Source organism: Bos mutus, chromosome 25 (genome assembly GCF_027580195.1).
Source record: "Bos mutus isolate GX-2022 chromosome 25, NWIPB_WYAK_1.1, whole genome shotgun sequence".
Classification (NCBI taxonomy): domain Eukaryota; kingdom Metazoa; phylum Chordata; class Mammalia; order Artiodactyla; family Bovidae; genus Bos; species Bos mutus.
Genome location: NC_091641.1, coordinates 7,738,375 through 7,807,195, shown reverse-complemented (window position 1 = coordinate 7,807,195; position 68,821 = coordinate 7,738,375). Strand labels below are relative to the sequence as shown.

Genomic DNA, 68,821 nt, shown 5'->3' with positions numbered 1-68,821 from the left:
CCCCGGTCCCCCACACTGCCAGGTGGATTCTTAACCACTGGACCAGCAGAGAAGTCCCACAAAGGGCCTTCTTATAATCTGCACCCCAAGTGCCTCCCTTGCCTCGCGCCGTCCCTCCCCAGCCTGCGACCTGCTCTGGGACTTCAGCCCTGCCTCCGAAGACAGCACAGGGTCACTGCTCGTGGCTCCAAGCAAAAACTTTGTCCTTCTGGGCCTCCTCCCACGACAGAACTCCCGTACTTCCAATGCTCCTTGCAGAGCCCGTCCCACCCTTGAGTTCCCTCCACTCAGCCGGCTCACTGTCCAGCCAAGGAAACTCAGGCGGAAGCTGTAGGATAACAGGCTTCCAAAGTCACGAAGAGAGTAACCAAAGGGGGACTTGAACTCAGGACTCCAGACAGCCAACGCAGCACCAGGGAAGGTCCAGAGATCCCATTCTCAAAAACCTCCCTCCTTTGGGATGTCTCCCACCGCCCCGCCTGGCCTCGGTCAGGCCACCAGGATGCACGATGAAAGGGGGCATCCCAGAGGGATCTCTTGCCCCGCCCCCGACCCCTAAGTCGTGGAACTGGTCACTGCAGTGGAAATTCTTTCCCCCAATCCCCCCTCCTCCACGACAGACGCCCAGTCTCTTCCCTCGGAGGCGGGCGGCCTCCAGGACTGTGGAGGGCGCTGTAGGTGCTGGGCCGCTCTGGCCGGCAAGCGGCGGGCTGGGAGGCCGCCTCCATGGTGGTGCGCTGTCCAGCATTTCAGCAATCGGCGGCGGCGCCCGCGGGGAGACGGGGGCGGGGCCGCGGGGGCCGCGGAGCTACCCTGCCGAGCCGAGCCGAGCCGAGGAGGCGGCCCGGAGGCCACCCAGACAAGCGGGACCAGAGGGCCTGGCTCCAGCACCCGGCGGAGCTCAGCAGTCAGCAGGAAGGTGAGAGCCCCGGCTGGGGCGGGGGCATTTCCCAGAGGGGTTGGGGCTGGGTTGGATCTTGGGCCTCTCCCGCTGGGCCAGGGCCCAGAGTCCACGGAACCCAGAGCGGACGGTAGCGGGTGGGGGACTGTCTGTGTGTTTGGTCGGGGGGTGCGAGGCACCTGGGGAACAGAGATGAGGAACGTTGTTCATTTCACTGAGAGGGATGAAGAAAGTGAGAACCCTGCCGGGTCACGGGCAGGACTCCACTGAGCTTAAATGACCACGGCCTGGTCCATAAGGATGCTAGAGAGGCACCCGACTGCAGTCTAATTGCCCTCTCGCAATTGAGAAGAAGGACCTGCTCCCTAGGGAAGGGAAAGACCAGTGAAGAGACCCTGTGGAGATGCTGGTCACTGGGAGGGATGAAGGGAGCAGGCCCCCACCTGAATGCTGGGCTTCTGTCCAGCACAGGGTGGCAGCATCAGGGACAGTCTGGCCCCTTTCCCAGCTGCCCAAATGCCCCTGGGGAGGCAGAAGCTGGCAACAAGAACTGGGTCTCACACAGGATGGCATTTACTCTCTCACTGGGGAGAAAATGAAGGACACAGAAGAGATAATAACCATTAGGAGTTTGGGAGGGGGGTTCTCTGTGGTCTCTCTGGGTGCCCAGGGAGGGTTTCTGGGGCTCACAGTGAGTCCGACCAACCCCAGAACAAATTCTTGGTTTAAAAAGAGAGAGAGAGAGAAGAGACGCAGGCTCCTTCTTGCCTCCTCCTCACCCTCCCTGCCAGAGCTCCTGCCTGGACAGTGTGAAGCCTCCTGCAGTTCCTGCTCCTGGCGGCAGGTCCATTGTGGGGATGGGTTTGAAGGGGAGCAAAAGAAGGGCACCCCAGGTCTGACCTGGTACTCCAGTGTCTGTGCTCTATCCCAACCATAACTTCTCACTCTCCAAAGACCTCACTCACTCATCCACTTCTGGCCTCAAGGGGCCTGGGTTGACCTTTTGTCCCATGACAAGAGAAAAGGCAGGTTCTTCGACGGAGACCTGAGCAGGGTTTGGAGAATTTCTCTGTAGAGGGAACATCTTAAGGTCATGGTCCCAGCAGGTGTCAGATCCTTCCCCAGCCAGAAATAGGACCAAGCTGGCTCAGAAATTGCTCCCACACAACATCAGCTTTTCGGTTCCCTAACTTTATGCCCCATCCCACTCTCCTGTGAGCGATGGAGGAGGAATTCTTGAAGAGCGAATAAAGAGTGGTTTGGATTTTAAAAGGTAGAGCTGAGTGGGTAGAAAGTCATGGACTTTGAAGTGTGAGAGACATGGGTTCACATCTAAGCTGTGTGACTTCAGGTAAACCACTTAACCTTTCTGAGCCTGTTTCCCAATTTGTAAAACAGGTATAGCATTAACAGTATCTACTTTGGCGGTCAAAGAAATAATTCAACAATTTATTGGATAGGAAACTAGTTTTAAGCTGTGCAATGCTGGGCAAGTTTCAGCAAATCAAATGCAAGTAAGAATTTTTAAGGAGAAGCTACGCAAAGAGGGAAAAGTTTTCAGTATTGTTTGAAGCATATCTTCCTTTTCCCAGAGTGGGTGGACACTGGCTGACGGTCTCGTATCAGGCGCCATATAGGCTACAGTTAACTCAGCTCATCCTCATGAAAACTTAACAAGGAAGCCATCAATGTCCCCATTTCACAACTGAGAAATGAGACTTGAATGACTTTTGCAAGGTCATGAAGCCACCCAAGCTGTCTTCCCTGGGACAGGAGTGGAGCTGATATCCTGTCCTGGCCCCTTGATATCAAGACCCAGCTAAATGTCAGTTTCTTGATTCATGATGCCAGCTTTCCAGGTGAGAAGCCTGAGGCATATGGGTGAGGAGGTGTGATGCAGTGAGGAACTGACTCCCCCGAGGTCGCTGGGATATTTGGAGGTGGAACACGCTTTGAATTGTCCAACTGGGTGCCCCCACCACAACCCACCCCTGCCACCCTGACACCTGCCAGAGAGGGAGCCTGGGTCTGGCAGGCCCATCTGCTCACTGCCCCACCCACTCTCACCTTTTCTGCCTGCCAGCCTCTTGCTGACCTCGGCAAGCCTGTGGCCGCCTGTTCCTCTCTGGGTGGTCAGCCCTCACCACTGTGATGAGGCCATGGTCCAGAGCAACTGCCAGCATTGCTGGGGTCAGCCTCCCCTACCGGCTTTTCCTTTGCCTTCTTCTTGCTGCCAGTGGGGCAGAATTGTAGCTCCTCCTGTCCCAGCAGCCAGCCAGGGTGCCTCTGAGGTGATGGGGAGAGCCCCCCCATACCGCCTTCCTTAACTCCTACACACAGTCTGAGCCCCTGCCACGAGCCTGTCACTTCTCACGCATTATCTCATTCCATGCTCACGTAACCGGGTGCCAAAGCTGCCACCATCTCCCTTTCACAGAGGAGCAAGACGAGACCTGAAGGTGACGTGATGTTCCCAAGGTCACGGAGCGAGGTCTTGGCGCAATCCCAGGCTACGGCCTCAGGGGCCCAGGTGGCTCCCACAACGCCACTCTGTCCTCCATTCCCAAGCTCTCCTGCGTGAGGATCAGCCAGGGCACTGGGGCTTGGCAGGAGGTGGATGGGGGGCGGGGGAGGGGGGCATGTGATGAAGTTCAAGGATCTTCTTTCTGGGCCCATCTCTGACCCTGGCTCCTTGTGTGAGCTTGAACAGGTTCCTTCCTGTCTCCGGGCCTCAATGTCCTCAACCATAAAATAAAAGGGTTTGACCAGATGACACCCCACTCCGGCCCCCTGCTGAAGGCCCTGCCAGCACTAAGATTTTAAGATCTCTCTGCTCCATAAATCTGTGTGTCGGGAACCCTATGGTTCCATCAGCAGAAGTAGAATCCACCCCCAGTGTATGAAGGTTAGGTTTATTCATTGGAACTGAGATTTAAAATTCACCCATTCCCCTCCTAGGATCTTCCCAGGTAGCACTAATGGTAAAGAACCTGCCTGCCAATGCAAGAGACGTAAGAGAAGTGGGTTTGATCCCTGGGTCGGGAAGATCCCCTGGAGGAGGGCATGACACCCCACTCCAGTATTCTTGCCTGGAGAATCTCATGGACAGAGGAGCCTGGCAGGCTATGGTCCATAGGGTCTCAAAGAGTTGGACGTAACTGAAGCGACTTGGCCCACGCACCCACATCCCTCCAAATTACAAACCTGGGGTCTTAATTCAGAAGAGGAAAATGGCTGGAAGAGGCCCAGTGGTTCATCGGGAGATCGTGGTTCTGTGGCTGAGCCAGGATGAAGCCCTCCTGGCCCAAGATTTGAGGTGACCTGCAGGGACACTAAAGATGCTCTCCACACTCCTTCCTGAGTTGTTCAGGAAATCCCAGGAACCTCCCCCAACAGAACGCATATACATGAGTCCTACATCCAGGGGAGCAGCCGGGGTACAGTGGTGGAGGCTTATTTTTAGAATCTTGGGGAGAGGAAGAGATTTTGCAGCTGACACTCTAAAGAAAGGAGGCAGAGCCCTGCCAGGGGAGTGGGTCCGTAGGGCCACTGGTTCTGGTTCAGGCTGTGTTGGGGGAGGAGCAACCGGGCAAGACATGGGGGAGTTCCTTCTCAATTCCAACATCTGGGCTCAGTGAGAGGGGAAAGGGATTGAGGAGAGAAAGGAAGAGGGCCCCAGCTGAAGGCAGGCAACACCGTGGGTCATGGAGGCTCGGGAAGGGGGAGGAGGCACAGGGAGGTGGTACTCAGAGAAAGGAGGGTAACCATGAGTGGAAAGGAGTTAGAAGAGGGGAGCGGGGCTCAGTAGAGGGGAGTGAGATCAGAGAGGAGGAGGGGGTTAGAGAAGGGAGGGGGCGGAGTGAGAGCACAGGAGGAGCCCGTGATGGGGAGGGACTGTTACCGACAGTTACAGACTCCAGCCTGACCCAGCCGAGGTCTTCACTGGGGTCTCGGGCCCGCTGACACTGCTGGGTTCCCCTCCCTTAACCTTCTTCTGGGTCATGAGAACAGGAGGGCTTCAGCTCTCTTGACTCTGTGTCATCCAGGACAGGGTTCTCAGGGGGCCTGGGCAAGCGAGCCAGGCAGGCCCCGGCTGCCCCTTGTGCCCAGGAGAGAGACCTCAGTGGCCACATGTGCCCGGGCTCCAGAGCAGCCCCCCAACCCCCAGGGTCTCCTCACTTATAGCCAAAAGCCGCCCGCCCATCCGTCTGCGTCGCTGCTTCCCCAGCAGTCAGCCTGGCCTCAGCATCCTGCCGCCCCCGCCCTGGCCTCCTGCCCACTGCAGAGGCTGCTGTGCCAGCTGGAGCATCCTGCCGGGGCCTGGGAGGACTGGAGGGGGACCTGAGCCCAGGGAATCGGACCCTGAGGCCCAAGCAGCTTACTGAGCTGAGCTGGGGTGGGGTGGGGTGGGAGGGGGGTGCCCTCAGCCTGCCCGTTTCTAGCATCCAGAATGGCCTGTGGCTCTGAGATCTCTCCTAGGACTGAGCCCCATCCCCACCCCCATCCCCCCAAACTCCCTAGGATGGAGACAAGTAAGTTTCATTGAATTCTTCTGATGTTAAGAATGGTGCATCCTCATTGGGTTAGACTCAGGAGATAGAAAAACCAAGGAGAGAAAGGGCGAGTGTGGTCCCACCGTGAACAAACGGGTCCTTCCTACCAGGACTTTGTCCGTGTGATCATAGATACACAGTGTTAAATAACTGGGAACACCCTGTTGAGCTAAGTGGGCGTGCTGTTTTTCACTCTATAGTGAGAATTTTCTGATATCTTTAAAGATTCTGCAAAAAGCCTACTTTTTGAGGCCAGATGAACACTGGGCACTGGTGGAGAGCTTCACAGGGAGCCAGGGAGAGCTGCGGGGGTGGGGAGGGACTTGCTCTCCTCCTACGCTCTTGGGTGGGGCACACCTTGGGGGTCTGCTGGTCATGGGTTTCCCTTGGGGAGGATGACGCTGGGGCCCGTGCCAGGGTCAGCTGGGGACTGGGGCGGGGAGTGGGGGGCCTGCCTCCCTCTGCCAGGGACCATGGCGGGGGAGGGCCAAGGCTGCCGGGGGAGGTGGAGCAGGAGACAGCCCTACATCCCCTGGGCGGGGTGAGAACCTGGACCCACTCAGACCTTAGAAGAAGGAGCTCAGAACTGGGAATCAGGCGACTGCCAATCTCCTGGGCTCTGATCGCATCTAGATGCTCACCTCCACAGTCAGGTCTGTTTCCCTTCCCTGTGAAATGGGCACAATAACACCAGGGGCACGCTGACAAGCGATTCAGGTGGTGAGTGCCAAGGCACCCAAGGAGGGACAAGACCCAGTGCACTGCCCAGAGGTGGCGGTCACTTGAGTGAGACCACACCGTTAGCATCCACCGAGTGCCTCCTATTTTCCCGGCATCGTATGAACAGCGGGGACATAGCCGTGAAGCAGACACCCACCCTCACCTTGAGGAGCTCCCACGCTAGTAGGAGTGGGAGGCGTGAGGGAACTGAGGGATGGCCGTTGAGTTTCTGCTGGGGACTAAGATGTCCACAGAGATGTGGACAGCCAGAGGAGGTGCTAGGGAGAGAGACCTTCAAGTCGGGCTTTGGAGAGAGACAGAAAAGATGCTAGACAAAGAATGTAAAGGTAAGGCACTCCTTATAACAGTGGGGGCCACGGCCCGGGGATGAGAAGTCCCAGTGAACTAAGAGGACAGTCGATGATCTAACTTAGCCATGGGATGCCTGAAGCTAGAGGGCAGCCCCAGGGGTGTGGCCAGCCAGGTCTGGTCTTGAAGGACCTTGAAAACCGCTTCGTGCTGAGCGTTGGTTTGGAAAGGGATGGGAGTCAGGGAAGGCTTTGAAGCAGTGTCATGATCAGACCCGCACTTAAGGAAGCCCGATCTGGCTGCCTTGGGCAGGAGGATGATGGAGAGAAAGACCAAGGGTAGGAGGCTAGGGTCAGGGGGCACAGCTGCAGTGGGGCGGGTGTGGGGGATGTGCCCCAGGAGGTTTGACAGGGGTGGATCTAGGCCAGGCTTACCAGGGGGCAGGGGTCTGGGCATGGTTGGAGTTGGAGTGGGGGGCGGGGGGAAATGGCTGACACAGCTGTCAGCACCGAAGAAGCAGGCTGGGGAGGTGGGCTTCAGGCCGGGCAGAGGGGCCCAGCCACCTCTTCTCCCAGTGGGTGGCCAGACTGGGATGGAGCGGAAGCTGGGACTTGCACCAGGTCTCGCCTACAGGCAGCCCTGTCCCTGCTCCCTGCCTGGCAGAGTCTCTCTTATGCTTCCTTGTTCTTATGACCCATCCCTCATTGACCCCAGAACACCTCTCTTCCCTGCCTCCCGAATTCTCTCTTCCTCTGTCCTCTGCTCCTCATACATCAGAAAGTAGGGACGGTCATTCATTCATTCATCAAACATGAGCTCAGCAGCTCCTCTGAATTAAAACACTCAGTTATCATTGTCATCTCCAAGCCCCGTGCTCAGTACTGGAGAAAAGCAGGAGCAACCCTCAGTCTAGTGGGGAGTCAGGCCCAAGAGCTGGTGACTATTTGAGGATGGAATACAGGTTATGTGGGACCATCCAGAGAGCTGCTGGGGCACTGGCATTGAGGGCTGGGTGGCCCACCTGGTTGATGTTGGAGCCAGCTTCACAGATGGTCCCCAGAGGAGGAGGACAGGTCTGCCAGGGGGAAGAAAGGGGAAGGGCATTTCTGGCAGAAAGAACAGCCTGGAGGTGGGAAGAGTCCCGGGCACTTGGGGAAGAGGGTGGCTGGAGAGGCTAAGGAACGTGGGGTCAGGCGGGAGAGGGAGGCCTCATGAGGGGCCTTAATGCCAGGCTGCGGAGTCTGGGCTTTCTCCTGCAGGCAGCAGAGAAACCAAGGGAGGTTTCCCGCAGGTAAGCACATGGCCAGAGCAGTTTCAGGAAGGTCATCTCTGAAGGGCAGGCAGGACTGGACAGATGGAGTGGACGGGGGCCGGCGGTAAGCTTTCAGGACACAGATCACGTGGCCTGGGACCTCCCCTGCCGCAGCTGGGACACCCAGAACCACGGCAGCCACGGTCTCCAGGTTCAGAGTCCCGGCCTCAGTATTTCCAGAACAGTCCACGAACAGCAGGTTCCTGGGACCCGCCCATGTAGAGCCTGATTGTAGGGCCTGGGCGGGGTCTGAATTTTTTTGTTAACGTTTCATTTTATACTGGAGTAGAGCCGATTAACCATGTTGAGATACTGCCAGGTGGTCAGCGAAGGGGCTCCCCGGGGACTACCCATGCTAGCAGCGAGAATCGGGGCCTCTTTGCTTTGCAGATGCTCTTTCCTTTGCCTGCATGCTCTTCTTCCCGCTTTCTTTACCTCCTTGACCTTCAGTCTCTGCTCCCGTGTCTTTTGCGCCACGCCTTGTTCCAAGCCCCCAGGTGCCACCTCTTTCTCACCCCACCTGTTATACTCTGTCCTCCTGGCTGCCTCCCTCGGTAACCATCGGGGGCACCCATTTGGTATCTCGCATGTGCCAGACACCGTCGCAAGAGTTTCACACGTCCTAACTCATTTAGTCCTTGCAACGTCTTACAACAGAGTCAGGTCACAGCCTAGGCTACTGAAGCACAGAGAGGTTGTTGATGTCACCAGCATCACCCAGCAAAGAGGCTGCGCTGTTCTGTGACGTCCCAGATGAGGAGCCCTTTGAGGGCAGCGATCCTGTGCAGTTCCTCATCACAGGTGCCCAGAGCAAGCACAGGGCCTGGCACGTGGGAGGGGCTCAGTTTTCTCATCTGTAGAATGGGCAATTCCGCTCCAAGACTGCTCTGCAGCTTGGGCGCGTCCAGGGCCCTGGTGGGGGTTGTAAACTCTGAGGTGTACGGACTGGGGTGGGGCCGGGCGTGGCAGCAGGGGGGGAACTCCTTGCTTGGACTTTGGGGTGGAACCATTTCCCGGACAGGATGCCTTTCTGCCTCCTCTGCTGTGCTGAGATTCAGCCTCTCGTAGAATCAGACTCATTCAGATCTGGCCAGGGGCCGGGGAAGGGGTTGTGGCCAGGGTGGGGTCGAATCCCCTGATGAAGATTCTGGGGCCCAAGGCAGAGCCAGGTGGGGACTCGGAGAGGCCGCAGCTGCCAGAGTGACCCCCATTCTCCCTGTGAACTTATGGGGCTTGTCCTTTCCTAGAGCAAGGAGGGCCCCCCACACCCCCCTGCCATCCCTGCCTCCCACCCACCATCCCTTGAGAGCCATAGGTTATTGTCAATGATGTTGTTAATTAACTGCTTAATTAACTATTTAGGCTAATCAGATTAATTGACATTAATTGGCTACCATTTGTCAAGGACCCTGGAAAGCAGTGCCTCTCAGAGTTGAAGCATGTGACTGGGTCTGGGCAGGGGCGTGGGGCGGAGTTGTCGGTGCCCTGCGGAGCTGGGGGAGCAGGCAGCAGGCAGGGGCAGGACGGCTGCCCAGGTGCTGCCTCTGCCGGCGGCTCACGGGGACAGTCCTTGGACACCTGAGCCCTGGGTCTTCATGCTGGGAACTGCATCACCTCTTCCTTTCCCATAGTTGCATTTAAACAAAACAAAAAGTCCGATCAAGTACCAGAGGCAAGAGTGAGTACTTTCCATCCCCAAGGGCTGCAAAGACCTCAGAGTGGGGAGAGACCTTAAAATCCTAAATAAGCCGTGATATAAGTAGGTCACCACCTAACAACTGTGGGGATGACGTGCACACATTCGGTTTTTTAAAAAGGGAAAGATGAAGCAGTATAGGGTTTATCAACGATGCAAAATATTAAACTGTGATAAAATGATCCAATTTGCATTATTTAGTCAGTGACAGCCCCCAAAACCCACAGTACATTTTTATACCTGTTTTAAAACACAACTTACAGTTTTAAATTATAGCACTTGAAACAAAAAAGAAAAAACTACTATGAAATGCATCCTACGTTTTGGAGAAAGAAAAAAAAAAAAAAGGCAACCCACTCAAAACTGAAAGTGTGAATTTGTCTTCAGAGCCTTTCTTTCAACATTAAATGGCTCCCACATCTAGTCCGATGCTGGGCTGGAAGATGGTAGCCTGCAGCTTCATCTGGACTTTTTCACTGACTCCCCCCATCCCCCGCTACTCCAGAGGGTCCCTTCTCCTCTCTGGTGAATCCCTGGCCTAGCTTCCTGATGTGCTTGCAGGGGGGCATAGGAGGTGTGGGTTTCAAGTATTCTGGAGATGAATACAAATGTGAGGGGAGAAAGGAGGTCCATTTTGGTGGGAGAGCAAGCTCCCAGGATGAGGGGTCCTTCAGGGCATGAGGAAAGCTCCCGGCTTGATGACAGAGATCTCGAGCTTGGTAAGGGAAGACTTAGAGAATGAATGTGGGGTCTCTCTCCCCCTTTACTGCCCAATCCTGCAGCCCCTGGGGAAGGAAGGACCAGAAGAGACTGGAGGCAGTTGCCTAGCAACGAGAGGCGCATCTGGATCGATGGGAATGGCAGACGAGGCTCCAGCCCCCAGCCCGACTCTCTCTTTGATCTCACCCGGCCCAGCAGAAACCTGGGGGGGATGCCCAGGGCAGCCTGCCTGATTAAAGCTGAGTCAATAGAGGGAATTTTCCATAATGAGATTGTGTGGGCAGCAGAGGCAGCTGCACTGTCTCCCTGCTGTACCCTCCCCAGTGGGTGGAAGGGGCTTTTCTGTCTGTCCAGCACACACCCTTCCTGCTGATAGCTCCAACAGGGGCATGGGGTACATCGTCACCCAGCTTGGACTCCTCCAAGTGTTGGGCTGCCGAGAATTCAGAGCCCAGCCCTGCCCTGGCCCCACTAGTATCCAGGCCCCAGTGCTTAGTCCAGATGGAGAAACTGAAGCCTGAAAAGGGAAAGAGATCTGGTCATACAGCTTCTAGCCCATCTTCCCTTTCCTTAACCCAGCCCTCAGGTGTGAACCAGGGCGGGTCTGACCTTTGTGGGGAGAAGAAGCGGGTAAAGGAAATAATGAAGCTGATGACAACTCGGGGCACCTCTGGTTTTACTCCAGGCCTCCCCTGATGGGTCAGCTGGTAAAGAAGCCACCTGCAGTGCAGGAGACCTGGCTTCGCTCCCTGGGTTGGAAAGATCCCCTGGAAAAGGGAACAGCTACCCACTCCAGTATTCTGGCCTGGAGAGTTCCACGGACTGTCTAGTCCATAGGGTTTCAAAGAGTCAGACACGACTGAGCTACTCTCACTTGCAGCCCTAGAGGCCAGCTTGGGAGAGTCCTCGGAGAGCACGGTGTCCTGACACCTTAGGTGGCTCTCTCTAGGACACCACCCCAAGGCCGTCTGGCTTGGACCCTCTGCAGGACACAGAGGTCACCACTTCCCTGGCAGCCCAGGCCATCAGCGACAGCTCAGCCATGATAAGGTTCTTTTCTCAGACTCCTCCCTGCAACCCCAAATCTCCATTCGAGCTCAGGCAGCCACAGGGAATCTGTGGCTGTCTGTTCCCTGTCTAGAAGTCTACAGTTCTCTGAAGGCCACCGAGGGCCGTGAAAAGAAATAGAGTGGGCTGGGTGGGGGCAGGGATTCCTTTGTTCCACTGAAACACAGGGGAGGGGAGACTAAAACACAGCTTGCTTGTCTGATTCCAGCACTGGTCTGTAGACTGCTTCCTGGATTGACCTGGTCTGTATCGTTTTCAGTGGCCAGTATCGTGAGTTCTCTCTGCTCTGCGTTGGTCTGCATTGGTCTGTGGGTTCCCTACGTTGTTGTTGTTCAGTCGCTTAGTTGTGGCCCACTCTTTGCAACCCCATGGACTGCAGCACGCCAAGCTTCCCTGTCCTTCACTATCTCCTGGAGTTTGCTCAAATTCATGTCCACTGAGTCGGTGGTGCCATCCAACCATCTCATCCTCTGTCGTCCCCTTCTCCTCCTGCCTTCAATCTTGTCCAGCATCAGGGTCTTTTCAAATGAGTCAGTTCTTCACATCAGATGGCCAAAGTATTGGAGTTTCAGTTTCAGCATCAGTCCTTTCAATGAATATTCAGGACTGATTTCCTTTAGGATGGACTGGTTGGATCTCCTTGCAGTCCAAGGGATGCTCAAGAGCCTTCTCCAACACCACAGTTCAAAAGCATCAATTCTTTGGTGCTCAGCCTTCTTTATGGTCCAGCTCCCACATCCATGCACGACTAGTGAAAAAACCATAGCTTTGACTACACAGATCTTTATCAGCAAAGTAATGTCTTTGCTTTTTAATATGCTGTCTAGGTTGGTCATAGCTTTTCTTCCAAGGAGCAAGCGTCTAATCTGAACTCCTGGTTCCTCTATGGCCTGTCCTGGGTTGCAGTGATCTGCACTGGTCTCATTTAGGCTGTCTTGCTTTTACTGTGGGTCGCTCTGTAGGGAGCAGACAGCTGAGGCCTCTTTGTCCCTGGGGACCTGCCATCCAGGCCCTCTGCTCTAGGAACTCAAATCAGAGCCAACAGGAACAAAGACAGGGCCCAGGGCTGATGGGCAGAAGCCTAGTGCCAGGCAGGGCCTTCCTATCCATTGAATGACAGAGCTGGACTCCAGGGCTTACCAAGTATGTGACCATGTGGCCTTTGCAAATATCAACACATATAAAGTCTGGGCATAATGAGAGTGGTGACCAGGAAACTTTGCCACCCAGGTCCCCAGAGATGGAGGTGGTAAAAAACAAACATACAAAAAAAACGCAAGTAGTGAGCTCCCCATCAGTACAAACACAGGCTGGGTTTCAACAAATGCTCACAGATGGCTGCTTTGTGCCAAGCTCTGTGCTGAGCAATAGGGGTGCAAAGATGGACACAACCCAGTCCCTGCCCTTAGACAGCCCTCACCAGGTCAGGGGGCACATAGTCACAACAGCGCAAGGTAAATATTGAGGGTGGGGACCACAGGGTGAGGCTCTGGGAGGACCACAGAGGCACATCTCCCAGTGGAAGTCTGGGAGGGCTTCACAGAGGTGATGCCTGAGCAGAGTCCTGTAGGATGAACCAGAAGGGGAAGAGCACTCCAGGCACAGGGAGCAGTTGGCCAGCATGTTCTTGGGTGGCTCAGAGCCCCATGTGTCTGAGATGCAGGGGGGCTGGACAGGTTGTCCAGGACACAGGTGCCAGCTAAGCTGCCCGGCCCTCTCCTGCAGACAGCAGGCATGCCCTTCCTCCCTGGCTTCCCTCGGACACCCCACCTTGGCTCTGGGAACTTCGCCAACCCGCTGCCTCCATTCCACAGCACAGTCTGAGTCTGCAGGGCAGGAGACAGCTCCAAGCCTGCCTGCCAGGCGCAGCTGCCCCCTCCGCCCCACCCCGCAGACAGCGCTGGAGCAGGGCGGGCGGGCAGGAGTGGGACGTGAGGGCTGCTGTCCCTCCGACAACCAGCCCTCCCCACAAGCCAGCCAGACCCAGCCCAGGGGCTCTAGCCAGCCTTCCCCTGGCTCCAACAGGAGCAGCAGGAAGCTCGACTGTTGAATAATTGAGAAGGCTTTCAGCTCTCTCCCTGCCCCCTGCAGCGTCTTCTCGAGGGTTGGGTAACAAACAGCGGTGCCAGCGCCTCCCAAGAGAGACTCCAAGGAGGCTGGGAGGAAGCTCGCTTGGCTAACCCTCTCGCTTCCAGCCGTCCTCCCCGGCCTCGCCCCACAGCGTCTTTTTCCCTGTGAACGCTGGTCCCTACTGGTCCGTGTGGGTGGCAATCTGCTAGTCTTCACAAGCGGACACTGATCTGATGCATTATCAAATGCATCAACCTCTGATTTCTACTGTACGTCTTCCTGATTAACTCATGCCTGTAGTGGTTTAGACGAGCTGGTGTTGTTTGTGGGTAGTATATCACCAACTCAACGGGCACGAGTTTGAGCACGCTCTGGGAGTTGGTGGTGGACGGGGAAGCCTGGCGTGCTGCAGTCCATGGGGTCGCAGAGTCGGACATAACTGAGTGACTGAACTGAACTGATGGGTAGTACAGACACTAAATACTTCTACACGGAACTTCCTACGGTCCTGGGCACTGCCACACTGGGTGTATGTTCATTCCCTCACCTCTCATGGCAGGGGGTGCTTGGATTCACCCCATTTTACAAATGAGGAAACTGAGCCAAATGAGGTCAAGTCGCCTTAGGGCCCATAGTGAGTGATTTGAACCCAGGCTGGCTCTTCTGTCACTCGCTGATCCATCTTGGTTAATGCGGACCGAGCTGTCCCTGAGAGTCAGACCTTTCTCCAGGGCAGAAGCCACCAACATTGAAGGCTCCAGGCAGCCAGAGAGATCTTTCTGAAATGCAGAGCTGACCGTGACCTCCCCAGCCCAACAGCCTTCATGGACTCCCCGTGGCCTGCAGGGTATTCCTGGCTCCTGCGGCCCCTCCTGGCCCGCTGTGAACAAGCCAGGGTTCTTCCCTTTTTCTCTCCAAGCCTTCTTCCCACACGCCCCACACTCTGCCCAAGACGTCCTTCCTCCCCTTCTATGTCCACTAGCTCCTACTTATGTTTCATGATTCCTCCTCCAGGAAGACCTCCCAGCTATGCTCCTCCGTGAACACGCTCTAGCTCAGTTGATGTCTCTGCCGCCTGTCCCCTGCCCCGGCAGTTATCTTGCTTCTTCACCATGCCTCTCCCCCTGCATCCCCTCTGGTGAGCCTCAGACTCTCAGAGTAGCTGTGACATGAATAAGTGACCTGCCCTTAGGGCTGAGAGGCTATCTCCCATAACCCCAGCCCCACCCCCTGGGGCAGGGAGGGAACACAGGGAAGTTTGTTCTGGCCTGATTACCTCTGCCTCCTGCACACACCTCCTGGAGGTCTGGAGAAGGGTCCCCACAGGGAAGGGAGGGGTTGGCTGGAGAACCCCTCCACCGGGCACTCTGGGGACACTCACCAGCATCACGTGTGCAGCCTGGCTTCAGGGCAGGGACTGGGGTGGGGAAGGGGCGCACCCAGATTCCTCGGAGGTACTGGAGATGGATTTTCTTTGCCAGATTCATCAAATATCTTGACAAAAACCATTGTTGTTACACACTCATTTCTACAAAGACCCAGACTTAGTTTCACAAGCTAAGTGCCTGGTTTCTTGTGTGTTTATCAGTTCCATCACCTTTGTGACAGTTACAAAGGACTTGTTTTTTTTTCCTCCCGGAAACTCAGGAAGCAAGTCCCTCCCACTCCCTTACCTTGCTCCACACTGGGCTTTTTCTCTGGAAGGGCTAACCCTGGGTTTGCAGTCCCCACCTTCATGGGCAGACTGGCCGCCATCACACACCCCGCTCCATCCTGACCCTCTTAATCCCAGGCCCCCCGGACCCCACTATCCCTGAGCCTTCAGCCTGTGCCACACACCCACCCTGCCCCTGCTTGGACCACCCCCTTCCTTAGACTCATCCTTCACAGGACCACTTCAAACACCTTTGCTCTTGTGAAGCCTTCCCTGACCATCGCAGGCAAAAACAGACCCACCCTGGTCTCTTTTTTGCTCCCTTGGCATGGGACAGGGTGGGGACGGGGGTAATCAGGATCTGTCTTCAGAACAAGCTTGTCACTGAAAGGATGAATGATCCCACCACCCTATGAGGGGGGGAATTTTTTTTTCTTTTTTTCGCCACTCCACGCAGCATGTGGAATCTTAGTTCCCCGACCAGGGATCAAACCCATGTTTCCTGCATTGGAAGAGCAGAGTCTTAAACACTGGACTGCTAGGGAAGTCCCGAGGTAGGGACTATTGTCTCCATTTTATGGATGAGAAAGCTCAGGCTCGGGGACATTTGGTAACATTCCCTGATCGCCCAGGGAGAACTGGTAGAAGCAGAACTCTGAGCTCTAATCTTCTGATCCCAAACCGAATGCTGCTTGTTCCTGAGACAGTGGGAGACAACAGAAGGACCTCAGTGGCAAGAAGGTGGTTGAATTGTGTGTGACCATGAGTCGAGAGTTTACGGGAAGCTGTAGGAACCTGTACCTTTGAGGGTGCGAAAGCCCTGCATCCTCCCATCATCACTGGGGAGCTTGGTCTCTGGCCAGCAGCGGGGTGGGGAGAAGGAGCCCCCCGGGGAGTGATGCTGCCTGCTGGGGGAGAGAAGTTTCTAAGCTACAGGAGCAAAAGGGGTCCCTGGGCTGGTGCCGTGTGGGCTGGGGACTGAGACACTGCATGTGAGATGGGAGATGTTTGCTGAGGCCAGTGGCGGCGCGGCAGTGGGGAGATGGTGGCCCAGGTCATCCTTGCCCTGGGCTCTGGCCTCTGCCCTCTTCTCCCCCAGTAGTCAGCAACCTTGCTCACCCTTGGGTCTCAGTCCCCAGCCCTCAGTCATAGCTCAGCCTTCCGGACATCTGGATGTCCAGGGGCTCCTGGCCCCCTCCACATCCGGAAGAGGACGGTCACCCCTGACAAGCGCCACTGCTTATGAGGCATTCGTGGCATGCCAGGCGCTGTGCTAGCATTCCACACGCATCAGTCCTTTACCACAGCCCTACAAGGAGGGTGCTGTTATTAGTTCCAGGTCATCAGTAAGGAGGGGCTTCCCTCGTAGCTCAGATGGTAAAGAATCTGCCTGCAGTGGAGGAGACCCAGTTTCGATCCCTGGGTTGGGAAGATCCCCTGGAGAAGGAAATGGTAACCGACTCCAGTGTCCTTGCCTGGAAAATTCCATGAACAGAGGAGCCTGGTGGGCTGCAGTCCATGAGGTCGCAAAGAGTTGGGCACGACTGAGCAACTAACACTTGTGACTTGTGTGATTAGCAAGGAAACCAAGGCACAGAGTTTAAGCTACATGATCAAGGTCACTCAGCTCATGAGTTCCCAAAGGGCACAGCCCTGTTTCCCGGCCTCAAGCCAGGTTCTCCAGGGCAGGACCCAGTCTCCTCAGATGCATGCGTGGCCCACTGTTCCCTCTCCCCCGACCTGGGCTGGTCACTCCCGCCCTCAGCATCTACCCCTCTGAGCTCCGGGGTGAGTGATGAGCTCATTAACTCAGAGACCTCTGTGCCTGTCAGCAGGCTGGACCCTGCAGGACAGATGGGCTGTTGCCCCATCAATTAATGTCTACCAGCAGGGCTGGACCTGCAGGTACCAGCCGCCAGACTGTTCCATCCTGTGCTCAGCCAGGCCTGCTCAGGGGACCCAGGCTGGGGTCTGAGGGAAGGAGGCAGGCCCAGGGACTCAGCTGTGAGGCTTGGAAGTCAGAGCTCAGGCCTTTTAACCACTTCCTGGCTGGCAGAAGGGAGGATGATCCGCCTCCCCCCATGACTCAATCTGCACATGGGTTTGGCTGGCCGGGCATCTGGCCTACCCACGGGACCGACTCAGTGCTGGGATGGCCCCAGGCTGAGCTCTGGGCGGAGCTGGTGTGGCTCTGGCCACTGGCTACAGACGCAGGGAGGAAGTGGGCTGAAGGCTTGGCTTATACCTACATTGCTAGTATAACCTAGACTTCCAGAGCGGGACAAGACTTGTGGGGTCTTTGAGTCCAGCCCCTCATTGTCCAGTGGCGAAGCAAGGATCCAGAGATAGAAACAGACTCATTCAGGGTCTCACAGCCAAATGGGTAGAGAAAAGACTTCCCATGCGTTGCCCTGTCTCCAAGGAGACGCAGTGTCAGTGTCCCCAAGCATCTTAACAAGTCAGGGTCAGGGTCAGGGTCATGGCTCGAGACCTCACAGCTGCCTGTTTGACCCCGACAAGCCCTTAACACAGCCGAGTTTGTCCTCCATATTCTCCATCACAGCAAATGGCTGCACCCGGTCACCCAAGCCGGGGACCCAGTACCATCTGAGGTCCTCCACCCCACATGCAGTCTTGCCCGGTCTGTCCATTTATTTCTAGAATCCTGGTCAGGCCCCCGCTGCTCTGGAGTCCCTGTCTCCAGCTCCTTCCGCCCCCTTCTGGGAAGCCTGCCCTGACCAACTGCCTGGAGATGCAGACTCTTCTCAAATTCTCTTGCGATTACCTATGGTTTCCCAAACAAGCCGGTGAGCTCCCAGGGGGCCAGGATAGGGTCCTGTTTGTCTCCAAATCTCCGTTTGTTGGTGGGGGAGGGAGAGGATGGCAAATGAGTGTGTGCTGTGTTTGTTGAGTAAACATAATAGTCCATCTCCTATTTAAGCAGCTCCTATAATGGGAAACTCACTCATCCTGGGATGAGCCACCTAGCTTTTATTTATATTAAAATATTTATTTGTTTGGTGGCTCTGGGTCTTAGTTGTGGCGCATGGGATCTTCCACCTTCCTTGCTGCATGCAGGAATTTTTTTTTTTCTTAGTTGCCGAATGTGTGGGATCTAGTTCCCGGACCAGGGATCAAACCCAGGCCCCCTGCATTGGAGTCTTAGCCACTGGACCACACAGGGAAGTCCCCCCGCTACTTAGTTTTTGTAAAGTTTTGATTGTTAGGGGGGAAAATATCCTATCTTGGGCTTATGTGAAGTCCATGTCCTCACAGGAGTCCTGGCTTTGCCTTCTAAAACCATCCAGTTTGGCTAGGGGCTTGCTCCTTTAAGTGGGGTTCAAGGTCCAGCAAAAAGGAAACTTGTTAGAAATGCAGATTATCAGCACCCACCCCAGATCTACTGAGTCAGAAATTCTAGGGCTAGACCCTGGCCATGGGCTCTCCAGGTGCGTAAAGAATCCACCTGCCAATCAGGAGACGTGGGTTCGATCCCTGGGTCAGGAAGATCCCCTGGAGAAGGAAATGGCAACCTACTCCAGTATTCTTGCCTGGGAAAGCCCATGGACAGAGGAGCCTGGCGGGCAACAGTCCAAGGCATCTCAAAAGAGTCGGACATGACTTAGCAACTAAACAACAAGACCCTGTCCATCTATGGTTTAACAAGCCCTTCAGGTGACTCCACAAATAAGATTTGAGAACTGCTGTTCTAGACACTGGCTCCCAATTGCTGTTCCACAGATGGTCTGTATCAGAATCACCTGGAGAACACTGACAATTTCACCCTCAGAGATTTTGATTCAGTAGGTTTCGATAGGAATCATATAAAATACAAGACACTTAGTTTAATTTGAATTTCAGATAAACAATGAATAATTTTTTTTAGTGTGAGGATGCCCCAAATATGAAATTCATGAAATTCAAATTATTTTAACTGTGTATCCTGTATTTTTATTTGCAAAATCAGGCAACCCAACCTACTTCTAACAAGCTTCTCAGCAGACTCAGCCAGGTTTGCCCTAAATCCTCCGACCACTTGTGTATTCTTATCACTTCCCCCTTCCAGACATTATATTTTTGTTGATGTGGGCTAAGATAACATGTGCTTTTGGCAGCCACATTATGATATTGACTCAAATTGAGCCTGTGACCACTGAAAACCCCTAAATTCTTCCTAAATATGCTCCTTCTAACATATGTCTATCTCACTCCAATTTTAGAAAGTTCGTTTGGGACCCAGAGTCAGGATGTGGCATTTCTCGTGATCTGGTTTCACCTTTTCAGACTCTTCCCATCTTTTCCGTCTGTTGAGTCTTTTTAGATTCTGACTCTGAATTTCTGAACCTTCCCAAGTGGTGGTCTCACTGAATCTGGTCATCAGGTTTTCAAAGTTCTCTCCAGTCAATGGTGAATATACTAGATCGGACATGGGTGAAGACGGAGCCCTGCGGGCCTTCCCTAGATACCCCCATCTGATATGACAGGGACCCATTCATCAGCTCCCTCTGAGCACAGGTTAATCCGCCCACCAATTAAAATAGCACAGAATGTTAGTTTCCACCAACACAGTGTCTCTCCCTCCTTATGAAATCTCACAATTCTGTAATAGATAATATCAGATAAGGGCTTCCCTGGTGGCTCAGATGGTAAAGAGTCTGCCTGTAACGCGGGAGACCCAGGTTCAATCTCTAGGTCAGGAAGATCTCTGGAGAAGGGAATGGCAACCCAATCCAGACCTGATGTCTGCAATAACTTCCTGGTCTGCTGGTCCAGCAACCCCGACTAGGAAAGAAGTGGGCTCAGCATACAATGATTTGGTCTTAGGGGCCTGGCCGCTCCGCTAGGGGCTCAGGAGTCATTCTTTTAATAACGTGCCTCAGATTCCTGCCTGGCGCCCTCCATTACCAGGTGAAGCTGGCAGAATTCACCATCTGTCCTAGTGGAAACCCAGACAGCATCCATCTTCTGTCTTCCCACCCCTCTCCTTTCCTTCAGTAGCTTCTGAAAGACTGCCCCCGCAGCCTAGCCATCTCGGCCAGGCATTCTCCTAGTGCTGGCGATAGGATTTCTCAGGGTGTGGAGACCTGAATGCACTCAGAACTGCTCCCACCAGCTTCCCCTGCCCCGTCCTCAAGGAGCTCAGGCCAAGTTCTTGGCTGGGGAGCCTTGCCCACGTCGAGGGCAAGCATGCAGAGCAGCATCACTGAGAACCTGTCTCCACGGCTCTCTCGGGGCCCGAGCACTTTGCTCCCACACCCCCAGTGCATCTTTGGCATTGCCAGGCGCTGGGTAGGCTCAGGGGAGCTGGAATGAAGGGCTGGTCCCCTCCCCTCGAAGGGCTAGACCAGGGCTCAGACACAGACAATAAATTGAGCCTCAGTATCTAAAGAGGTGAGGACAAAAGCTGTGGGGGCATAAGGAGGGAACGGCTCATCCTTCATCAGAAGCAGGGAAGGCTTCCGGGAGGAGATGACATTGGGACTGGACTCTGAAGGACGTGCTGGAGTTCCCCAGATAGGGAAGAGAAGCAGTGGAATTCTAGCACTGGGAACCACGTGGGCAAAGGCTCAAAGGAGTGGGAATGCATGTTTGGGGACAGGTGACCCAGGCTGAGGAGCTGGCTGTTGGCTTCAGGATAAAGTATAGCACTGGATAAAGCTGCAAGATTGTATAAGAAGAAATACAAAGGGGTCTTGAAGGCTGTATCAGGGACCCCACCTATAGTCCTCAGTCCTATCTCCCTCTTTCTTCAAACTTTAAATTTGTACTTTGTATGGGGGTATAGCCGATTAACAATGTTAAAGCAGTTTCCGGTGAACAGAGAAGGGACTCAGCCATACATATACAGGATCCTTTCTCCCCCAAACGCCCCTCCCATCCAGGCTGGGCCATAACACTGAGCAGAGCTCCAGGTGCTATACAATAGGCCTGTCTCCCTGTTTGTCTCTTTATTCCGCTCATAGGCACCAAGCCCCCTGTGTTTCAGACGCTTTGCTGGCACCAGGAATTGGGGCTAAAAAGCCCTCGGCCCACAGGTGGAGTGAGACCTGTGAGCCCACAGTGAAGTGAGGGGGAGAGCTCCAGAGAGCGGAGGAGGGAGGCTCCCAGGAGGTGGCGATGCCTGTGAGCAGTGACTTTGAGGTCATGCCAGAGTCAAGTGCAGAGCATCCTAGGGAAGGGGAGCAGTTGGGGGGGGGTGTGGCTGGATGCAAGAGGGATGGAGAATCTGTGTGGGCGTGGCAGTGGACAGGTTGGTCCAGGAAGCAGGTCCAAGCTGTGTCAGGACTGGGAGCCAGGGTGACCGGAAGCCACTGGAGGCTGTTAACTAGGGCATGACAGGGTCTGATTTGCTCCTGGCCCAGTCTCCCAGGTTGCTGATGGAAGATGAACAGAAAGAGGTCAGGGCAGGGGGGTGGGCAGACAGGATGCTGATGCCAGAATGGACCAGAGGCAGAGGCTTGAACTGAGGTGGTAATGAGAGAGAAGGAGATGGGTAAATGTGAGCAATGTCGAGATGGAATATGGGACCAAACTTGATGTTGGTGAGCTGTGGTGGGCCAGGACAATGGAGGTCTCCAAGCTCCATGCATGTCCCTAGCTCAGGGCATGAGACAAGCAGAGCTCTGTGTGGGGTTTGGTGAGTGGGTGATACTTGTGAGTTACCCTCAGAGAAAGCGTGGTAGAGCTAGGGTTGCAGGGCTGGGGTAGGGACAGGCAGGAAGCAGGCAGGGCTTAGAAAAACAGCTTTGTTCTGTAAAGCCCGAAGAGCCTTCCCGAAGAATCTGGATGATGCTTCCAGGCACAGGTTGAGAACAGAGGCTCAGAGAGGGGCAGGAACATCCTCAGGGTCACACAGCAAGGCATGGAGAACCCTGGCCTAGATCCAGACACTTGGGCAGACGAACATATGAAAGGAGCTTGTGTTCCCATTACCACTGTCAGCTCCTGTCACTGTCCCCTTCAAGGCCTTTTCCTCTCCTGGTCCCCCTCTCTCTTCTCTGCCTTTCATACTCCATGGCTCTGGACACTTTGAGGCCAGTGAGGAGAGTATGTGTTTTGAGGGGTGGGGGGTATTGCAGGAAGGCCCCATCTGGGATGTCCAGACATGCCCCGTTCCTTCTCTTCCCACCTCCCTCCACCCCTTCCCTCCCTCCCATCCCACTCCCTGGGAAGGAGGCCTCCCTGTTGCTTAGCAACTAGCAGAGCCTTGGAGAAAGGAATTGGAAATAGCTCAGGAGGTGCCTCCCCTCTGTTAAGATAAGTCTTTGGTGTGCGTGTGTGTGTGTATACATGCGTGTGCAGGGTGCATACAGGTGCACGTTCTACTTTGGGCCGTGGAGCCCCCACTTCTCACCTTCCAAGCCGTGCTGGCTCCCAACCCACCCTGCGCTGGCAAAAGGATGTAGCTGCCTGGAAAGCTAACGTCAGTGCCACTTTTGGTCACATTCTCACAAGCGATGTTTCCAGAACAAAGGAGGGGACGGCCCTGTGGGCTTTAGCCCAGATAAGGCCCCACCTGGAATGCTGACTTTAGAAAAATTAGCCAGATCGAAGTAGGAACCAAAAACTGCATCTGTGGTGGGAATGGAGCTGAGCCTGGAGAAGGTTCCATCTTCTGGTCTCTGCATGGCTGTCCCGGAGCAGACTGGGATGGGGAGCACGTGTGGTCTGTGACTCCAGGGACCAGAGCCAGAAAAATGGGTACTGGGGAGTGAGAAGCCGGTATTAAACTTAGCCTGAAGGAAAAACAAGAATAAAACCTGGGGAATTGCCAGGAGGTGTGCAGGCAGGGAACAGGCAGTGACCAGGCAGTCAGGCCCAGGCATTGGAACCGGGGCAGAGAGCTTTGTCCTGGATGGTTACTAGGTCCCTGAAGGCGACAAACCTCCTTTAGAGGCCATCTAGTCCGCCTTGAATCCACCCCACGTTACCGATGGGGACAGCCCAGTGTCCGATGCCCCCTCATGCCCTGAGGTGTGACCCACAGGTGCAAACCTGCCACCGCCCGGCTCTGCAGCCAGAGTGGAAGCGGATTAGAGCCATGAGTGGGCCTTTAAATCTCCAGGATTAACCCGCTCCGAGAAGAGCTTAGAAGGTGGCCGAGAAGTGACCATCCCGCCGGGTGTCTGTGTCTGTCCCGCAGGGCCGAGGCCAGCCGCTCCAGGGGCAGCCACTATGTCATCCACCGTGAATAACGGGGCGGCCAGCGTGCCGTCCCCGCCCGACGCGGCGAACGGTTTCCCGCAGCCGGGCGTCTCGTCTGGGGCCTGGCCGCGGGCAGAGGAGGAACTGCGCGCCGCGGAGCCCGGCCTGGTGAAGCGCGCGCACCGCGAGATCCTGGACCATGAGCGCAAGCGGCGCGTGGAGCTCAAGTGCATGGAACTGCAGGAGATGATGGAGGAGCAAGGGTGAGCGGGGAAGGGGGCGGGGCGGGGCTGTGGGCGGGGCCGGGAGGGACTCGAGGCGGGGCCAGGGCGGGGCCAGCGTTGGGATCCCGGAGCCTGAAAGGTCAGAATCTGAGCTATTGCAGGCCCAGTTGAACTTTCATTCATGTATTACTTTATTCTACCAATAAGCTGTCTTGAACTCCTGCTCTATATAAAGTTCTCATCTGGGCTTAGAGTCACAGCAGCCAAGGAGACACAGCCCATGCCTTCGGGAAACATCCAGTCTGGTGTAGGAGAGGGGCATGTAAACGTTAATGACAACTCGAGGCCTCAGTTTTCCCATATGTAAAATGGGTGGTTCGAGCTGCCTGGTCTAAAGTTAGGTGCGGCAGCCAGGCAAGAACGCACAGCGGGCTCCTACTACGTGTGAGGGTGCCTGTGATTTCAGCAAGGGAATTCCAGCCAGCAGCCACATCCAGAAGCTTAGATTTCACCCTGTCTAGTTCGGAGAAGGTAACGGCACCTCACTCCAGTACTCTTGCCTGGAAAATCCCATGGACGGAGGAGCCTGGTAGGCTCCAGTCCATGGGGTTGCTAAGAGTCGGGAACGACTAAGCAACTTCACTTTGACTTTTCACTTTCATGCATTGGAGAAGGAAATGGCAACCCACTCCAGTGTTCTTGCCTGGAGAATCCCAGGGACGGTGGAGCCTGATGGGCTGCCGTCTATGGTGTCGCACAGAGTCGCACACGACTGAAGCAACTTAGCAGCAGCAGCAGCAGTTCAGAACCAGGGGCACACAAGTGGGCCAGATGCTGTGCTGGGCAACACTGGTCCCCAGAGCCGAACTGGAGTCACTTCCTCAAAGACCCCTCTCCCAACCCCTATTCCTTCCCCATCTCAGAAGGGAAACAGGCATGTTAACACCAACTCCACCATAAAATAGGTTAGAATCAGGATTATAGAGAGGACAGCAGGACAGGAAAGGGTCAAATGCTTCAGGAGCTCAGAGGGGAGATTCTGAGAGAAGACATTTGAATGGGCCTTGAAGGATGAGTAAGAGTTCGTCAGGCTGAGAAGGAAGGATTGTGCATCAGTCAGTAAGGATTTAGGGACCTCCCCTGAAAATCCAGTGGAGACGGGACAGCCATCATATGTGGAACTGGAGGCAAAAAAAAAAAAAAGAGAGAACAGAGTCATTCCCATCTCTACCGCTCCAAGGAAAACTGGATTTCCCAAGGCTCCTTTCTGCATCTGCCTGAGTACTTTGAAACTACTGGGCTTGCTGTTGAGGGAGTCAAAGTGGGGAGCAGGGCCTGCCTAACAGGCTGGCACTGTCAGTGAGCTGAGAAATCAGGAGGGCCAGTGCATTAGTGCCTGGAGCCACCTGGGAGCAGACCGCCTGTGTACAGCTGTCCTTCCAAACCACACCTTTGTCTGTTCATCCCCAAGAGGCAGCCAAGACAAGGCTCACTCGTCCCTGTGGAGCCCAGAAGACACTGAGGCTCAGACAGAGATTGTCACTGCCACCACAGGCCCTTAGGAAGGCAGGGCCAAGGCTGCCAGGCAGGGCGGCTTGTAAGAAAAGGGCACAGGAATTTGGTGTTCACCTCCAGCTGGAGACCAGGTCGGGGTGGGGAGGATCCCTGCAGAGAGGAATGGATGGGTGGAAAGCTGTTGGAGACAGACAGAAAGGAGACTTCCAGCTGGTAATGAAAACAGGCTTGATGAGCTGTGGATGTGACCAAAGAAATGAGATCCCCGGGGGTTAGGATGGGGAGTGGAGTATCCTTATACAGAGAGAGTCCCAGACCTTAATTAAACCTGCAGATCCTGCTGAATTGAGAGACTCCAGGAGTGGAGGGAGTGTGGGCGGGTGGGCGTTGCTAGGGAACAGACGCCTGGGACAGATTAGAGCCAGCCTTCCGTGCTTCGTTCTAGGAAAATACCCCTTTCCCCACACAAGCCCCGCCCCTTCTCCCTCACAGAGCCCTGCCCACTTCCCCTCACAAGCCCCGCCCTCTTCCGCGCACAAAGCCCCGCCCCCCTCATGGGGCCCTGCCTCCTTCCTAAGCCCCACCCTCTTCACCTAACTTTCCCCATAGGAAAGCCCTCCTCTCCCCAACCTTTCAGAGAACTCCTAAGGGCCCTCACTCACGGCACCCCCTCCCCACAAGTCCCCTATCTCCCCCTGCCGTGGCAGGCTTATTATCTCAGGGGGGCAGCCTCAGGTGAAGGGGGATGGCACTTGACCGTGTCTAATCCCCTGGCATCAAAGGCACATTCCTCGCTGGGGTGTACCCAACAGGTCGTCTCCAGATATTCCATCAGGGGCCCTTCCGCCACCCAAGCCCTCACTCCAGGTGGTCCTTAGACTGGGGTCTCCTATAAAGCCAGCTCTCCGGTTATTAACCCTCTCCCTCTGCCATCTCTTAGCGGCTGCCGCGCCGGTAGACGCCACAGCCACTCTGGAACCCAACAGTCGGGGCTTCCAGCTCTGGCCTGTGACCTTGGGCAAGCCATAGCTACTGGCCTGTTAAATAGGGGGTTGTTCTGAAGAGCCTGTGGACTAAGGCAAGTACAGGGCTCCAGCACCCTACTCCAGTCCCCAGAAAGTGCTCCACAAACACTAGGGATCTTTGCTCTGCTAAAAATCCAGTCATTAATATCCGTTTCTAGAAACACTGGTTCATTCGCATTTATTTACCAGGTTTGCAGGCATTTGACAAATATTCCCGCTAGTCATGGAAACACACATTCTTTGGCCCCATTAAAAAGCAATCCCTTTCTTAATACTGATGGATGGTGGCTAATTCACTGGTGATGGATGCTGCCTTTGGTGCCATCTTCCTGGGCAGTCTCTATGGGCAGCCCACAGTCCCTGAGGAGACGGGGACAAAGCCCCCAGCCTCTAGGAGGTGATGTTCCAGGCTTGGCCCCAAACATCCCCCTCCCCACATCCTACCCACCATGCCCCTTCTCATGAGGACCATTGAGCTGGGCTTGGAGCTTTGAGCCCTCCCCTCTCCCTGCTCTATTTCTTCATCTGTAAAATGGGCCACTACCACCACAAACATCCCCCGCCCCCCAGAGCCGTGATGAAGATCAACTTAATGACCAAGGAAGTGATTTTCTAGGAAATGCTGGATCTGGGCAAAGGCAGGCAGAAGGAGACATTTTCCACTCTGGAGACCTCTTTTAAAATGTATTGTCCCCTCACCCCACCCCAGCCCCAGAGGGCAACCCAAGAAGTCCCCAGAGGAAAAATGAATTTGATGCATTTTTCCCAAATGGTGGAAGTGGCAGCGAGGGAGCCAGACTGGCTGGGGAAGCAGCTCAGCCAGGAGGCTGGGGTGCTGAGACAGGCATCCTCGCCCTGCCTACCCTCTTCCCCGTCCGAGCCCTTGACAATTAGCCAGCCGGGCCTCCTGCATGCCCTTGAGTTGGCAGGTGCTGCTACACCCACAGGGCATGGAAGGTTTGGGTACCAGCCTCCTTCTCCATCTCAGCCTTTGCCTCCTGGGAGAGCAGAGGGGAGAGGTTCAGGTGATTATGGATCCAGGACCCTGCTGACCTGGGAGGGGTCTAGGGTAGAAAAAGGCAGAGAGCCTGGGACAATTAGACCCTCTGTCCCCATCGATCTGGGACAAATAATCCTCAATCACCACCATTTCTTGAGCACCTACTGTGTGCTAGGCACTGTGCAAAGTGCTTTTACGTATTATCTCCCTTAATCCTACAAGAATATTGAAAGGCAGGTTACTATCCCATTGCACAGATGTACAGACTCAGACTAAGAGAAGCATGTGGACTTGTCCAAGGTCACAGATCTAGAAAGTGGGAGCACTAAGATTCAAAAACTGTCGCGCCAGAATTCAAAAGCATTTTTGGAGGCCCCATGTAGCAGGCAAGGTGCCAGATGCTGGGGACACAAGGTCAATTCAGACAGACAAGGTCCCTGTCCTCGGGGAATTCCCAGGCCAGTGCAGGATGCAAAAGAGTCAACAGATGAAGACTAGCCCAGAAACCACTCCTCCAGGAGGAACCAGGAGGCTGAGGTTGCTATGGAAACACAAATGTTAGCACCTAACCTGACTGGGGAGGCAGGAGGACTCGTCCTGCTGTAAACTTCCCATGAGTCACATCTTTGTGTTCAGCCATGGTTATTTCCACAGAGTAAACCTGGAAGTTAATTTATGAATCAAAAGCTGTATTCCTTTTTTTTTTTTTTTAAGGTTTTTGAAAAGAATTGCGAAATTGCTCTCCAAAAAGGCTGAATCAATCCCAAATGCTTGTTGAAGGAGAGGAGGGAAGAAGGGAGAAAAGAGATGGGGTCCCTAACAGGGAAGGATGTACCGTTTTCATGGATAGGGTTTGGGGGGTGGGCTTGCTGTGTGCACAGAGAGCTCATAGCCACATGAGAGAGGAGGTGGGACTCCAGTTCCTATTTGGCCACCATCATTTCTGTCCAGGGCGGCCCAGGAGGAGGAGAGGGTGGGAACTTAGGAGACAAGACTCAGTCAGCAAAAGCCACTGACAGCTGGTGTGTGCTGGGCACAGGGCCAGGGGCTGGGTGAGCACAGACGCCCCAGGGGTCAGCATGGACATGGGCTGGGAGGCCTGGACAGCTGTCACACTGGTGGTCTGAGAGAGGTGACAGCGACCCCAGGATGCAGGAACAAAGTTGTGGAGTAGATGATTCTGGGCTTTGGTCCCCAGCCTGAGACTGGGCTCAGGGAGGGAGGGAGAGCGGAGGAGAGAAGTCAGGAGCCTCCATCCAAGGCCCAGACTACATCCACCCACAACCCCATCCCAAGCTGGGAAGCCATGGATCTACCCCTGGGATCCTGGACTGGCTACTTGGCAGCTTGACCTTGTAGAGGCGGGGATGTGCTGAGGACCTCCCCAGGAGGTCTCCTCACCTCTGGAAACACTCCCTTTAGTTTATGTGTTGGTTTGCCTGGTTGTTGGTTTAGTTGGTTGGTTGACTGGTATGGTGCAAAATGGGTTGGCTTTGAGCTTCCCCAGTGCTGAGAACCTTGTTGGTGGTGTGACCTTGGACAGGTCCTATCAAGCTGGAGAGTGCCCACGTGACTGAGAGCTGGGAGGAGAGGCTGGGGGGGCAGGTGGGGAGGAAACCAGAACCCAGACTGCAGCTCTCACCTTCCCTGTGCCCCGCAGGTACTCAGAGGAGGAGACCCGGCAGAAGGTCAGGACTTTCCGGCAGATGCTGATGGAGAAGGAGGGAATGCTCACCAGGGAGGACCGGCCTGGGGGCCACATGTGAGTGCTGCCAGGGTGGGGAGGCCCAGGGCAGGGGAGGGTGCAGCCTGCGGCCAGCCCTGGGCAGCCTTTCCCAGGGCTCACTCAGGTGGTCAGGGCTGGAGGTGGGAAGAAAGAAGAGGAGGCGGAGAGGGCGCGGGTCTTGTCCACCGGAAGCTCTGGCCTGGCCCAGGGCACTAGGCAAGAGCCGCTGGGCACCTGGGCATCACTGAAGTCCTCTCCCTGCTGCCTGGGGTTCTATGTCTGGCCCAGCGGTGGGAGAGAGAGCCCAGATCTCATCTCTGGGAATCTTGGGCTGCAAACCAGGAGACTAGAGAAGTGTTCTGTCCTCAGTGTTGTTACTGGCTGATAGAGTAGTCCCTCCGCCCCAACTGTTATCACCTAGATAGTGGCCTGCAGAGTAAACACGGATGCTGGAGAGAAATGACCAGCACACCAAAAGCCATCACTGGCTCGGCCAAAGGCCCATCCAGGAAAGAGAGCACAGGCTCTGTAGGGGTGACGTCTCTGCAGCTGTCACAGGACAGGAGGAGCACCGGGTGCTGTGGGCTTCAGATAAAACAAGGAGGTTACAGGGAGGCAGACTTCATCTCGGAGAACCATCAACCACTCGAAACCATATAAAGTGGAGCAGCTGCCGTAGGAGGGCGGGGCCGGCCTGTCCCTGCAAGTGTCCCGATGTGACGGCAGGGTGGGCATCTTGCTGAGACCCTAAGTCCCTGGGCACCTTTGTTGGCAGGAAAGTAAAACAGCAGCAGCGCCTTCTGAATGCTTTTCCTTGCTGTTGTCTTGAGGGCAAACAGCATTGCAGAAGTAGATGGACTTCGAAGACAGGGAAGCCCAGCCTATAGAAATTGTAGACTATTTCGGGTGGGGGGGTTCCCCTGCTAACCCCACTTAGCCTCACTTCTCTGGCTTGAGCAAGAGCGCGAAGCAGAGTTGGTGATGGTGATTTTCCCTGATGGTCCAATGGTTAGGACTCCACACATCCACTGCAGGGGGCACGGGTTCAATCCCCAGTCAGGGAACTAAGATCCCAGATGCCACATGGTATGGCCAAAAAGGGGGAAAAAAACCAAAAACCAGAGTCACGCCAGCCTCAGGCTTGTGGGGGTTTGTGGGTGCTCTAGGGGAGCCAGGCTCAGCCGGCCTGCTCTCTCCCCACAAGGTGGGAAGAGGTCACACCACTACCACCGTCTCCCGAGCCTCCCAGAGCCCACAGCACCCCCTCAGCAGGGGCTGTGGCTGACTCAGAAACACCCCGCAGGTTCATCCCCGCCCCCAGGCCAGGGTGAGCTCCTCCCTTCCTTCCCTTCTCAAACCTCCAGACAGCCAGATCTGTCCGCGCTGCCCGTACCACCTCCAAAACCATCAGGTCCTGCCTGTCTGACCCGTGCCCCCTCAAATGCCCCCAGGGCTCCTCTGGAAAAACAGCCACCCTCTCCCCTTCCATCCAGTGTGAGGGCAGGAGGCCTCTTCCAGAACCTACCTTTGCCACCTTTTCAGGGCCCTTCCAGTGATAACCGCCCCTCCAGCCCACACCTGCTGCTCTACCCTCCCCTGGGCTCCTTCCTCTTAGTCGGCTTCTGGTCCTTCCCCAACCCTGCTTTCTCCTCCAGCCACCAGCCCACACGTTTCTCTCTTTTCTCCATCAGATTTCTATAGAGCATGTGGTACACGTTGTCTCCACTTCCTTAAGCCACGGAGATCTGGCTTCTGCCCCCATGACTCGCGTGACCTGCTGCAGCTGTCTGAGTCTTGCTTGGCCTGGCCCGGGCACCTCTGCAGGCCTGGCCTCTCCTGGCACGTGCCACCACTCCATTTCCCTTCTGGAAACCTGCTTTCCCTCTCCCTGGCTTCCAAGAGTCAGCCCTTTGTGACTGTCTTCCTGCCCCTCTGATGGCTTTCTGCTCCTCCCTTCCTCCTGCCCACTTCTAAGGTCTTGGCTCCCCACAAGGATCTGCTAGGTCCTCAGGTCTCCTTCCCTCTTCTTCCTGGGGATCCCATCCATCCCCAGCTGGAACACTCTCCTGTTAGTGGATGACTACCAAGCTTTTTCCAGTAGTCCTAATCTTCTCTTTCCTTGAATGAATGAATAACGCATTTGAGAACCAGGACATGTTGGGAAGGAGGTCACAGAAAGGTTCCATTGTCCGAAGAAATGTCTTGAGGGTCTGTGCTGTACACCCAACCCTGTACTAGTGCTATGAGGCGGGGAGGGAAGAAGAAAAAGACACGCTCCCTGCTCTCTGGGTGGAAACACAAACCTCCAAGGAGGACTCCTGCTCTGGAAGCAGGGGAGAATAGACTTGGCAGGGTCCCAGGACCCTACTAAAATGTCAAAGACATAGAAGACAAGTTTGTTAGCAGTTTGGTTGGTGGCTCGGACAATAAAGAATCCACCTGCAAAGGAGGAGACCTGGGTTCGATCCTGGTTCGGGAAGATCCCCTGGAGAAGGGAATGGCAACCCATTCCAGTATTCTTGCCTGGTGAATCCCATGGACAGAATATCCTGGTGGGCTACAGTCCATGGCGTTGCAAAGAGTCTCATATATTTGCCCCATGCTATGAGGAGCTATAGGAGAGGCCCCAGGCCTGATTTATCTCTGTTCCTGCCACCCCTGCCCCCTCCCCCCAGCCCCAGTAGGCCTGGCACGCAGGCTGAGTGAGCAGAAAGGGCAGCCCCTTTGCCTGGAAGCCTCCTTCTCCTCTTTGTGAACTCAGTCATCTGTCAATTGGCCATTAGGCTCCTGGCAAAAGGGAAACAGAACTAGTTAATTAGTGAAACTGCTGTCAGGAGGAAGAGCATGTAACAGGCATCTCTTCCCAGGTCAGAGCCCTTCCCGGGAGCACCGGTCCAGCAGGAGTCGCGGGTGATGCTGGGTTCAGCCCCGATTGACCCTTGGTCCCTCTGCAGTGGACTCTGGCTGGGCCTGCTTTGGTCAGCTCTGTGGGGCTCGGTGTGTTCTGTCACTGGGGAAGAACGCCTCCCCTGCCTATTCCACAGACGTAGTGAGGAGTAAACTTGCTAACAAATGTGAACTTAAGAGCAGAAAACACTAAAAAGATCTAGAATTCAGTGCAGACACTCACAACTGTGTCTACAAAGCAGGCAGGTGGTGGCTAAGCTAACGTCCACAGTGAGGAAGCCCAGCCAGTAGAGTCCAGGGCCGGCCTGTGTGCACATGAATCTCAAAGTCAATTGCTTAGGTGAACTTGCATTCTTAATCAAAGGTCCCCAAACCATAGATATTTCTTTCCCTCTCTGGGGCCTCAATTTTCTCATCTGTGAAATGGGATCATACAATTTCTCTAAATCAGGAATTGGTTCTGAGTGGAATGTGAACCATGGAGAACCATTTATACATTAGAGAACATTCTCATGAGTGGTGTTATTTGTGATATATATTATATTATGAGCCAGGAAGGTCAGAACAGGAGAACCCAGTGTTCTAGCCCTGAGAGAGCCTGCAAAGTGGACGTGGTGGCACCAGCTACACAAAACCAGCAGTAGAGGCCTCAGCCTAAGTCTGTTTACATCCCTGGAACTGCCAGGACAAGTCTTAACCAGAAGGTTCTGAGACCTTGTATGTCTCTCCAAACATGCATCTCCTCTATGCCTGTCTATTTCTTTAAAATTTTTTTTATTTATTTGGCTACATCGGGTCTTAGTTGCGGCACATGGAATCTTCATTGCAGCATGCAGGATCTTTTTTTTTTTTTAGCTGCAGCGTGTAAATTCTTAGCTGTAGCATGTGGCATCTAGTTCTGTGACCAGGGCTTGAACCTGGGCCCTCCTGCATTAGGAGCACAGAGTCTTAACCACTGGAACACCAGGGAAGACCCCATGCCTGTCTTTCCATGCTTCCAGCAGATAAAAGATCCCAAGTCAGCCTCTTAGAAAGGTCTGGAAAGTAAGAGAGGTCAAACGATAAGGTCTCAGGGAGGGAGGATGGGGTGGGGCAGGGGTGGGGAGCCCTGTCCCCAGCACAGGGGTAGAAAGGAAGGACGTGTCTAGGGGTGCAGCCAGCGCAATAAGGAGGGCCCAGTGAGGGCCTGGACTTAGTGGCTAACCCAGCTCGATGTCAGAAGGCAAGAAAGGATTCCCTGCCTTCTGTCGGGATCAAGGGAAGTTCCCTCCTCCCACCAGCTCACCCACACAATGTTTGTGGTGCCCTTAAGTTTTGCCAAATGGGATTTCTTTGGAAGGAATGATGCTAACGCTGAAACTCCAGTACTTTGGCCACCTCATGCGAAGAGTTGACTCATTGGAAAAGACTCTGATGCTGGGAGGGATTGGGGGCAGGAGGAGAAGGGGACGACAGAGGATGAGATGGCTGGATGGCATCACCGACTCGATGGACATGAGTCTGGGTGAACTCCAGGAGTTGGTGATAGACAGGGAGGCCTGGCGTGCTGCGATTCGTGGGGTCACAAAGAGTCGGACACGACTGAGCGACTGAACTGAACTGAACTGAAGGTGTATGTGTCAGGCATTTGTGTGGCTGAGGGCTGTGTGGGCATGATGGGCCCTGGGACAGGCTGTGGAGTTGGAGATTTCAGGGACAGGAAGTAGGAGGCCCCTGGCTTCAGGAAGAGGAGCGTGGAGAAGAGAGGAGAGGTTTGAATGAAGGGATGTGTGGGTGTTTGGCTCTGTGGGAGCAGAGCAACGACATGACCGTCCATCCACCCAGAAAAACCTCTTGTAACACCTGTGTGACTTCTAGGCTGCCAAGGCCAGGACCATGTTTGGGATCCAAATAACATTCTTTTTTTTTTTGCCGCACTGTGAGGCATGTGGGATCTTGATTCCCTGACCGGGAATCAAACCTGTGCCCCTTGCAGTGGGAGCAGGGAGAATGGACCACCAGGGAAGCCCACCAAATGACATTCTTGACACAAGCCTCAAGGCTAGCTAACCTCGACCAATTTGGGTTACATTCTGCTTTCTTTTTTTTTTTTAAATACAAAAATCAGTCTTCAAAGAGCTACTTAGTGGGTGCTCTGCTGGAGTTTGTGCCTGAAAATCTCACCTTGTAGCTGTGATCTTGCCCAGTCTGTTTCATGTGTCAAAACCACTTTTCTCCCTGGAAGAGGAGGTGTTGGTGTGTGAGTGTCCAACTGTCTAGCAATGGTGACTGCGCGGAAGACCACAGTCGCGGGCCAGGCCTCCTGTCAGGAGCTTCATAGCCAGACTCATACTTAATCCTCTCCTCAAAGCTGGGCTATTCTTTTCCCGGTTGTATAGATAAGGACCCAGAGGCTCAGTGAGCGTGGTCATGCCTGGATTCAGACCTGTCTGTGTGAATCCAAAGCTCATGTCACATCTTTAATGCTCTGCCATCCCAGCCCTGGCCTCCCTTGCTCTGGGCAGGAAAAGGATGAGCCTGGCAAAACTAGGCTCCATCTGGGAGGGGCGCTGTCTGAGCCGGCGCAGGAATGAAAAATGCAAGATGTGGGGCCATCACCCTGGACCTGGGCCTTTGGAGGGTCCGTTTCTGGGCGTGTCCAGTAAAAAAACAAATTTGGACAACATCAGGACTTCAGGGAATTGTCATAACCATCCTATAAGATAATTAGGATTCCCCTGTTGAAAAAAGAGGCTCAGAGAGGGAGCGAATGTGACAAGCACTGGGTCACACAGCGACTCAGGGACAGTGCATAATTAGGGCACATGTGCAGCTTCAAAGCTCCCACCCTTGCCTTAAGCCCAGCAGCCTTTAAGGACAAAGCACCCGCTTGTCCAAGTGCCCTCCGGGAGCAAACGTCGGTGGCAGAAGATGGCTGGGGGCTCCTGAGCCCGGGAGCGGGGACCAGATGCCGCGGTCCCTGCGGAGTGAAGGGGAGAGCGCGGCAAGATGGATGGGGAGCCCCGGAGGCGGGCAGGGTGCCGAGGCCGGCGCCCGCTGCCACTGGGCAGTGATTGATGACAGCCCGACAGCGGGAGAAGAGCCGCCAGGCCTCCGGAGGCGGCGGAGAGGAGGAGAGGCTATGAATATTTCAGAGAGGCAGCGGGGCTGGAGGGAGGACCGGGCCGGGGGGAGGCGGGGAAGGGGCGAGGGGACCGCGGGATTAAGGAAGGACAGATATCAGAGACGGGGGAGCTCAGAGAGGGGGAAGGGTCTCAAAGAGAGAGCGGGGCTCGGCGGCGGAAAAGGGGTGCTGCGGAGGGGAAAGGGGCTTGGGACGAGGCCTCTGGGGTTAAGGGTGCAGGGGGGCTCAATGAGGGGGACTGAGGCGCAATGAAGGGGACCGAGGGGCAAAGAATCCGTGTCGGGAGGGGCCTCAGCGAGGGGAGGGGCCTCACTGAGGAGGAGGGGGCGCCCAGAGGGTGAGAACCTAGAAGAGGGGGCTAAGTGAGGGGGGAGGGCTCGGTGCTCCTCTTTCTCTTCTGCAAAATAGGGCACGGTTGGTTGGTTGAGGATGGGGACAAAATAGAGCAGCGCTGAGGCTGGCGCCCCGTGAGGGAGGCTCCCGGTGTGGTTCCCCAGATCCCCCCCGCCATGACCTTCGAGGGGTCGGGGCCATCCCCACCTCGCCGCCCCGGTCAGCGGGAAGGCGCGGCCGCCGGGCAGCAGGTGCTGAGCGTCCTTGTCGCCGGCAGCGTGGCGGAGACCCCGCGGCTGATCGAGGGCGCCGAGCTGGGCCTGGAGTACGCGCCCTTCGACGAGGACGACGGCCCGGTGGACTGCGACTGCCCCGCCTCCTGCTATCGCGGACACCGGGGGGACAGGTCAGCGCCCGCCGCGGCGGGGGGTAGGGGGTGGGGGCGGGGGCCGCGGGGGCCGCCCCTCCCCCGTCACCTCTGCCCTCACCCCCCGCCCCGCCCCACCCCGCCCCCCTTCTCACCCAGGACCAAGCACTGGTCCAGCAGTTCCGCGTCGCCCCCTCCCAAGAAGAAGAAGAAAAAGAAAGGCGGCCACCGGAGAAGCCGGTGAGAGCCGCACCCACCCCCACCCCCACCCCCCCGGGCTGGAGGCGTCGGGAAGGGCGCGGGGCCCCAGGTGCCCATCCCCGGGCAGGCAGGGCTCTGACACCCCGCACTGTGGGCCCCGCCCCTCAATGAGCCCCTCCCCTTCACCAGACCCTTTCCCCCACTGAGTCCCCCCTCCCCACCCCAATGTCCAGCCACCCCCGAACTGCACAGGCCTACGACCCAGCCTCACACCTCGGACCATCTGCTCTTGGTCCCCAGCACCCTTCAGCAGGGGTCCTGCACTCCTCCCCAACACCTCCCCCCCCCCCCCCCCCCCTCCACCCTGCAAGTGCCAGCGGCAGGGGAAGAGGGGCTTGGCTGGGGTCACCTATGGCTCCCCATCTCTACACGCGCCTTCTCCCCTGTCCTAAGTAAGGCCATGGCAAATGTCTGGAGCCCACACTAATCCCATCCAATTGTCTGTCTCCCCTTCTTTCTGCCCCACCCTCAGCAAAAAGAGGAGACTAGACTCTGAGTGCAGGTCAGTGATGAGGGTGGGGCAGGGAGGGTCCAGCTGGGCGGGGAGAGGATGTCTTTGGGTGGGAGAGGGTCCAGAGCCATCCCCCAGAGGCTGGAGGCTTGCACCTCAGGGCCTGGGCACCAGCCCACATGCCAGCGCTTCCCCGCATAGGCCAGAAATACCATCACTGGAGCCTCTAACCTTTGGGTTTGAAACAGTCCTGGCTCACAGTGCCTAGGAGCCTGGAAAGGTGACGAGGGGACAACGCAGGCAGCTCCATCAACCTCTCTCAGAGACCTAGTGGACCCTCAGGGCCTTGATTCGCTGTAGGATGGCAGTTGGCTTGAAGCCCTGGAATCCCCTTTCCAACTTCAAGGCCCCAGGTTCCTGGGCTTTCCCAGCCATCTCCACCACCATGCCACCCCCACCCATCCCGGGGCCCCAGTTCACTATACACACCCACCCATGCCTGTCACTATGTCCGCAGCTGTGGGAGCTCCTCACCCCTTCGCAAGAAGAAGAAGAGTGTGAAGAAACACCGCCGAGACAGGTACCCTCTGTCCCCAGGGGCCTCCGCTCACTTCCGTGGGACCGCCCCCCACCATGACCAAGGCTGTGCGTGGGCTCAAGAGAACCCTTCTGTGGCCCTACAGGTCTGAATCTGGGTCCCGGAGGAAGAGGCGGCACAGGTGAGTGGCGCCCCGTGGAGGTGAAACAGGAGGACATGGACAGAGGCCAGTGGCTGCCCTGCAGGGCCCGAGGAAGCCACGATGGGAGGAGCGTTGCCAGGGTCCTGTCCGCTTCATCTTCCCACACCAGGGACTCCTCCCCAGAGCCAGACAGAGCGCTGGGGGAGGAGGAAGGCCATCACAACTCTCATTTGCCCCATGAGTCAGCCTTGCCTTGGGAGTCCCAAGAATGTCCAGACAACACAGTATATCGATCCAGTGTCCAAGGGATATATCTGTGGAGGTGCCAGTCGGGAAGACAGAAACATAAGGACCCCAAATTCGCAGAGAAAGGGCCTGCAGGCAAAAGGATCTCCCTGAAGTAGAAAGGCTCAGTGAGTAGGAGATAGGGCAAGCAGGCTGTGCCTACATGTGAAGTTTCTGGGGGGCCGGTGCCAATCCCCAACAGGCCTAATTGCCAGAATGTGAAACCTCCACTCTGTGGGGCTTGGAGCCAGAAAGGGGCTCTGAGCACGACAGCAGGACAGTGACTTTTTCAGGACGGATTGCAGAGAAGGAGGCGTAAGGCCAGAACCCAGGTAGAGGCAGGCATGTGGAAAGTGGAAGAAAACTCAGCGCGGAGGACAGCAGGCTGTGGGGCAGTCACATCCCCACTGTTGGCATTGGAGCCAGACCCACCACCCCCCAGCACCCCTGAGGAGGGGCAGAGTTCTCAGTTCCATTTCCAGCAGTGAGCATTTGCCCATGGCCACACCTTAATCCCAGAGCTTCCCCGGTGGTTCAGCGGTAAAACAATCTGCCTGTATTGCAGGAAATGCAGAGATGTGGATTCGATCCCTGGGTTGGGAAGATCCCCTGGAGAAGGAAATGGCAACCCACTCCAGTCTTCTTGCCTAGAACATTCCATGGACAAAGGAGCTGGTGGGCTATAGTCCACGGGATCACAAAATAGTGGGACATGACTGAGCGACTAAACAATACCACCACCTAATCCTGGCTCTCCCAATCCCCCGGTTTCCCATCTCCCCCCTCCCCTGCCCTGCTCCAGTCCTTCTGGGCCACTGGGGGCCCCTCCTGCCCCTCAGTGGTCAGCATCAGCTTGCATAGATCCTCTGTCCCATTCCCGTCAGTCCTGGGAAGGACCTAGAGATGAGCTGGAGCCAGACCCGCTCCCCATGGGGAGCCTGAGGCCCAAAGCAGGCAGCCTGGGTTCTAGAACCCAAACCTCTAGAATCCTGGGCCTGCCCCCGACCCACTCTGCTCTGAGGTGAAACACATTCTGGCATTTCTTAGCATCACCTTGTTTCTGGTCAGAAGGAGGCATCTGTTCAGGGCTAGAGGGATTGAGCAGGAGTCTGGTGACATCAAGGAGAGTGGGGCTGAGAGACCAAAGGGTAAGACCTTAGAAGCCTGAGCAGAAGCTTCTTGGTCCATCTTGGTCCATCTCAGTCAAAGGCAGAAGGAGCTGGGCTGAGGGGCTCATCCCAGACAGCAGGATGAGATGGAACAGGAGCCAGAAGAGTAATCCCAAAGCAGGAAGATCATTAAGCCCAGGGGAAAGCATTTCTTTCCTAAGCACCAGGCCTGGACCACATAAGACAGAGGGGCAGGAGGCCTGGACTCTGCCCTAGAGAGCCCCGTCTGAGGGAACCCGAGGCCCAGGGGACACAGATGAGGTCTGGAGGGGCCACCCTCACCATGGCGACTCATCAGAGGGGTCTCTCCCAAGACCAATGTCAGACGGAAAGGGCAGGTCACCCCTCCTTCTGGGGCCGTGGTCACATCTCCTATGGCACTCCTGGGGAACAGAAGTGGGGCCCAGATGCAAGGTGATCCAGGCCAGGACTTACAGGAGAAGGAGGGAAGAAGGCCTGGCAGAGTAACAGGGACCAAAGCAGTGGGGTGGGGTGGGCAGGTCCACACCAGCCCAAGAGAGGAGCACACCTCAGGACCACACCTGGACACAGCCCAGGGCCCCCAGGCCCCACCCTCCCCAGGCCAGCTCCGGGCTCAGGCTGTGCTGTCATGGTAGTCTTTGCTTTCTGTAGATCTCGAAGCCCCAAGAGCAAACGAAAAGAAAAGAACAAAGAGAGGAAAAGGTGAGTACCCTCTCCCACTCTCCAGACCCTCAGCACGCACTCCCATCCCCCTCAAAAAAACCCCCTGGCCTTCTGGAATCACAGAATCAGGCCCCTTGAAGATAGCTCATTTTTGTCCCTGCTGCCCAGATGGAAAAATTCAGACCCAGAGAGGAAGCGGAGAGTGCCCCCTCTCCGCCCCCAGCGCAGTCATAATACCAGCTGAGGGCCGAGTGAGATCCTGGGAGGCTGGGATTGCCTAGAGAGAAGGACGCCTTTTTCCTAATACTGACAAATGACCCACATGGACTAGCTCTGTACCCAGGATGGGCACGGCTTGTGTTATTTTTGTAGGAGACTATGTGGGGGGAGGTATGGGGGCCATGGGAGGAGAGGGAGGCTTTGGAGGTGGAGGTTATGGGAGGGGAGAGTATGGGGGTGCCCCCCATGGGCTGTGGGGGCAGGGGTAAACTACATGAGGGATGGAAGCAGGGGCTTCCATCAGGCCTTCACAGGGATCCCCCAGGGAGATGGGGCAGAACGTGAGGGCAGCCGATTTCTCTCCCAGGCCACACACAGAGTCCCCAGGCCGCAGGTCCCATCGTCACAGCAGCGGCAGCTCCCACAGCCCCTCCCTGTCCTCCCATTACAGTAATTCCAGATCACCCAGCAGGTAGGTGCCAGGCTACCAGGGGGCTCTCAGGGGTGGCCGAGCTCGCTTTCTGCTGGAGAGAGGGTGCCTGCAGTCCCCAAGGCTGGTTAGTGGCGCTGGTGGACAGACAGGAACAGCTCAGTGGGTAAATTTACTAGGACAGCTGTGCTGAGCACATGCGAGGTCGCTTCCGTCGTCTCCAACTTTTTGTGACCCCATGGACTATAGCTTCGCTATATCCCCACCAGGCTTCTCTGTCCATGGGATTCTCCAGGCAAGGAGACTGGAGTGGGTTGCCATGGCCTCCTCCAGGGGATCTTCCCCACCCAGGGATCGAACCCTCACCTTTTACATCTGCAGCTTCGGCGGGCAGGTTCTTTACCCCCAGCGCCACCTGGGACCGTGGTACTGCCCTTGCCCAAAGGCGCCCCCGACTGTGATTGGGGACCAAGGCAATGTGAGGGCTGGCAACTTGCTCTCTCCCTGGAAGGGTTTCCTGGCGAAGGGAGGGGGCAGGGGAGGGGGTGGGGGAGGAAGGAGGGAGGGGCGGGAGCTTGCAGACCGGGCGTCCCACGCCGGCTCCCCCCATGCAGGCTAAGCCCCAAGCACCGAGACGACGGGCGGAAGACGGGTAGCCAGCGGTCCAGCGGGAGCCGGTCGCCGTCCCCATCCGGCGGTAGCGGATGGGGGTCGCCCCAGCAGAACGGCGGCAGCAGGCAGCGGAGCGGATCGCACGGGGGCCGCCCGGGCTCGGCGCAGAGCCCGCTCGATGTACGTACGCTCGGCTTTGCGGAGGGTTCCCGCGCCGCGCGGGCTGCGCCGAGCGGGGTCGGGGGCGGAGCGGGGTCGCGCCGGGTCGCCGCGGGGTAGGGGCCAGTGAGTGCCAGGGGGCCGGCCGCTCCCCGCTCCCCGGGGCCCTGCCCGCACCAGAGCGGCCAGGAAGGCCGGGTGGTTTCGCCCAGTTGGCCTTAGTGTCAGGGTGAGGGGAGTCTGCACCCCTGACCTTGGTACACTGAAGGCCAGAGCAGGCTGACCACTGGGGCATCAGCCAGTTGGGTAACGAGCTGAAAAGGAACCCAGGCCTTCGCCCCGCTTCCCGCGGGCGTCTGGGGGTAGGAGGGGGCGTGGACTGTGGTAGGGGTCGCAGTTGGGATACAAGGTTCAAGAATCAGGACCGCCCCCCCCCTACCCCCCGGGCGTCATTGGCGCCCTGAGTCTCCCTCTCCCCACCGATTCCTTTCCTCCTCTGGAGAGCCCTTCCTTCCTCAGCCCCCTCACAGCCCCTCTCCCTCGTCTGTCCCCTTGCATTTCTGCAGTCCCTGCTCCAGGGAAAACCTGTCCTTTGGGGGCATTGCTTAGACAGGGGTCTCAAACCTGCAGCTTCACTTCCCTCGGCCCATCCTTCCTAAGGCACCTCCCCACACACACGGCTCCCTCAGAGGTGCTGTCCCCACCCAACCTCTAGGAGGCGCACAGACTCCGGGAGACCCATGGGCGGTGTGGTGACTGGTGAAGAAGCCTTTCCTGGGTGGATGGGCTGGGCCAGGGTGGGAGGCTCTCCCAGGTCCCCCCAGAGGCCCATATCCCCTTTTGTCTGTCCATCTTAGAGTCCAGGGTGGAGCCCCTCACAGGGAGAAGGGGACTGCAGTGCTGGCAGGGGCACCGGATGGGCACAGGGGACTTGGGGTGGGTAGGCCAGCAGGTCCCACCCGCCCCAGACCTCAGGTCTCAGCAGCAAACATGTACGTGTCGGTCAGTTTCATTTTGATTTTTGGCTGTTTCCTTTCACTCCTTTTCTTTTCTCAAACACCCTTACTCCTATGGCCTCAGCGAGCAAAGCCAAGGGCAGCTGACAAAAGGCTCTGAGTCTCAAGATGGTTTTTATTTAAGGACATCCCCTGTCTTGAAACTGCCCCACCTGGACAGGGTGCCAGGCTCCTGGGCTCCGAGGGGACTCGTTGGGCTACGTAGGGAGGATCACTCCCGTGTCCCTGGGTCTGTCTAGGTGAGGGGAGAGGGCTCACAGAGGTAGCTGAGGGAGGCCAGGAGAGGGACTGGTGCCACAGGCCACAGAGGAGACATCCAACTCAGACAAACCCCATAGAGCGTCCCCATCCCCAACCCCGTGGGCACAGAGCTGGATTAGAACAGCGCCCCAGACACCTTCTCCTAGAAACTTCCTATCTTCTGATAGGCCAGAAATGCAGGTTCTCTCCATCAGGGCCTTCCATCTCCCCACCCCGCTACCCCCGGCCCTGGAGGCCCGAACAACAGCCAGAAAGCACCCAGGGCCTGCGCAGACTTAATGGCCAATTAAGTAAAACCCCAGGAGAGGGCAATCACGGAAGGCCGCCTAGCTTCCGGCCGTGGGGAGGAAGCCTCTGCAGCACCCCAGTCCTGTCTCCCTATCAAACACAGGAGTTGGCACTGCCCTGGGAGTTTTCTAGAAGACAACACTTTGTTACTCTTCCCGCCAAGCATGCCCCCCAGATCCCCTCTACCCCTTGCGTCCTAGGAGGTCTGGGACTTCGGAACATCCCAGGCTCTCCCCCGAACCTCATCCCCTCTTGCCTGCAGATCCTTTCAGAGGAGTGAAATGACATGAGTTCTCATTCCAGGGAGGTGAGGTGGGCTCTGGGGTCACAGACTTTGGCCAGTAACCAAAAATGTCTTTGGGAAAAAGTACCAGAGGGTGGGGTGGTATTCTTGGATGCTACCTTTAAAAAAAAAAAGAAAAAGAGAGAGAGAAGCAAATGGGAAAAGAAAAAGCTCACCGTTTTTTAACCCCGTCTATGTTTTTGTTTGTTTTTTTTTTAGCCTCCCATTTGAAACGTGGTAATACTGTGATTCCATTTCTTGTTTAGCCGGCAAGGGGAGAGGGTGGGGAAGTTTATGTAATTTTTCCTGTTATTTTGTTTTTCTTCGTATTTCCTTTCTTTTTTTTCATTTTGTGACGTACAGAAATGCAAAGCATCTCTCGGGTTTTTTTTTTTTCTCTATCTTCTATGTTGTTCTAGAATTTTGCTTTTCTGTGTGTTTCTGTGGGGATTGCTCCTTCTAATGCAGAGGTGGTTTTTGAATCTCAAGTGAACATTAGTCATATACATATCTATATTTTTTTCCTTTGTAATCAGGATTTAAAAGGGAAGATAACTCTTAAAAAAAAAAAAAAAAAGACTCCTGTACCAACAGCTCCTGCCAAACCTTGGGCACCAGCCAGCCCTCCCCTCCACCTCAGGGCATAAGCTGGGACTGCTTCAGCTTTTAAATTAACAAAAGATGGCGCATCCATGTCTCAGTCTATAACGAACCTTGGCGAGAAGCTGAGAAACACAGGGAAGGCAAGAGGTCATCATCCATTGCTTCCCAGAGCCCTGAACTTTCTCAGTGCCATTCCTTCCAGGTCTCAGATCCTTAGGAGGCCCTGGAGCAGGGACCTGAAGACACACGATAGAGTTTAATTCAGGTGAGGGTTGCAAAGCCAGATACTTTCAGGCAAAAGAAAAAGTCCATCCTGGGCTAGACTGAGTGCTAAGCTCCCAACACATCTCTTAGTCATCCCATTCCAGGGCAGAGGTGGATTTCTGGGTTCTGCTGTTTATTGTTCCCTGCGACTCAGAGAGGTCAAGTGACCAGCTCAAGGTCATACCGCTTTTTAGAGGTTGATCCAAAAGGAGACCGCAGCCTTCTAACCTCAAGACTCCCAGGCACAGCCAAGATGTGGGAGGGTTGTCAATAGAAAACCCACTCCAGGAGCCCTGAGCAAGGGGAGGAGGACGTGGGAGGTGGCTGCTGGGTGTCTCAGCTCTTGCTTCCCTCCCTGGGGATCCCACCAGGTGTCAAGGCCGGCTTCCAGCTCTCTCAGCCCCCCAGCACGGGAGCCTGCCCGCACCAAAACCAGCTGTGGGTGGGCCCAACATTACACAGCCCAGTTCTACACGATTGGTGCCTCAGAGACCCACAGAGCCCTGCGCCCCCACAGTTTCCATACATGTGGGGAAATAAACAGGCACAGAAAGGGAAAGGAGTGACTCAAAGCACGCTATGTGGGACAGACGAGGAAGATGACTTCACGGGACAAGTCCTTCCACCCCATCTCGCCTGCCTCCCTCCACCCCCAAGAACATGCTTGCTAGCTCTGCCCTCCCCAGCACACAGGCTGCAGGTTTTGCAGCCTTAGGCAGTAGGGCCACCTGCCTGGGCTGTACCTGCCCCTAGTGTTAAAGGAAGCCTCGCTGTTTGGTGAGGATGGCAGAGGACTTTGGGAGCAAGGCCCCCAGCCTCTCTCTGGCCTGTGCCTCGGGCTCAAGTCTCATCATCTAATGGGTGGCCTAGAGTGACTCCAAGAAAACGTGCCCATGGATCTCCCCAACCTGCCTCATCTCAGCCTCCCCCTCCCACCCTACCCCCACAGGAAAGAGCAGTGACCACAGCTGTAGGGCGGCAGTCAGGATAGGAAGGGACATCTTGGCATTTCTTCCAGGATGAAGACAGAAGGGATGAATTTTGCTAAAATGATACTGAAGCCAGGGGTAAAGGGGAGTTGAGGCTGAGCCAGTCCTCCAAATTGAGTCCGTGGTTGCCTTCCCTTTTAAATGCATGATCCCTTTCACCCCATCAGTCCACTCTGATCGGCCTTGTTTAAACAGCTTTTCTCTTCTGTCTGGGTCCACCTTCCCCTCTGTCTTCCCCCCCTCTGTCTGTGTTTCCTTCTGCCCTTGTTTCTCTGTGTCTCTTGGTCTGTCTGTCTCTATGTGTGTCCCTCTTTCTCTTCCTCACCACCTCTCCCCCTGACTTGGGCCTCTCTCCCCATATGCTGCCAGCCCCTCCTTCACCCGTGCTGTGGTTCTGTTCCCATCAGCTGCTTCCTGCATGCCCTCGGGAGGTTTTCTGTTGTTTAGAGTTAAGGAAAGGTTGACTCTTGGAGCGCGTGGGTTAAAAAAAAAAAAAAAGCAAACAGAAATGGCTGGGCAGGATCTCACTCCCATCCCTGGGACTAGACCGAAAGCCGCAAGGCTGCCCCCCTTGCCGATTCAGAGGGGGAGCACAGCTTAGCGTCACTGTCTTCCCGGATTCTGCATTCCCAATGCGGAGACCTTCTTTTCTCTTTTATTATTGCATTCCCGTCCCTGACCACTGAGAAGGTAGGTATTCCGGCTCCGCTGTGCGCCGCTCCCATCTCCAGATAAGCCCCGCCACTCTGCTTGGTTTGAATGTGGTTTTCTTTCTCTCTCAATCTCTCAATCTCTGGTTGGTTTTTCTGCCCCTTCCATTTTCTTTCTTTTAGTGACTACTCATTTGTAACTTGCATTTTCTCCAAATGAGCTGCAAAGCTGTGTTTCCTGGTTTGTCCTTTAGTTTTCTTGACTTTCCACACCCCCCACCCCCACAGCTTTTCTGGTTCATTCTACCCTCCTTTCCCACCTTCCCCTTCTTCTTCTCCATCCCGCCCCCAGCCCCTCCTTCGTGGCCCTCTCTCTCTCTCATTTTGTTGTCCGAATGCATTTCTGTGTGGTTTAGCATTCTGAGTTTGTGTTCCCTTCCTGAATTGTATGCTTCGGTCGAGCCAACTTGATTTCTGTTTTCTGGAGTAGCTGTTAAGCCCCTGACCCTTCAGCCCTGCCCATCCCCGGGGCCACCCTGGGCAATGAGCAGTGTTGGAGGGGGTCTGTGCTGGGCCTGTTGGCCTCCAGATCCTGGAAGAAGCTCTGGCTGAGGTCAGGTCTAAGGAAACAGTTCTGTCCCACCCTCCAGGGCCTGCTGGACCCCTTTGGTCCTGCCCTGGCGGCAGGTGGAGCTAGCAGGGAGCCACAGACTCTGGGGTGGTAGCTGGCATCAGGGCTGAACTGCCTCACTGCTGTATCTTCCAGGCATTAAATGGTAGTTGAACTGCAGGGGCAACACCAGCTGGCCAGGAACAGGTGCCGGAAGTACACAGTAGGATGCCTGCTCGGCAGTCTCTGTGGGGCAGTCTGAGAGATGGAGAGGATGACTCTCAGCTCACCTGCCCACTGCCTGGACCATAACCCAACCAGACCGGGACTCCCTCAATCCCCCAGCGTCCTTCCATTCTTCCAAATTTGAGCTAAATGCGGTGCCCCAGTGCAGATGATCCAGAAGGGACAGTTAGCAAGGGCCAGGGTCCCCCCAAGATGCTGAGGCAGAACTAGGCCTCGATCCGCGGACCTGGGACTCCCAGCTCAGTGCTCATCCAGGCACGCGGAGGATCAGGAGTCGGTCCTCAGGGACCTCACCTCCCCATACTTGCCCTTGACACTGTCTCCTGTCCCACCTGGGAGCCGCTGCAGAAGTTTGATATCACAGCCCTTGGGAGGCCTCAGCAGGGCTCCATCCTGAGCTTTTGACAGGAGAAAGGCTGCCTATTCATCCTCTCCTTCCCACCCCCATGTTGGCCCCAGAGGTAGGTCCTGGGGAGGTCACCCACCAGAGCATCCCTCATTCCTGGGTGGTGCTGGAGGGCAGAGAAGGAAACTGCTCAGGGAGGGAGAAAGCACTGTTGGTCTGCTGGAGGAGACTCTGTCCCAGCCTCATGGGAGAGTGGAGGCCTCACTTTCAAGGAGTATCCGATGTGACCAGGGTTCCTGAAATGGGATTTTCAGATGCTGAGTTAGAGGGGGTAATGGTTTCAGATGCTCACTTGTTCTTGTCCTAAAGGATACCAGGATCAGATGAGCGCCCTCTCCCTTACTATTCTTGTCTTTCCCCCCCAAAATGTCTTACATAATAAGCAAAAGATGGCAGGTAGCAATTGGTACCAAGGAGCAGAGAGGCTCCTGAGAGCAAGGCTCAGAGGCAGGTGAGGTCCTTCATTCCTGCATGCACACACTAGGCCAGCACCTGCTGACCCTCCTCCATGCCGGGCCCCATCTGGGTGTCCATGCCAGGGAGAGGCAGGCAGACCTGGGTTCACAGCCCCCACCTGCCAGGCCGGAGGACTGACAAAGGTCACTCAGAACGATGCGAGGGAAGAGATGAACCATGGATAAGGAGCTAGTTCCTGCTGGTCATGGTACCCCCAGCCCTGGCACAGCCTGGCTCAGTCCACACCAAGGGAAGGAACAAGGATCTGTGGGATCATAGAAGAGAGCACCCAACTCAGGGTGAGGATCAAGAGAGGCTTCCTGGAGGGAGCGGCCTTGAGCTAGGGTAGAGGACTGATAGGAATTAGCCATGCTGTTGCCTGGAGAATCCCAGGGACGGCGAGCCTGGTGGGCTGCCGTCTATGGGGTCACACAGAGTTGGACACGACTGAAGCGACTCAGCAGCAGCAGCAGCAGCAGCAGCAGCCATGCTGTGGGAAAGAAAGTGAAGGGGAAAGAGGCAGGAAGGGACAAGAGTCCCTAAGAGCAGGCTCCTGGAGATGTTTGGAGGTCCTTGGCCACCAGTTCTGCCCAGCTATGAAGTTCCATGGTGTCTGGACTTGGATGTCCCTAGACTTCTGGGAAGAATAAGAGCCCAACTGGAGATGAGGCTTACCCTCTGGCAGGATCAGGGTGATTCTTTCTCCCCGGCTTCTGGAGGCATGGATGGATCAGGGTGAGACGGGCTCTAGAAGTCTCCCCAGGGAGGTGCTATCTGCTACCCTGTCCAGCACAGCCTTCCTCCTATCCTCTTCCATCTGGGGACTTGGGTGATACCTCATGGGACCCCAGGCTTTCCTGCCCTGCTCTGACCCTATTCATCTGTAAAGGGACCATGAGTCATTTGACCTCTGAAGAGAACCTCTCAACCCCTGTACAGGCCTACCAAGCAAAGATCCACTTATCCCCCACGATACCAACAGAGAAACTGAGGTTCTCAGAGTTGACCACTTCCTTAAGGTTTCGTAGCGAACTCAAAGCAGAGCTAATCCCAAGGTGTTCCACCTTGCCGGTTAGTATCATCTTGGGCTCTGGCAGCCATTTGCCTTGAAGGAGGTGAGAGGGAAGTGGAGAAGAGCTTGGACTTCAAGACATGCTAAGCGGAAGGCATCCAGATCCATGCTGGGGTGTGGTCCAGGGGCCTGGACCTTAGTGGTTAGGATCCTGGAGACGTCTTTCTCATTTGCCTCCTCTGGAAGGAAAAGGATGCTGGATAACAGAACCTAGTTCTGGGAGCTTGGGCACTGGGGTGGAGGGGGTCTATGTTAGAAGAGATGAAGGTCTCTTGGTGATGTCTACTGAGAATGGACTGCCATTTCAGAGGGGCCATGGCTGAACACTCCAGTCTCCATGTCTCCCAGTAGAGGTGAGCTGGTGATCAGGAAGGTCAGGGTACTCAAGGGGCACCCCAGTCCCCAGTGATATCCACTCTGCCTGCCTATGCCTGCCTCTGCTCTAAACAGAAGCTCTCCCAGGCTTCATGGCCCATTTGGCTTTGAACAGCTGCTGTCCCCACTATGGCTGGTGTTCACTGACTGCTGCACCCACCAATCACGAGCTAGCTACGCCCTGCCCCGAGTGGGGCTGACTTCTTGGTTGATGGGTTCATGCTTGCACAGAGAGGTCTTGACACCCCCAATCCCCCACACGACCTCCATCTGGAAGTACCCAGGGCCATACCAAGGAAGCCACACTCCTTCTGGTCCCTGGCAGCAAGGTGCCCTGAGACGTGGCAGGTGGTTTTGCTTTTCCCTCCAAAGAGGCTGCCAAAGGAGCTTGGCCCAGAGCCTGCCCCTTTCCCAGGACTCCCTGGCTGGGCCCTGGCCCATGTAAGGGCCTGACTTCCTACCTCAGTAACTTGTATCGAGGCCGTATTAGATGCCAAGTTCTGTGATAAAAACTGAGGTTACAGGGGACTTCCCTGGTTAAGTAGTTAAGATCCTGCACTTCCAATGCAGGGGGTGTGGGTTCAATCCCTGGTTGTGAAATTAAGATCCCACATGCTGCTCAGTGTGGTACAGCAAAAAAAAAAAAAAAAAAACTGAGGTTACAAAGCTGACTCCTACACCAAATTGGCCCTGAAGGTACTCATAGTCAAGTTGGTGCTGGTGACTGAGGGATGGGGAGGAATGAGGGACAGACAGACTCACAGACAAGTACAATCAACTGTTACTGGCCAGAAGCCCAAGGACAGGAGGAAGGGTCAGTTCTGTGGAGGGAGGGGGATGGAAAGGGGAGTCAGGGAATCCTGGAACATTTGCTCTGGAAGGGACAGCCAGAAGCAAAGTCTGGTCCTGTCATTTCATGGATGGGAAACTGAGGCCCAGAACGGGCAAGCAACTCGGCCAGGGTCACTCAGTGAGGTCGGTAGTGGCAGGCTCTCAGAGCTCTGGTTCCCAGCCAGGGCGCTTTCCGGTTTTCTGTAGCCTGATCCTTGTGTCCTGAGTCCACTTTCGGAAAAACATTCCACATCTCTATCCAGCGGTCGCTCCAGAGGTGACCCCTGGGCACAGGCCCAAGGAGCCGGGCGCTGCCGATCCTTCCTCCAGAGGCGGCATGGCCTCCTCCCGGCCTAGAATGGGGTGGTTGCGTTTCTCTCTCTCTCTCTATCTCTCTTGCATTTTTGTGAATCTAATGATGAACTTACGCTACCACACTTTTCCCTTCTCTTACACATCTTACCTACTAAAGGAGGAAGTGCCACTTTATTGGTAAGTGGACGTTAACCAAGAGGGACTTAAAAAATCAGAACTTAAAAAAAAAAAGAAAAAGAAAGGAAAAAAAAGAGAGAAACAGACAGTCGGGTGCTACTGACAGCTCCACAGATCTCTGCAGGGTCGGAAAACAAAGAAAAAAAAAATGTTAACAGAAAAATGTCAGTTCCCCAGGAGTTCAGACATTGTTTTTGATTTTTGGTATCTAATGACATTTGTGGATTTTTTTTTATTTCTGTTTTTCCTCCCTTTCTTCGGTTCAGTTTTGAGTTCAGTTGTCCCGCCCCGCCCCCACCCCATCTGTGTGCCGTGTGCCCCCCCCTCCACCCCCCCCCCCCACTCCCACGCGCTGGGCGGCCTGGCCTGGTGGGCTGGCCCTGGCCCGGCCTCCCCGGTGCCCGCCCTCTCTCATCTCTCTGCCGGGATCCTCCATCCCGTCGAGGGGCGGGGGCAATGCCAGCCCCCCCCCATCCCCCGTGCCCGTACTGGATGCCCCTCCCTGTCAGCACCCCCCCGCCCCCACCGCTCCGTCCCTCTTGTGTTTGCATGCCGAGAACCTTGCATGAGCTGCACTGTTGAGGCCAGAAGGTGGACACTCAGGAGAGGCAGAGGCAGGGCAGGCGCGGGGAACCGTGTGTGCGATGCTCCGGGACTGGCAGGCCCCCGGCCCGGGCCCGGTGAAAGCTCCCTCTCCTTCTCTCCCCCCACCCCACCCGCCCTCTCTGTCCCCCTTCGCCCTCTGGTTCCTCCTCTGGATCTGCCCTCTCTCTCCGTCTGTCCTCTTCTTTCTCTCTGCTGCGCTAACCTCTCCCCTGTCTCTCCTCTCTGCTCGGCTCTGTCTGCCCCCCTCTGGACTCTCCGTCTGTGCCCCGTCTCTGCCCGCCCCTGTCGCCCCCGCCCCGTCCCCTCTCCACCCCGCTCCGTGCCCTCTCTGCCTCTCTCCCCGTCAGAAGCCCAGCTCGCCCTCGCCCAGGGCCCGCGACCAGGCGGAGGCCGGCGCAGCCACGCCGCCCGCGCGGGGGAAGGAGAGCCCGAGCCCGCGCTCGGCGCCGTCGTCGCGGGGCAGAGGAGGCCGCGCGGCGGGCGGGGCGGCCAGGCGGCGACGGCGGCGGCGGCGGAGGCGGCGATCGCGGTCCTCGGCGTCCGCGCCCCGCCGCAGGGGCCGCCGGCGCGCCCGGCCAGCGCCGCCCCGGGGCTCGTCGCGCTCGCTCAGTAGGGCCCGCTCCAGCAGCGACTCGGGCGGCGGCGCCCCCGGCCCCGGGCCCGAGCCCGGCTCCGAGCGAGGCCACGGCGGGCACGGGAAACGGTGAGCTGGCTCGGCCCCAGGGACCCGCCCGGGGCTCCCTTCCCCGCATTGAGCACTTACCTCCGCCAGCCCCCTTTCCCCACCAGGCCCTCGCCCCCGTCATTCTCCACGCACCGAGTTCCCCCCACCCCGCAGATCACCCTCCTCCGACGGAGCACTGCCCTCCCCGACGGAACACCCTCCCCCCACGGAGCCCTCCCCCTTCCCTGGTGGTCCTCCCTCCCCACGCACTGAGTGCCCCTCCCTCCTCCTCCCCCAAGCAGACCTCTTCCCCCATCTCCCCGCTAAGATCCAGGCCCTCTTCCCACGCTAGCAAACCCTCCTTCCTTACTTGCCCCTCCAACCCCAAGATCACTCTCCCTCGACGGCACGGAAAGGCCTCTTCCTCACTGATTTCCTCTCCCCGCTCCAGAGCCCCGCTCCCTCCTCCCGGAACCCACTCCCTGCCCCTCCCCCAACCCCCTAACCCCCGTCTCCTCGCCAACCCCATAGAACCCCTTCCCCTCCCAAGACCTTTCCCCTCGAGGGGGCCCCCCTCACTCCCTTTCCTGTCACCCGGGGCTCCCCCTCCCCTGCTCAGGGCCCACTCTCTGCCAGCTGAGCGTCCCCCTCCTGTCGCCGTGCCCCCTCCTCCAGGGCCAAGGAGCGGGCCCCGCGCACCCGGCCCGCCAGCACCTCGCCGTCCCCGGGCAGGCACGGCGGGCCCGAGGGGAGGAGCTCGTCGCGCAGCCCAGGCCAGCACCCGCGCTCCTGGAGCTCCAGCCGCTCGCCCTCCAAATCCCGCTCGCGCTCGGCGGAGAAGAGGGCCCGCAGCCCCAGCCGCTCGCCGTCGCCCAAGAAAACCCTGGGTCGGTAAGTCCAGGTCCAGGGGTGGCGGCGGCGGCGGCGGCACCGGCCGGGGGCGGCCGGGCCGCGTCGCTCACCCCGGGCCGGGCCCCGCAGGGACAAGGACGGGGAGAGCCGCGCGAGGCACAACGAGGCCGAGGCCGCCCGCGCCCGGCGCCGCTCCCGCAGCTACTCGCCCATCCGCAAGCGGCGCCGGGACTCGCCCAGCTTCATGGAGCCGCGGCGCATCACCAGGTAGTCAGGGGCCGGGCAGCGGGGGTCCCCCACCTGAACCTGGTGCAGGGACGAGGGGGCGCCGGAGGAGAGGAGGTGGGGGTTGGGGAAGGGAAAATGGGGGGTGGGACCCGAAGACTGGGGCAGGCTCGGGAGGAGGGAGGCCTCCGGCCGGGAAGCGTCCGGGAGGCCTGGAGGGGAGGGGCCGGTACTCGGTCTGGGGACAGCAGCAGGCAAGGAGTTCGGCTCTGGAAGATTCCAGCCATCCCTGTTGGAGCCCCTCCCTCCTCCTTCCCGCCCCTCATTTACCTCCTGGCAATGATGTCTCTCTCCTTTTCTCCTTCATCTTAAGGTCCAGCCTGCTGAGTGGCCTGTGGCCAGCCTGGGGGCCGGGTGGACCCCCTCTCCACAGGCCGCAGGGGAGATACCCATGTGAGCTGACTGGCTCTGTTCAGCTGTCTGTTTGCCTCTCCTTTTCTCACTAACCCTTTCTGCTCACTTCTCAGCCCGCCTCACCCCCGGGGGGGGGGAATTTGGAGGAGGGGGCAACAGCAGTCTGGTCTCTGGGGCAGTTGGGAGAGGAGCCAGTCCCTCCCACTGTGCCCACACAGTCTGTCAGGACTGGGGCTCTGGGCCTGGGTCTCCAGGTGAGAGGATGGTCTGCATTTGTGAAAATCACTCTGCAGCCCCAGGTCCCTGACATGGGATAAAGGGCCACAGGCAAAATGCTGAGCTGCCTCTGCTCTAGCCTTGCTGGGCAGCCTTAGGAGATAAGCCTGCCTCTCTGGGCTTCAGTTCTCCTGTCAGAGCTAGAGGCCAGCCTGCCAGGCTTGGGATATCCCCCCCAGTAGATAACCCACATAAGCAGGGTGCCCAAAGACAGCTAGACCTCCATGCCTTCCACCTGGCACCCACTTCTGCCCACTCCCCGGCTGCCTCCTCCTCCCCTGCAACTAACTTATACCTGTTTTCTTTCTCAGAATTAACCCCACGCAGTGGGACGCTGTCGCCTCCTTAACCCTATTTTCTTTCCTCTGGGTCCCAGTCTCCTGGCTTCAGACTAACTCCGGGCCAGGGGGAGGTAGTGGAGTAAGGTGTGGGGGGCTGGGGGGCTTGGGCCAGGGCCTTGGGCCTGGGCAGCAGTGGCCAGGGGCCTCCTCCTGTTCCCTCTGAGTGACCTGAAAACCAAAATCCTCAATTCTTTGGAGGAACAAGGAAGCAGGACTGAGCCATATTCATAAACCCTCCCAGGCACAGAAGCCGCTGCTTAGCTTGGCTGATGTGAGTTGACTATATTTAAAAGTTTCGTTTATTCAACAAATATTTATTGAGCACCTGCTTCAATCAAGCAGAGACTTGGTCCCCCTTCCCTGCAGGAAAAACAAAGTGATCAACATGAAATTGGCTAGGGACCACTGCCTGTCTAATCCTGTGGGGGCAGGGGTGGAGGGGGAGGCGGGGAGAATTCCAAGGCCGAGATCAGAGGAAACTGAAGCAGGCAAGCCCTGGCCACTGCTGGGGATGGGCTCAGGGCCAGAGTAAGGGCCCGGGACTGGCAGAGCTCAGGGCCCCGAATGGCCTGTAATCGGCTTTTCCCTCCCGGCAGTGCCCGGAAGCGTCCCATCCCCTACTACCGACCCAGCCCCTCGTCCTCCTCCAGCTGCCTGAGCAGCGACTACTCAAGCCGGAGCCCCAGCCACAGCCCCAGCCCCGGCCACAGCCACGGAAGCTACAGCAGCCGCAGTCGGACCCGCAGCCGCACACGAAGTCCCTCCCAGACCCCCACTCCCAGCTACCACAGCCGGAGCAGCTCAGAGAGTGGGGGCTTCTGAGCCCAGGGAACCCAGCTTCATGCCCCCTGGCACAGGGCAAGGCGAGGGCCCCAGGAGCCATGGGAGGCAGTGGGGCCTGCACCCCACTGCTACAAAGAGGTCCCGGGACTGGGGAAGACCTTGAGGGTGGTGGGTGCCCTGAAGACAAAGAGGAGCTGGATTCTGCTGCTTCTGGAGGGTCCCCACCCCACCTCCTGCTCACCCACGCAGTCCAGGGAACAAAGAGCCGTTTCGAACACAGGGATCATCACCCTTTCCTGCTTGATGCCAGCTCACCAGGCTGAGGACCTCAGTCCAGTGGAGCCAGGGACACCCTCTTAAAAGTGCCAGACCTGGGAGCCTCCCCTGCCACTCCCTAGGGCCCTCAGTTCCTCTCCACCTCTGGGTGGACACGCAGTGGGACAGCAGGCAGGAGCTAAGTTAGACAGAAGGAGGAACGGCCTAACCCTCGGTGCACCACCCTCCAGGCTGGGGAACCCCCTCCTTCTGAGCTGGCTGCAGAAGGACCCTGGCTGCAGGCTAGAGGCTGGCCCCACGGCCTCCACAAACCCCTTCCCTGGCTCAAGAGTGCACAGACTCCGTGGGGCCCCTGAGCCTTAGCTCACCCTTGGTCCCACCTCTTCAGGCCAGGCTCTCCCCTCCAGCCGTTGCCCTGTGCTCTTCTGGGCCAGGGCTTCCCCAGGCCCAGACAGGTCAGGCTGTCTGCGTGACCCGAGATGGGGCCTACAGACCCCAGCCGCCCCTGACTCTGAGATGAAAGGGGTCAGGTCAGGAGGTGGAAGAGAGAAGGGGGGGATGGAGGAGGAGCCTGCAGGGGGAAAGCAGCGCAGTGGGAGGACTGAGCAGGCTCCGGAGTCCCGGCGTGCCCAGTGGCTGGGACCTGGGCCAGATGGCACGGGCATAGGATAATGTGCACTCCAGGGCATGCCCACGCGAGCAGGGAGCCAGGGGGAGCACTCGTTCCTCCTCTCCCAGAGTGGGGTGCTACAGCCCTTCGAAGAAAGGGTAGACTCTAGACTGAGGGCGGTGGCCTGGGGCACGGACGGACGGACAGACGGACGGGGAAGCAGTGAGCCCCCAGCCCTCTCCTGCTGCTCCCAGCCCCCTCCTCCTGGGGCCCTCAGGGATCTCACAAAGTCTTCCTTGGCCCAACAGGGCAGATGCCCTGGGCTCCAGTGGGGGGAGGGGTCTGGGGTCTGATCCGGGTTTCCTCCCCCCACCCCCATCCCCAATTTCCCCTTCCTTCTCCGCGGTGCGGATTGAAATCGGACTCTAAATAATAAACACTTGGAGCCCGGACGGCAGGTGGTGAGACCAGGCCTCTGGATTTGAGTACCTGGGGCGTGCAGGGAGGGAAAGGGGGGTCCTGGGGTCCTTCCCTCTGAGAAATGAGAGGGACCCAGGAGAAGAGCGGGCACCGAGGAACCAGGGTGCAGCACCTCCACCTCATGCTTCCATGCATGAGTCTGCAGATCGGTGGGGAGAAAAACGGGGCCCCCAAAAGGCCTTCTTCCTCCCAGACTGGAGGCCCTGTGGCTTTGCTTTTTTTTTTTTAATATTTATTTTTATTTATTTGGCTGCTCCGGATTTTAGTTGTGGCATGTGGGATCTAAGTTCCCTGACCAGGGATGGAACTCGGGCCCCCAGCATTGGGAGCACGGAGTGTCATCCACTTTACCATCAGGGAAGACCCGCCCTGTGGGCTTTGAACACCCCTGTTTCCCCGACCCCCCAACACCTGGCCTCACTTCAGCAGTGAATGGGGAAGCAGGGTCCACGTGCAGGACCTTCCTTACAGGTAGGGTGTTCAGAACAGCTGGAACACAGCTCAGAACAATACTGGCTGTGAATCCGGGCTCCACGCGGGGCTGGGAGGAAGCCGAAAGGGGGGATATTGTCCTGAAAGTGCTCGGCACAGGGCCTGCCTGCCATACAGCAAGTCACCCATGGGTGGCCACTTACAGAAAACTGTGTGTCCAGCCCCGGCTGGGGGAGAGCTTGAAAAGGGAGAGCTTGGTGTGGCTTTTTGCTGTTGTTTTTAAGTTACTCACATTGTATTTATTTCTTTTACTTATGTGTGTGAGTCACTCAGTCATGTCTGACTCTGCCACCCTATGGACTGTAGCCCATCAGGCTCCTCTGTCCATGGAATTCTCCAGGCGAGAATACTGGAGTGGGTTGCCATTCTCTTCTCCAGGGGATCTTCCCAACCCGGGGATTGAACCCAGGTCTCCCTCATTGCAGGCAGATTCTTTTATGTAGATCTAAACACACACATTCTGCTCATCTTCCTTCTCCTCTTAGAGTGACAGATTCTAACCTTGCTTTGAATCAGCTGCTCTTTGGGAATCTGAAAGGAGGCCGTCACGCCCGCATCTGCAGGCAGCTTGGTATCGCAGACACTCTTCAGTCCTTTAGGGCCCCACACAGGAGATGTCCTGGGTCTGGACTGGCTGCAGAACTGGGGAGGGGGTGCCATGCTCTGAAGCCTATGGCTGTGTCCACACATGACCCCTCTCTAGTTTCTTTTCCCTCAGGCTGGAAGGGGCACCTGAGGAGGCCTTTGGCCACTGGCTCTGTTTCTGATCTGAGGAAGCTGTTCAAAGAAGCACTGGTGATCTCCTTAACCCTTTACACCGGTCCAGCAAGAACTGGGCTTTGGGCAGGGGTTGGGGCTACAGGGAGAGCAGACTTGGTCCTACTCTAGAGATGCCACTTTTTGGAGGGGGCGGGCGGGGCACGAAACAGACCGAAGGTGGGCATGCAAGTCCAGCCTGTCTCCCACCCAGCTGTCCCTGCCCCTCCGCCTTCCCCCTTCCCTTCCCTCCCTGCCCAACCTTCCTCATCCACACCCCACAGCCAGGCTGTGACCAGATAATACCACTCCCTTTTCTACCCTGCCCCCGGCTCCTGGCCTCTTCCCACGACCCCTCCTCCCATGCCCACCTCCTCACTAGCTGGCCTGCCCCTTCCATCCCTGCCTGCCCCTCCCACCATATCTAAAATGCCAACCTGACCCTTCCCTCACTCCTCCCAACATGCTTATTGAACACCTACTATGTGCTCTGAGGACCCAGTACTGGGATTAATGAAGCAGAACTCCCTGCCCCGAGGATCCGAGGACCATGTCCACCGGGCATAGGGCTTAGAAGGCCTTCCAAATGGCCCCGCCTGAAACTGCCATCCTCTCCTCCCGCCACCCTCCAACCTCAGCTCGCATCCCTTTCCTGGAATCCCTGGAGGGTCCCTCGGCCCCCCACATGCCCTGTCCTCAGGTTCCCTGGGAGCTCCCGGTTTAGGTCCAGCTCAGCTGCCTCCTCCTCCAAGGAGACTTCCTGACTGCCAGCTGCAGTGGCCACTCACTCCCCCTGGTTTCCTCCAGCCTTGGGTCTGTTCCTGCCTTTAGGGCATCAAGCAGTTTTGTTTTTTTTTTTGGCAGCACTGGGTCTTTGCTGTGGTACTGTTGTTGTTTAGTCACTCAGTTATGTCCAACTCTTTGCGACCCCATGGACTGTAGCCCACAAGGCACCTCTGTCCATGGACTTTTCCAGGCAAGAATACTGGAGTGGGTTTCCATTTCCTTCTCCAATAGGACTTCTTTGGGGGCCTCTATTCTGCTGACCACAGAGGGGAGGTGACAGCCCAGGGGGAACGCGGGGTCTGGGCAGACGGGGTCGCACCCTCACCCAGCTGCACCAGCCACTAGCTGGGAGACCACGTGCCCTCTTGGCCTTGTGAGGTCCGTCCTCTGCTGGTGGTCCCTGTACTCCAGCCCCCAGCTCCCAGCTTGCATCTTGGCTAGAGCCCCCATCTCTGACCTGCACATTTTCCTCATCTGTAAAATGGCATGAGCGACCAGGCCCTTTGGATGGAGGGTGATCTGATCCAGAAACACCTGTGGATACGACAGGGGTTGCTGAAACTCAGTGCAGCCTCCTCATCACTCAAGGGATGTCCCACTCAGTGCTGGGGGTGTTGCCCATTGACCTTGGACTGTGCAACGTGACCGGCTCATTTCTGCTCTCTCCCCACCTGTGGTTCACCAGCCCCAGTGCTAAGGCTTCTCACTGCATCTTAGGGGCTTCTCGTGTTGCGGAGCCCAGAGACTGTCTGTGCTGAGTAGTTTCAACTTGCAGGCTTAGGTGCCCTGAGCCACGTGGGATCTTAATTCCCCGGCCAGGAATCGAACCCGAGTCCCCCGCATCAGGAGGCAGATTCTTTAGCACTGAGCCACCAAGGAAGTCCCAGGGCATCAAACTGTTGATTCAGTTATTTGTTGGCATGTCTCGCTCACCCTAAATCTGTGAGCTTCTGGAGCCCAAGCCGTGCCTTCTTATCTCTGCATCCCCCAAACAGGCACCCTTGCGATGTTTGTTGAATGAGTAAAGGGGTGAATGAGGGAACTGAGAAATGAGGACGGTGGAGACAAACAGTGAGGTGGCGGCAGGAAGACCCTAGAGGGCGACAGAGAGAAGGGAAAAAACTGCTGGTTGGTCCCCGGCCAGAAGGGATACAAAACTGGCCAGGACTGAGAGGAGAGATCCCTGGGGGAGGGTCCATGTCAGCCTGAAAGCCCGAAGCTGTTGTCCTCAGCACTTCGCTGGATACTTGGCACCTGTTCCCCTGAAAAGGACAGGGAGATACTCCACCCCCTCGTGCTCCCCCGCCATCCTCCCCCAGAGGGTTGAGCCTGCACTCTTCTGCTCTGACCTTGGGAAAAGGGAAAAACACTGGAAGGCAGGCAGGAAAACAGGAAACTTGAATTGCATATCGGGTAGCAAGGAGGGGAGATGGGGGCAGGGGTGGGGGAACCTTCGGAAGATGTGGCGTTTGGGGCGTAGTAGTCCTCTCCTCTGCATGCGGGGCCTCAGGGACCCCTCCGTCCACTCCCTCCCAAACACACAGCAGCCAGGAGGCTGGACGACGCTTTCCTGTGTCCTGGCAAATCCGCCCCTTTTACTTAATCCGTCTCCTACAGCCCCAGACCCAGGATAGCAGATCACAAGTGGACATGCCCTATTTTGGGGTTCCAGCTGACTACCCCCTCCCCTGCCTCTCTGAAACGCTCTTGGAAGCCCCCTGGCCTCCTCCCCAGCCTCTCTTTAGCCGAGGGCATATTCAGCAAACCAGCTTCATCACCAGGCACCTGCCCTTCCCTTGCCAAGCTCCCCTCCACCTGGGAAAGGATTTTCAGGACACCCAGCCCACGAGGGTGCTCCAGCCACCGGGGCTCCCACCTCCAATGGCCACCACCCGGCTGGGGATTCCAAATCTCAGCATCCTCTGGCCCCCTCTGTCTCCTCTCACCATACGCACATCCCTGGGGGGAGGGGCTGCAGGACGGGGCAGGGGAGGGAGGGAGAGAGTGGAGGAGAATCTGTTGATTCACCAGCGCTGGAAGGAGTCTTCGAGAACATCCAGTCCGATGGTCTCACTGTACAGATGAAGCAAATGAGTCATAGAGACCGGCCCCTGGCCAAGGTCACAATCAGAGACATGGACGTCCCCTGCTGGATGGCAAGGAGGGAAGAAGAGGCTAGAACCCCAGCCCTCCCCCGTGGCCTCTCCTTGGCGCCCTCCCCCACTTCAGAGATGGTGGAGATGAGGTGACCCCCCAGGCCAGCCAGAAGCCAAAGGCTCAGTTAGGAGCTGGGTTTGTGGAAATGAACTCCTGCAGGAGAAGTATCTAGATGCTTCCAGAGAGACCCAGTGCCTCCCACCCCCATTCTAATTACGGCTGCCCACATTTTTAGTTCCCAGCAGGCCCAGCGACTGGCAATTCATCAGCTGTCAGGCCTCTCCTGGGAGCTCCGGTAGCTGCCTGAACACTCTCGAGCTTTCTCTGAGGCTGGGCCAAGGGAAGGAGGGGCTGGAACAGCCGCAGTTGGCAAAGGCCTGCCAAGGGAGTGGCTAATGTGGCCGAGGCCTCTGGCACAGGGCCAGGAGGCTGGTCTCTGGGCTGCTGCAGGTTACCCCAGACTTAGAGGCTAGGAATGAAGGGAGGGGCCCTCTAATTAAGGAGTCCCTGCAGTGCCCACCTGCCCCCCAACCCCTTGGCATCTGGGAAATCCCTGGGGGTGGAGTTATCCCCTTAATCCCCAAAAAGCTACCCCAGGCAGCTCAGTCCCCTGGAAGAAGGGTGCTCTGCTTGGTCAGGGCTGGAAGTGAACCCAGAGAGGCCGGCCCCACCCTCCGTCCCACAGGTAACCCTGGGCTGCACCCCTCATCTCGCCACAGTCCACAGCCCTCCCTGGATGGACTTCCCAGGCCGGAGAGGCAGGAGGCCCCAGGTTCCAATCCTTCCACCCATCACCAGCCTTGTGACCTTAGGCTTGTTGTGACTCAGTTTTCTCATCTCCAAAATAAGACCCTGATAAGATTCTTGAATGTGCTGTAAAGTGCATCCACCCAGGTATTTCTCATTAATCTAAGTCTCAATATCCAAGATTAAAGGCCCTCTTTCCTCTTTTGTTATTATAACAATGAACACTTCTGAGCACCAGGCTCTTCACTGGAGTTATCATGTTATAGATTCAGCACAGCCCTGAAAGATGGGTGTGTTATCTGCGGCTTGCAGATGGGGACATGCCGGCTCAGCAAGGTCAGCAGGCCAGTGAACAGCAGCAGATTCATGCCCCACCCAGTCTGACCCCAAAACCCAGTTTCTCCCTCGCTCACCCCCTCTTACCACCACCTAGAGCCACCCAGGTCCCCTCCCTTGTGATTGGCAGCTCTGATCAGAGTCCCTCACGAAGTGACCAACCGAAGATGGACGTGGGGACTTCCCTGGTGGTCCAATGGTTAGGACTCCACGCTTTCACTGCCAAGGGCCCAGGTTCAATCCCCTAGTTGGGGAGTTATGATCCTACAAGTCCCGCGATGTGGAAAAAAGTAAGATGTGAAAGTTCTGTCTTCTGCCACTCCTGCCGCCATGGGCCGAGTGCTGGGGGAGGCGCTGTGGGTTGCACAACTTGCCCTGGCTGGGGCAACAGGGATGGAAGCTCCCCACCCTGGTTTCAGGCAAATGGAAGGAAGCTGTGAAAGGAGCCTCTGTCTACAAGGTACTGGTGGCCAGGCAGGCAGCCCCCACCCAGAGTGTGGCTAGGCTGAACTTGACAGCATCTGTGATTATACATGACAGCTCCCGCGAGGGTGGGGCACCTAGGCTCCAGTCTGGGCCGAGGTGGGCAGGCAGGGAGTGGATGAGGGCCCTCCCTGGCTCCTGACCTCACCCTGACTTTAAGAGCTGGGGTTGGGTGGGGCTGGGAGTGCCAGGGAGCCAAGGCCTGGGGCTTCCTGAAGCTGAGACCCTTGGTGGGGGGCAGCAAGCAGAGTGGGTCTCGGGAGAAGAGAAAACAAGAGGAACCCAAGGTGGGAGCCCGACCAGGGGAAGAGCCGTGAGCACTAGAGACGAGAGCCTTACTCCACTGTGTCTTATGGGAGACCATGGGCCAGTTACCTCATCTCCAAACCTGTTTCCTCATGGAAAAAGGAGGGACACAGGACATATGTCAGGAGAAGGAAGGCAGGAGAGAGAGAGAGAGAGAGATTGTTAGGATTATGGCAGGAAGCTGGGAGCAGCATCTTTTCCCAGAGCGGGTAGTGGGGGCGTGGATCTCACAGGCAGTCAGACAAGAGGAGGGATGGGCTTCAGGCTCCAAGCAAGTTTGAAGGAACTGCCCCCTCTCCCTGTCTGTGGGAATATTCAACAGAACAGGCTCTGAGATAATAAACTGCAAACAGGGAAAGGAGCATTGGCCCAAATCACACAAACAGCAAAGCCCTGACTAGATTCAAGGTTGCTGCATTTCAAGTTCTCCTGTCTAGGGCTCCTCCAGAAAACTAGATATAATGGGGAGACTTGACCATAACCTTCCTCCTGACCCCTTCTCAGCACTGGCCCTCAGGGTTTGTGATGAGTCTACAACACTGGGGGTCAGGGGACAAACGGCCAAACCTACACACACCATTGCCTCTGCAACAGGGACACATTTATGCTGTCCTTTCTGCCCCCTCCTTCAACTTCAGGGGGCTAATAATAACAATATATTCATTATCATGTACCCTGGACTAAAATGTTTACTTGCATTAAGAGGCTGAATCTTCAAACCAACCCAGCGATGAAAGCATTATCATCACCACCATCATCATCCCCATTTTCCCGATGGGGAAACTGAGGCAAAAGACTCTCAATTTGCACAAGTTCATCGAGTGAGTGGCAGAACCTGTATGTGAACTCAGGCGGTCTACCTCCCGAGACCGCCCTAACCACGCTGCTTCTTAAGGCATTATTTCACAGACACTCTGCCGTCCAAATCCTGGCTCGCTCTGCCAGCTCCTAGTTGTGCGGCCTGGGACTCACTGCCCGACCTCTCCCTCCCTCTCCCTCGGCTTTGTCTTCCCCGACTGTCTACAGATCGCGGCCCAGCGCTTTGCACCCAGGCCTCCGAGCTTCCGGCAGTGGGCAGTGCGCCGACACCGGGGCGCTAGTCATTTGTTTTCTCGAACAAGAGAAGGTTCCAGATGTGGGCAGGGCCTTCCTCGCCCCGCCCCGCGCCCCGGTATGCAGTGGGGGGGAATGCAGGGGGAGGGGCTGCCCCCTGGCCCGTCATTGCCATTAATAGAGACCTGAAACACCGCCTGCTAAAAATACCCGGCTGGAGACCCATAAAAGCGCTGCGGGGTCCGGCGCCCGCCACTTCTCCCGCTTCTCCGAGCCTCCTCCGGACGCACCCAGACCAGCCAGCATGGCCGAGCGCCGAGTGCCCTTCTCGCTCCTGCGGGGCCCCAGCTGGGACCCTTTCCGCGACTGGTATCCGGCCCACAGCCGCCTCTTCGACCAGGCCTTCGGGCTGCCCCGGCTGCCCGAGGAGTGGTCGCAGTGGCTGAGCCACAGCGGATGGCCGGGCTACGTGCGCGCGCTGCCCGCCGCAGCGATCGAGGGTCCCGCCTACAACCGCGCGCTCAGCCGGCAGCTCAGCAGTGGGGTCTCCGAGATCCAGCAGACCGCCGACCGCTGGCGCGTGTCCCTGGACGTCAACCACTTCGCCCCCGAGGAGCTGACGGTCAAGACCAAGGACGGCGTGGTGGAGATCACTGGTGAGCACCCCCGCCCTCCGCCCCAGGGACCCCGGCCCCTCGCTTCTCGCGGGTCCCGGGGAAGAGCCCCGGGTTGAAACGTGGGCGGGGAGCGGGGAGAGGGGAACGCTGGAAAGTGAAAACTTAGCCGAGGACGGACGGTGGGGGGCGGGGAGCCCCCGGAGCGGGGCCCGGCCTCTTCGCCCAACCCCTGGTCTGTATTCTCTGGAGTTGGGGTTTGCTGGGAGTTCCTAAGGAATCTTTTAGCCCTAAAAAGTCTCCACTAAGGAAAGCAACGCCCCCTTCCAGCGGAGACCGCCCCCCCCGCCTCAACCCCAGCCCTCGGACCTGAGGACCTGGCCCCCAAGGGACCAGACCCCCCCCGCGCCCCACCCACCCCGGCCCGCAGTCGGTATGAAGAGGGCGTCGCCCTCCCCGCCCTGCCCTCCATCCCCCCCACGTCACGGTCCCTGCTCCCAGCCCGGGTCCGCGGAGGGGGCGTATGCGCCTGCTCCGAGCCGCGCTTCCACCCCCACCCCCCACTCGCCAAGCCCCTGAACCCGAACTTTCCAAAAGCTTCTGAGTTCCCAAAAGCTTCTGAGTTCCCGGGACAGTCTCGGGCACCCAGATCCCTCCGTCAGTCTTGCCAGCCCGGAGTCCTGGCCACCAGGTGGGGTGCGTTTGGCTGCGAGCCAGCGGCGAGGCCGCCCTTTCCCGCCTCCTCTGACCTACTTCCCCTCCCCCTCCTCCCAGGCAAGCACGAGGAAAGGCAGGACGAGCACGGCTACATTTCCCGTTGCTTCACTCGCAAATACACGTGAGTCCTGGCTCCGGATCTGGGGGGCGGGGGGCGGGCGCGCGGGGACGCCCTTGTGTGTAACTCTCGTCTACCCTCTTTCCCTGTCCAGGCTGCCCCCCGGTGTGGACCCCACCCTGGTCTCCTCCTCTCTGTCCCCTGAGGGCACGCTCACCGTGGAGGCCCCGTTGCCCAAGTCAGCCACCCAGTCGGCCGAGATCACCATTCCCGTCACCTTCCAGGCGCGTGCCCAGCTTGGCGGCCCCGAAGCCGGGAAGTCCGAACAGCCGGAAAACAAGTAAAGACCCTTAGCCCAGCGGCCCAGCCCACAAGTAGCCATCACTGACCATCCTCACCCGCCAAACCTCTATGTTCTTTTGATACGTTTACCTTCTGTTTTTCTCAAATAAAGTTTGAAGCCACCGCCAGCCACTGCCTTAGAGCCTAGTGTTTTTGTGAAGGAAGAGGGGTTGGTGCTGGTTTGACGTTTGCTGAGGGCCCGTTGGGCACCAGGCCCCAGGCTGGGTCCTGTGGGTGCAGTGCCGTCCGTCACTGGGCACAGCCCTGGCCTCCTGTGCCCCTTGTTCATTAAGAGAGAAGCAGTGATTGTTCACCAGAGTTAAAAGGCCCAGAGCCTGCAGGGGAGCAGGGGAAACTATGAGAGGCACTTGACCCAGGCTTGGGCACTCAGGAACCACCTGGGCAAGGGGGCAGGTGAGGGGAGATAGGGCAGGGCTGGGGGAGAGGGCTTCCTGGGAGCTCAGACTCCGGACTTCATCATAGAGGGGCTGGGCCAGGTAGACGGGAGGGGAAGTGTGGCCACCACAGGAGGCTTTCTGAGGGGCAATTCCCCCAGCCCGTGTAGGCAGCATGGGACCTGGGTCCTCAGGTCCGAGAGTGCCCCGTAGAGAGTGATGAGCAGGTGTGGCTTAGGTTTTGGTAGGAGAGGCAAAGACCAGATGGGGGAAGCGGTGGCCGCAGGAGGGCCTGCCTTGCCTGTCCCTGCCAGGAGCGGCCACGCCTGCCTTGGCCCTCTCCTTTGTCTGTGCCCTCCCCACCACCGTCTCCTACCCACTCACTGTCTCCCTGATGAAGTAGGGTCTGGGAAGACCTCGGGGAGGGAGTAAGAAGATGGAGGCTTTGGAGCCCCGTCTGAACTGCTCAAGGTCTTGAGAGACCTTCCAGTCTTCTCCACCAACAAGGTCCTAGAGCCTGGGGCTGTGGCCAAGACAGACCCTGTTCTGATTGCTCAGCCAGGCTTTGCCATGGTTTCTGAAAGGAGCAGCACCCTCAGGGCAGGGCCTTGAGCACCCACCCACAACCATCTCCCCCAACACTGCCCAGCTTCCCAGTCTCTACTCCCTGGGGCAGGTTCCATGTTCGGACACCATGATCTGGAGCAGGCATAAAGCCAAGGCAGGTCCCAGCCCCGCCAAACCTGGAGGGAGGCCCACAGAGAAATAAACACCTGGAATAAGGGTGGTGCTGGCCCAGCTGGCAGCGCGGGTCTGGACCTGTCAGCCAGGGCGCTGCCCAGTCCACCCACCCTCCCACCGCTGGTTCCCTAAGCTCTGATCTCAAATCTTCCGCCCACCTCCCTGACATGCACACCCCCCACGTCTCAGGTGTCTCCTGGATGCCTCCACTCTGCTGGGCCACGACCCAGAGTCAGCCCGTCCGCGTCTCACCCTCGCTCTGCTGGCCGGCGCCCTTGCAGCTGGCAACAGGATGGCCCTGACTTCCACGGGTGTGTCTGGGTCCTCCTGTCTGGTCAGAAAGAGCGATCGCGAGGCTGCCAGCTCCTCCACCGGTGCCCTTGATGAGTGGCAGAGCTGGTGCCAAGCCTTTGACAAGGTAATCCTCAGGCCAGCCCTGAGAAGAGGTGCTGTTACTCCTGCTTGGCAACTGGGCAGCAAAGCCTCAAAGAAGTGAAGAGACCTGGGACTTCCCTGGTGGTCCAGTGGCTAAAACTCCAAGCTCCCAGTGAAGGGGGTTCAATCCCTGGTCAGGGAACTAGATCCCATGTGCCACAACTAAGACCCAGTGCAGCCAAATCATAAATAAATAAAATTATTATTTTTAAAAAGTGAAGAGACCTGCCCGGGTGCACCCAGTAGTCCTGGAGGGCCATCTGAGTGACCACAGGCACCGGAGAGCAGACGAGTTCAAGACACAGGCCGGGGCAGGGGCGGGGGTGGGGAGCGGGCCTCCACAGCTTGAAGTGCTGCCCAGGGAGGCTCCGTGGGGCCTCAGGAGGAGACGGACGGCGATGGAGGTGAGCCTGGGGGCCAGGGCCACTCAGGGAAGCCAGCCAGGTTGCAAAACAGTGAGAGCTTCCGGAGCTCAGGAAGACCCAGAGTCCAGGGCCATGGCCGGGGGCAGGCAGGGGTCAGCACCTGGGTGCAGTCAGTGCTCCAACTGGAATATAGGTCTAGGGGCTCAGACCGTCCTCTAGGACACAGCTGGGGTATGAGGTCCATAGGAGATGAAGAATTGGGGCTGCAGTCTCCGTTGGAAACCCAAAATAAGGGATGAGGAAGAAGGGATGGAAACTCAGTAGGCTGCCTGGGTCGTACCGTCGGGAGCAGGGCAGAGACAGGACCAGAGTCTGAGGCTGGGCTGGTCCTATGTATGCCCTGAGCTCAACTCAGATGTGGGATCTGGGACTTCCTTGGTGGTCTAGTGGGCTTCCCCAGTGGCTCTAGTGGTAAAGAACCTGCCAGTGGAGGAGACGCGGATCCATCCCTGGGTTGGGAAGATTCCCCTGGAGAAGGAAATGGCAACCCACTCCAGTATTCTTGCCTGGAGAATCCCATGGACAGAGGAGCCTGGCAGGCTGCAGTCCGTGGGGTTGCAAAGTGTCGGACACAACTGAAGTGACTTCACACTCATATTCGCACTGGTGGTCCTGAAGAGGAAAAGTTAAAATTTTACATCACCTCCTGTTCCTTCTGCTTCTGTAACTCAGCTGGCTCCTTGCAAAGTCTGGATCATGTAGGTCATGTAGTCTCAGAACATGGGGACTTTTCTAGGAGCTGCAGCTTATCTCACTCACCCTTGTCCTGCTCTTCGCAATTGCTCAGCCCCTGCAAACCTGCTTCATCATGCCTGTCCGTGTAAAGGTCAGGCGTCCCCTTCCCTTAAACCAGCCTATTAGCAGCTAGTGTTGCCCACTATAGTCTATCTATAAAAACTTTGTAACCCCTTTGTTCGGGACTCAGAGCTTGGAGTGTTAACTCCTCTGGGCCCGCCAGCATAATAAACCTGAGCTCTCCAACTCTCCGAGTGTGGTGCTTAGTTTCTCGATTACCTGTTTCTGCAACATTTCTGGAGGCCCCAGCGAGATTCCAAGCACGCCAGCCCGTTGAGCCGCCGGACTGGTGGGTGGCTCAGCCTGGCTGGAACGAAGGAACCCCGAGACCAACAAGGACGCACGCCACTTGATGGTATTCAGGGTTCTCTTTCGGACCAGTGTTCTGACCGACTCTCCGGACAGCCAAGCCCGACCAGACTCGGGAGAAGGAAGGCATCGTGACTGATAACCTGCTTGGAGCTCCCAGGAAGGCAGCAACAGTTAAGGAAACCTGGGGACTCTGGAGAAGGGAGGCATTGTGATAGCCTCTGAAGGATTGTGAGTGCATGATTGCTGATTGAACAGAGTGAGAGAAATTTTTCTTTTTGGAAACTGCAAAACCAATTCTTTTTGCATATGCAATTAAAAATAACTAGCTTGTTAAAAGGCCTGCCTGGGAAAAAGCTTGAAGTTAACCCTTTCCATGTCCTTGAAATACACAGCCCACTTTGCCTGAGACGTTGGCCTTGAGCAAATTAGAACTTCAAGCAAAGAAAAAAAAAGGAGTCAAAGAGATATTTTAAATCTCAAACAGAGAACTATAAGATCTCTGTGTGTCTGGATTTATGTATGTCTCAGTGTATGTCTTTTGTTTTTTTCTGATAATATTGTTGAAGTGGTAAATGAGTTCTAATTTAATTGGCCTAAAAAAAGTAAGCGCTTACAAATCAAACAATTCTAAATACAAGAAAAGTTAACCTAAATAAATGTCAGATTCACATGAACTGGGAAATATTCAATATTAAATATCTAGTATTAATGTTTGTTTGCTAATCTAATAAGGATGTAGGATGTATGCTTTTAATAAAGAAGGTATAAGAAATAAAATTACATTTTATAAAGGAAAAGGAAAGTAGGTCTGACTTACAGATGGCTGTTATAGAAGTGATTAAAAAGTTTGTGGAAAGTGGACCCTAAAAAAAGTTTTGTGCATAGTTAGGACTAAGTTTAAAATAAATTTAATTAAGTTTACCTAAATGAGTTTAAAGTAAGCTGGTGCAAAACTTGAATTTGGCCTTTCTCTCTGTTAAGAGGACATACCTTTCTTCAGATGTTGAACTGCTTTTAATAATAGATTTAAGTTTCTTTACCTCTTAATTGCTCTGTTCTGAATTTACCTTTGAAATCTTTTGTTAACTTTGGCTAAGTAAATAACTATTATTTCACAGTAACTTATGTGATCCTACCTGACTGAATGTTATAAACCCTTTTGACATTTATTGACAAAACTTCCTAAATAACTTGACTTCTAGCTAACTTTGGGATGCTTCAGAGGGCCCCTGAGACATCCCAAAGAGCTATTAAGCTACCTGGGTTCATTGGACATGTTAAGTTACATGGGAAGTAGTGTTAAAGGGGTGAAAAATCTTTTCAGGTTATACCGTATGGTTGATGTTACTAATATAGATATCCTAAAATTATGTGAAATTCATATAGATCTGATATGCCCTGATAAAATATAGTCAGTTATAATTCTAGTTATCATATTAAAGTGTTATGACAAGGTTTCTTTGTCAACTGCAATAGAATCAGATTCTAAACATGCCTTCTATGGTTTTACCCTCATGCCTTTAGAAAAATACTGCTAGTTCTTCAAGATTTATGGAGAAGATTTTCTAAGATTAAGCAGATAAACAAATTTTGTTATTAACAGTAAGCTGGTACCAGACTGGAATTTGGCCTTCTCTCTGTTTAGAAAACAAAGTTTTCTTAGAATGCAGCTTTTGATAACAGATTATTAATTTCTTTGCCTTTAAGTGATTTATATTTGTCTTTAAAATCTTTTTGTTACTTTGCTAAAGCAAATAAATATTATTTAAAATTATGGTACATGTAGACAAAGTTCATTCTGCTTCTACAAAAAAATAACCCCTTATGGTTAGACTTTTGCTATCTTGAGGTCCTTAAAACGTGGCAATAGTCTGCTCCTAAATCAGGAAATTAAAAATGGATAAACAACAGCTAAAACCAAAGAGCCAGGGCTACGGGAAATCCAAGAAGGCCCCTGGGCTTTTCCCGGTGCCCTGACAGACCTCATTTTTATCTGATGGGATTAAGCCTTCCCTGCCTATAGTGTTACTGCTGTCACAATGAGTTCTCCGAAAAAAGAAAAAATTACGTTTCACTAAATTTTAAATTCTAGTTTTGTTAATTAAGGTCTGTGCTTACTAAGACTCACTTCTGAGATAGTTCCTTGTTATGTTATATTGCTAAAAGGTTTAATTAAGTTATTAAAAAGGACAGTCTAAGATTGTTTCTAAAGCTTAAGTCAG

General features: G+C 56.3%; 2 protein-coding genes and 1 long non-coding RNA gene across 4 annotated transcripts; 2 read left to right on the top strand and 1 right to left on the bottom strand.

The window, feature by feature from the left end:
• Positions 1–23,178: 23,178 nt before the first annotated feature.
• On the top strand, positions 23,179–53,455 carry SRRM3 (serine/arginine repetitive matrix 3). The gene is made up of 14 exons (XM_070362515.1): positions 23,179–23,411; positions 28,573–28,674; positions 35,280–35,408; positions 35,529–35,609; positions 36,103–36,132; positions 36,599–36,661; positions 36,765–36,800; positions 38,849–38,899; positions 39,447–39,551; positions 40,124–40,301; positions 50,076–50,431; positions 51,068–51,283; positions 51,374–51,511; positions 53,097–53,455. Exons 1-14 carry the CDS (start codon positions 23,179–23,181, stop codon positions 53,320–53,322), a joined length of 1,944 nt encoding a protein of 647 aa, XP_070218616.1. The 3' UTR covers positions 53,323–53,455.
• Positions 42,111–49,329, bottom strand: LOC138985549 (uncharacterized). 2 transcript variants are annotated; one of them, XR_011462588.1, is made up of 4 exons: positions 47,028–49,329; positions 45,976–46,132; positions 42,842–42,967; positions 42,111–42,247 (listed from the first exon to the last, which is right to left on the bottom strand). It is a non-coding gene; the product is annotated as an uncharacterized lncRNA (long non-coding RNA). The 2 variants fall into 2 exon arrangements; XR_011462587.1 differs by having other exon boundaries at positions 45,976–49,329.
• An 8,489-nt stretch (positions 53,456–61,944) lies between the features above and the next one.
• HSPB1 (heat shock protein family B (small) member 1) lies at positions 61,945–63,624 on the top strand. Its single transcript, XM_070362405.1, has 3 exons — positions 61,945–62,421; positions 63,154–63,217; positions 63,309–63,624. The coding sequence occupies exons 1-3, from the start codon at positions 62,070–62,072 to the stop codon at positions 63,496–63,498; spliced, it is 606 nt and encodes a 201-aa protein (XP_070218506.1). The 5' UTR covers positions 61,945–62,069; the 3' UTR covers positions 63,499–63,624.
• The last annotated feature ends 5,197 nt before the right edge of the window (positions 63,625–68,821 follow it).

Bases quoted from the DNA above. Each gene is read 5' to 3' on its own strand.
- SRRM3 (XM_070362515.1), top strand. From the start codon at position 23,179: ATGTCATCCACCGTGAATAACGGGGCGGCCAGCGTGCCGTCCCCGCCC. The intron at 36,133-36,598 runs GTCAGTGATGAG...CTATGTCCGCAG, and splicing joins AGACTAGACTCTGAGTGCAG to CTGTGGGAGCTCCTCACCCC. The intron at 51,284-51,373 runs GTAAGTCCAGGT...CGGGCCCCGCAG, and splicing joins CCCAAGAAAACCCTGGGTCG to GGACAAGGACGGGGAGAGCC.
- HSPB1 (XM_070362405.1), top strand. From the start codon at position 62,070: ATGGCCGAGCGCCGAGTGCCCTTCTCGCTCCTGCGGGGCCCCAGCTGG. The intron at 62,422-63,153 runs GTGAGCACCCCC...CCCTCCTCCCAG, and splicing joins CGGCGTGGTGGAGATCACTG to GCAAGCACGAGGAAAGGCAG. The intron at 63,218-63,308 runs GTGAGTCCTGGC...TTCCCTGTCCAG, and splicing joins TGCTTCACTCGCAAATACAC to GCTGCCCCCCGGTGTGGACC.